The sequence below is a fragment of the Dendrobium catenatum genome, unplaced genomic scaffold, assembly GCF_001605985.2.
Source record: "Dendrobium catenatum unplaced genomic scaffold, ASM160598v2 fragScaff_scaffold_1205, whole genome shotgun sequence".
Taxonomy (NCBI): domain Eukaryota; kingdom Viridiplantae; phylum Streptophyta; class Magnoliopsida; order Asparagales; family Orchidaceae; genus Dendrobium; species Dendrobium catenatum.
In genome coordinates this window covers 237,156-298,881 of record NW_021319667.1, presented here as the reverse complement: position 1 = coordinate 298,881, position 61,726 = coordinate 237,156, and the positions used below count along the sequence as shown (strand labels likewise).

Here is a 61,726-nt window from a genome sequence, read left to right as displayed (position 1 = left end):
TTGAACAATATTGTTTGGAATCATCAAAACTTCATAAGTTGCAAAAATGTAATGCATGTAAATAGCAACTATCTTAACAGTAAGGTGGATAGAAAAAGCACTTTTGAAACTTGTCAATTCATATGACAATCTTTGGTCTCATGGTCTAGTAGAAAGTAAAACTCTGTTGCACTTTCCACTGCTGAAGCTGAGTACATTTCCTTAGGAAGTTGTGTGGCCCAAGTCCTTTGGTTGAAACAACAAGTATTGGATTTAGGCTTACCTATAGGCACCATCTCAATTTTTTGTGAAAACACTAGTGTCATTTGTATCTCTAAGAATCCTATCCAACATTCAAGGACTAAGCACATTGAAATTAGATATCACTTTATTAGAGACCATGTGACAAAGGGGGACATTGAGTTACACCATGTGACAACTGAGAATCAACTGGCTGACATCTTTACTAAACCACTGGCTTTTGACACTTTCAGCTCTTTAAGGATCAAATTGGGTGTGATTGACATAAATGCATGAACTTGATCTTTTTACTTGCGTTTCTTTTATCTTTGTTCTTTTTCTTTTTTTTCTTTTTGCTTTTCTTTTTGCTTTTCTTTTTGCTCTTTGTTTTGTTGTTTCTTCTTCTTTGCTTTGTTTTTTTGTTTTTGTTTGGATTATTGTGCTTTCATTTTTATTTTAGATTTGGTTTTCAAAATCATTGCTGAAATGATATCGTATGTCTTGTCTTTGCTTTTAAAAATTTATAGTCAATATTTTACATCTCTTAACTATTTAAGGGTAAAAATATACCGTTGATTATATCTCTTTCTCTAACCTGTTTTAGTGGCACAGTTTTCTTTTCTAATCAAAAGTCTATCTCAAATTAATGAATAAAGTATGCAATTAAGATTTTTTCTAACCTTGCTACAGTAAATCTATCTTGTATTTATAATGATCAGAGTCTTTATGTTACATCAAGATTCCTCGTTACCCTTGTCATTACATTTCTTCATACGATTATTGATTTTGTTTTGTGGATTATTCTTCCCTATATTAGAGAGTGGGTTTTTCTTCTCTAATATATAGAAGATATATTCACAACTAAGATTATTTAAGAGATTTTGAAAGAGAATTTAGCTTGCAAAAATGAGAAAAAAAATTGGTCAATGATGCCAAAAACAAAAGATGCGCAATGAACGCCAAATTAAAAAAAATACACAAAGTGTATTAACAATCAAAAGATGCACAAAGTGCCATTCAAATTGATAAGAGGCATAAAATGAGCCCACCAAAAGCAAGCTCTCCTCTCTTTTCAAATCTTTTAAAACTTAAAAGTTTTCATGTATCACTTGATAAAATCAAAGGCTTGGTTTCGACTGTTTTGCGATTGTGACAAATTTACTTTGATACATTATTCTATAAAGATATTTTTTCTGAAACCAAGTGGTGAACGGATCCTCTTTTTCATATCCAATTAAATTTTTGAGTTAGGTCATTAATTTCAAAAGATGATTCTACCCTAAAAGAAAGTCCGAGCTAAGGGTAACCATGATCGAATATTCTACCATTTTTTGGATTTTTGATGTTGCTAACTCATTAACTTACAAATTGTTAAAATCAATCACATGGAATACTACATCATGCTCATGCCTTGGTTTATCAAAAAAAAGGGATTTGTTTACTTTGTTTCTTAGTTTCATCCTCCTTTTTGAGATGTCAAAAGGGGGAGTGGTAGGTTTGAACTTTTAATCTGAATCTTGAAAGCCTTTCTATTTTTACACTACTATTTTTGAAATAATCGTCGGAGTGTTTGCCATCATCAAAAAGGGGGAGATTTTTACAGATTTGGTTTCATGAATTATGGTTTTGATGATAGAAAATAATACGACTTCCTTTTTCTACTGACATTTCAAGGCCAAGAGATCAGACGACAAACAGAACCAGCTCAAGATTGGGTAGATTAGGGTTGAGTCAGTTTATAACTTTTCTTTTCCCTTTCTTGAGTCAATTGTAATCTTTGAAGTGTCTGATGCTAAGTAAGCCTACACACACACTTGAGTGATTCTTTTCTTAACTTATTTAGAATTTTTGTTTTTACTCACATCGTCCCAGATGATATTTATATCGTCCAAGACGATCGGGTTTAAAACAGAAACCCTGATCAGGACTCCTAGTCAAGGCAGTCGTCATTAAGATATCGGCCAGGACGATATGCTCAAAATAGAAAGAATTCTCCGACATGATTTATTTAGACATTCTTTATTTTTGGATATCGGCCAGGACGATCGTGTATTGTCCTAGACGATTTGATACAATTATGCCTAAATTGATCAGATAATTAAGAAAAGCAATTAAGGATGATTGATACGATCACATCATCCGGGATGATATCAATATCGTCCGGGACGATCAGTTCAAAAACCTTAGCTGCTTCTGGATGATCAACATCGGCCAGATCATATTCAGGGCGATGTTCTGGACGATTTACCTCTTATTTGAACTAATCGTTCGGGACGATCGTGGACGATCAAGCTAATTTTGAATTGTCCAGACCCCCATTCAGGGTGATGTTCAGTACGATAGTCCACGATTTGTATTGATCGGCCAGGACGATATCCATATCATCCTTGACGATAATGTCGGTTCTTAAAATTCTATTTAAAGGATCTGATTTTTCTCATGTAAGAGACCTTGAGTGCTACTGTCTTGACCTAAGAGAGCCTTGGGAGAGGGAGAGAGAGAGAGAGAGAGAGAGAGAGAGAGAGAGAGAGAGAGAGAGAGAGAGAGAGGAACATGTGAGGGGGAGTTTGTGAGAGGGTTCACAAGGGTTACTCTAAGCAAGGTTCCAAGTCGTCTTCTCCGGTCTTCGTTCTTTGTTCTTGGGAGGTTCTTGGAAGGACTACTTCAGCAAAAGGTTTGGGTTCTCTGCCCGCTTCAGGAGGAAGAAAAAGGAGTCGATTCTCTGCCCGCTTCAAGAGGAAGCAAAAGGAGATGGTTCTCTGCCGCACCAGGGTTGGTGAAAAGGAGTCGGTTGTAAAGGCTTCTCCGCCTAGTTGTCGGAGCTAAAGGAGAGACACTTACTTAGTGCAATACCTGGAGGGTGCCTCCAGGGAGTAGACGTAGGTCAAGTTGATCGAACCACTATAAACCCTTGTGTTCTTTTTACTGCTTTCGCATTTTAATTTTTCGCATTTATTTTTCTGTGGTGATTTTGGTTTGTTCTTATTGTGATTTGATCTAAGAAAGAGTTTTTAAAATACCAATTCAACCGCCCCCCTCTTGGTTAGCCTCGGTCTAGTTCTCAAGGGCTTAACATCCCTAACGAACTTTCAATTTCACCACTCTATTGTGGCAGAGAACCATAACTCTTTTACAGGTAGAGAACCTTAACTCTATTTTTACCCTCCAAGTGATGGTCACAGAATCACAACTCTATTTTCACCCTTGAGGTTATGGTTAGAGAGCCATAACTCTATTTTTACCCTCCTAGTGATGATCAGAGAACCACGACTCTATTTTACCCTCCAGGTGATGGTTAGATCTTTGATGAAGAACGTCTTCTCCTGAGCCATAGAGAATTCAGGCAGACACTTATAGATTCTAGGCAAGATTCTTTCTTGGAGAAACCTTGTGAATACCCTCACAACTTCTCCCTCTAAAAATCTCCCTCTCTTCTCTCACAATGCTCTCCTTCTTCTCTCCCTCAATGCTCTCTCTCCTGAAGTCTCAACAACCAAAGATTTTTTTAATATAAGTATTAAAAAATGTTAAGTTGTGGGCTTCAGGACCGTAATTTTTAAGAGATTCATCTTCTGTTTATACAGTATAATACACATATTGTATCGTACGATCAGTGTAATTCAGACTCATCCAGCAAGGTCATGTAGATGAACTGCTCAACCTTTATAACATTTTATATATTATGATCCAAACATCATACAATACAAATTATAGAAATTCTTTTTATTCATTTAGGACGATCCTTGGGATGGCCAACTTCGTACACTGTCGATCATCTAGGACTGGACATCATATAATACGATCGGTATAAAATTTATAGATTTTATTCGATATGATCTTTGAGATGACCAATTTCATATACAAGAAATAGTACAGTACAAACTATATTATATAGTATGATTGATCACAATAATTTTCAATGTTTTGATTGTCTAATATCAAGGGATTAATTAAGAAAGATTTTAATTAAGGTGTATAATATGATCCAAATCATACTATATGATCAACATATAATTAGTATCTTTCTTATCTGTAGTGGCTAGTGTTTTGATAGAGCATAACATATAGTACAATATGAATTAAAATCATATAGTATGAAATAGGATCGTACATTATGAAGCCAAAATCATACAGTACGATGTACTAAAAAAAATTCTCTCAAAAAACATTTTTCTCTCTCCCCCTCTATGTGTGCAAGGTTACTCAGCAATGAAATCTACCCAATTATAAGATACGACTCAAGAAATGAAAAAATACATAATAAAATGAAAACTAACTATAAACCTAGTCTGCCCAGTTTTGAGCTGATCAGAATTGCAAGTGAATGATTGACTGATTTCCTAAAATGTTAATACACACAAAATAAAATAAAATATCATAGAAATAGGAGAAAGTAGTAACAGAATTATGGTGCTTGGATCAGATTTACAATAGATAATTTGAATAAATAAAGCATTTTAATTCATAATTTAAAAAGCTTAATAATTAACTAATGTATATCACTTAACTTATTTGCAGGTATTGAATTTAAAAACTAATACTTGACTACTAAATTGAAGAATAAGTAATTGAGTTTAGAAAAAAAATGGATAGCTTAAATTAGGAAGATTATAATAAATTTAAATATAAAATCAGCGACCTTATTAAATCTTTATATTAAATTCATTAGGATTACAAGAGGATGAAAGTGAAATTGATATTTAAAATTATTAAATATGTACTATATAAATATCAAAAAAGTGAAAAATCATAAAAGAAAATATGAAAAGGAAAAAAGATGTGTGCATTAAAAAATTTGTATTTATTGAAGCTAACGTCCCAAGGCATCCTAATATTTAAATTAAATAGGAAAAGAAAAGTGAACTTCAAATTTAACTACAAATTCAACTAACCCGTAAGGAATATAGTATTCATTTTTTAAATCAGAAGTAAATTTTTCACACACTCATAGTGTATAGGTTCAATACAAGCAATATTAAGGGTGACTAATTGGGATAATTATTATGACCTTTCAAATTATAATTATAACTTTATTCATTCTAAATTACTTTTAAAGTGTGATATATTATCTCATATTTTAGTACTTTTAAATTATCAATTTTTTACTTTGGTTATTATGTTAATCAATATTTTATTTCACCATTACTTGAGGAAAAGAAAGAGTTTAAGCTAGGGAAACTTATTAAGTGTAATTTGTGCACTATTTATTATGCTAAAATTTAGTGAAATTTTATTATATTAGCTATATGTTTGTATATGAATTATTCAAGAGAAGGTAAAAATTCACAAGTGCTAAATGAGCCCCGCATCACCAAAAGTATATGCTCCACATTATTATCATCTATAATGCCTAGTGCAAGATTAAGACATTGAAGCATCGGTCACTCTAGAATTTAGGAAGAACAGGATTGTGACAGAGCCGTGGTCAATGTCATAGCGCATATTAGTGCCGCTATACAAAATATCAGCACCACAACATTTGAGTCTTAGGAATTTAAGCGTTAGAGAGGAGATCTTCATAATATCGCAACACTGGATTATACTTTCAAGTACTGCAACACTTAAATTTTATAAGTCGTGATGGAGCAATAATAAAAATGAGGATTCATGCCAACTCAACCAAAAGATGCGCTCATTTGACCATTAACTATGCTAGGTCAGCCCAACACCCAATAGAGAAAGCATTGCAGTATAAAGGTGCTAGTTCATTTTATACCATCGCGGTGCCACCATGTCGAGTGTTATGATAATTTTTCAGTTCTTTTATTTAGGGAGTTTAGTCATTCTAAATGCAGTTTTATACTTTTGAGTGTCTTCCTCTAGTTCTCCCTTAGAGTAAAGTCTAAGTGTAACAATCCAAATTTTTGAAAATAATTGAAATTGAAAAAAAATATGAATTCATGTTTGAATTGAAATGTAGCAGAGAGCAAGGGAGAAAGCCAATTTTTAGTAGTCAAATCTCTTTGCCACTTTTATAAAATTTTATCATATCATTATAGATGAATTTAATTCTATCTCTTTTTTTAATAATTTAATTTTAACTATTTGATTCTCTCCATAATTAATTTTATTATATTTTCCTTGAATTTATTGAACTTTTAACATATAACATTTTGTATTTTATCGTACTAATTATCTTGAATATTTTGACTGCCACATTTATTAAATTTCACTAGGTAAAATAGAAGTTAATGTATTTTATATTATTTTCTATTGAATGAATAACTAATATTTTTATAGTAAGCATACTATTAATATAAGCATTAAAAATGAATATGGATATGTGGTTGAGTAATAGTTGGTCGCTATTATTATTATAGTGCTCTGATAATAATATGTATAAGTACAAGTAAAAGCTGGTTTCACTGAAATTTGTTGGAGACTAATTGACCTATACAAGATGATGGGCTGATGAGATTTTCTTTAAATACTATGATTTGGTGTTATCTTCTACTAATTCATATGATACTGATTGGGAGTTAAAAGGAGCTGGTTACTATGTTAATGGGCAAAATGTGATGAATCTGTTTAGTAAGTCAACAAGATACTTATACTAATTACTATTACTATTAAAGTACCGTTTAAACTATGACTTCTTACTTAATTGGTGTGACTACCAAAATGTATGGTATTGATTCATTATTAATATTATTATATGATTTTACTATTTTACAATTATTATTTATTAATTTACTATCATTGAATGAATTTATTATTACTACAATACTTTACTATTATTTCCACTTATTTTACTAATGATAATGTACTGATACTATTATTGGTGCGGACGTTAATAATATTCAATACTACTATTAATTCACTATATTGATACTGATCATGTGATATATTCAGTATGTAATTAAGATACTGATTTAATACTGATATAGAATAATTATATAACATATGTACATCATTATAGGATTTTACTATATTAATATGATTTTGACAATCTTTACTGATATTTTGGTTATATCACTCTATACGATTTATTTACTAATTGATAGTAATAATGTGATAATTTCTTTATCAATTCAACACCCATAATGGTTTATAGGATTCCCCATCGTAATATCATATTGGCTTCCATACCATATTATTTAAATATTTATAGACTTTATTATTACTGCATGTGTGTTTTACTATTTATGCATCGATTCTTGAGCATATGACTATTAGTATTATGAATTGATTGGCGGCATGCATTTTATTTTCTTTACCGTACTGGGAGTCAATCATAAGATTGGATAATTAGCAAGGATTTTTAGCTCATTATATGTGGTTTAACTGATTTCATGTCATGGCAAAGGATCAATATGTAAGATTGATCTGGATCCTTTTGGTTTAGGTTCTTATTATTTTAGTTATTCTGTTTTACTCAAGACGGAGTAGCTATGATATGATTATATAGACCCTGAGTAGTATATGTAATCTTTAGAGCCAAGATTATATATATATATAACATATAGTAAATACTAATGTAGATTCTTACCTTGAATTGTATTAGAGATGCTTTAAATATCTTTCATTCTTAATTTAATGCATATAATGGTCATGTGTTTAATTAATATCTAGTGTGATATATTATCTCAACGGAGGAATATTGGAATAAAATTTCTTAAAGAATTCATGTTATTATTATTCGACAAGTTTTACGATGGCAGTCGACTACCTAACGCAACCCTCCACTTTTCTCATCTAGGACTTGGGACCTGGCAACGGTAGTGTTAAAGGCTTGATGTTGTTGTTGTTGTTGTTGTGGAGGAATATTGGAACAAATATGAGTATTAAAATAGAATGTTGGCATACCTATGCATGGGATGTTAAACCTTATAGGTTCTATGGAGATATTATAATTGTAGAAAGGCTGTAAACCTCCCTTTTTACCCCTACAAACTCAACAGAAATCTATGAATGCAAATACTCTGATCCACATCTAAATTAAGAGTCTCATTAGGAAAAACTATATTGTTTTACATTCATTATTGCAAAATATTTTATTTTCATTAGTATCCAATTTTCTTGCAAGTTTCATATAAATGGCAAAAACTCAAAAACAGCCATTTTACTTTCACTGGTATAAATCGCGCATCTATAGTAAACAGTAGTAGTTTAGTTGCAATTAAACAGAACACTTCCTCATGAACACTTCTTCATGGGATCGAGACACTTCTCTAAGTGAGCTCATTGATGAAGGTAGGTGAGTGATGTCCATAATTCTCCTTGGGCAATAGATTTATCAAGTTAAAGCAAAGCTCAATTAGCTTGAACTATACAATCCCTCTTAGGTGAAAGGGTACATAAAGATAAAATGGTCTTCTTTATCTCTAAATATTTTATATAGTGGTCAAGACGGGGAAAGAGGCCTTTTTTATCTACCTTCTTCGGTGGCTCTTCCTCCAAGCGGATCACTATTGTTGTATTGTCAACTTCGCCGTTGGATTATGATGTCTTAATAATTACTCTTGCAAGTTACTGTTGAGATAAATCCTCTGCTTCATCTTCCTCCACCTCTTTGCTCCTTATCCTCCTATCTTTTGTTTATCCTTCTAACGGTCTTTGGCATACTTAATTGAAATCCATCAAGTGTTTTCTAACATTGAGAACTCAAAGAAATAATGAAATTTATAATATATATATATATAATAGATTTTAATTTGTTTTTACTGCCATGTCTTGCATACAGAGAATTAGACAAAAGATAGAACTTGACTGCATATCTACTTTCTCGGATTTTCAAATAGTGAAATATTTCTGTTTTTGGATTTATTTGAAATCATTGTTTGGTCTGTACAGGATATTTGAGATTGAGTTGCTTTCTTAATTATCTAAAGCCACGCGTGATACAGAAACTCTTTACAATCCCCTCCAGTTCGTATTTAACTCCTAGAACTTGACATGATCAATTCTAAGTCTGAGCAGAACTCGACAAACACTGGAATCAGAGTTACAATTTATTGTTAATTTGAGAGTGATCTGATACAGACAGACCTATGAACCTCTAATTTAAGTTCTATGTTTTATATTCTTGGATTTATATGCTTTCACTTATATACCAATTTGGTAAATGAGTTTTGACCTGCATGAATCTACATTTTCTCCAGTACAAATTTCATGATCCAGTTATTCACGCAATAGTTTTCACGGATTAATCCTTATCTCCAAATCTGACTTTTAACACGGACAAAAACAATTTGAAGATCACAATACATTTTTTACTACTATGAAAAGTAGAAAGGCAAAACGAGCTTTTAAGGTAAATATTACAGCATGCAGATAGCTAACATTCGCAGTCAAGCAAGAGCATAAACCTTGGGTGTTCTAAAAAAAAGTAAATTTAAAATACAATCTTTGATAATTTAATTTAAAATGATACAGGGACATATCAGCTAAAGATAAAATTAAGAACATAAGAAGAAATACTTAAACGGGAGTTCCACAAGCCTAAAAACCTAGCTCAGTCTTTTTTAATATAGCTCCAAGATACATCGTACCCTCTATGCGCCATTGATGATTTCATTTTCACCTTGCGCATCAAGATGATGGAAATGTCAAAACTCAACCACTGCGACCTTCTTAAGACGGCACTGCAAACAATGGGAAAGAAAAACGTTATGCCGTCAAAATAGTGTTTCACACCAAAAATTTTAAGTTAATCAATGTGGAAGGCGATAGACTGTACTTGAATTTTTAAAGTTGTGAAGGAATTAATAGCATAAACAAATATAGAGACTAATTTTTCAATTACCGGAATGCCGTATAAAAAGCCTAATGTCCAAAAGTTTAAAATATATCACAAAGATCAAGGCTACTATACTGAAGATTACAATCTTCAAGGCTCTTTATTGGAGAAGTTAGTCAATGAAGATCATTTCAAAAGAGTTCTTGGCTCAGTTCTGAGAGGACACAACACATGCTGAAGACTAGCTAATAAAAACAACCTAACGCAACACCTAAGAATTTCATTCAAGCTACCAATGGGGGGAGCTGGTCGTAGTAGCTTGGCACTAGAGATGTAAATGAGCCGAGCCGGCTCATGTTCGAACTCAACTCGTTAATGAGTCGAGCTTATCGAGCTACGAGTTCAAGCACGTATATCATACGAGCTCAAGGTCAACTAGGCTAAAGCTCTTAAGTGACGAGCCGCTCATTTAAACTAAAATACATCAAAAATCTAATTTTAAAATAATATAATAAAATACATACTAAATATTTTTAATTATTTCACGAGTTAAGTTCGAGCTTTCTTAACAAGCTCAAATAAATATTTTTTATTATTTCACGAGTCAAGCTCGATCTTTCTTAACAAGCTCGAGTAAATGAGCTTAAGCTTAAGCAATCGAGCTTACCTCGACCCTAATAATTTTCAAACAAGCCGAGCTTGAGCTCAAGCTCAACAAAAGTTAAACAAGCTTTAGCTTGATTAGGCAGATACTCAACTCGACTCTACTCATTTACAACCCTACTGGGCACTCCAAATCTAAAATAGCCCACTATGTTTAAAGTTCATGCCTCTTCCCCTATTGCCTGTGCAATTTTATTGTTAAAAAAAAAAACCTTGAACTCTCACCTTCCCAAAAAGTACCATGACAAAGATTAAATAGGACAAATGAACTTAAAAGTCAAACCAGTGTATATAGCTAAAAAAAATGAGTGACTGATGGTACATCTTTAAAAAAACTGGCGAAGTCAACAAACAGTTCCATATTTGTAACTTCATGAATTTTATTTTACGTTCTTTTATTTAAAAATTAAATAAATTTAAATCACATAAATGAACAAATTGAATATTGGGCACTTACTCTATGAACAATTGAACATGCATGTTTATTTTTTAACAATAAATAAGTACAAACTCAATAAAATAACTATTTAATGCTGGCATAGGTGCTTATTATCTGATAACTTAAGCTATCTTGTTTAAAATTTCTTTTATCATGTCCACTTCAAATATTATATATACTCTTAGAAGTACAAGTACTATGAAAATAAGAAGCAAATAGCTAGGGGATAGATTAGTATCTAATTTTCTTGCTTTATTAACATTTGAACTTCACAAACCATTTCAAATGATACTGATTGAATAAATCATGTCTATTTTATAAAAATATTATCAATATAGTTCAATTCAGTAATACGGTTAATTGTTTAATTCAGTAGCATCCTAGACATAATTAGTTGAGCTCAATTAAAACTAATTATGCAACTAGAACTCAATAAAAAATAAATAAACTTGAACTAGATTTTAAACTTTGGCATTGTTCAATAAGAAACAAAATTAACGGAACTTGTACTCCACTCTCGAATCATCTCATTTCTACAAAATTATACAGGTAAAAATATTTTATTCAAAAAAAGTTTAGAAAAGGCAACTTACTGTATGTGGACGTATCAATTTGTTCAGGCAACTCCTTAATGTCTACCTCAAATCTAGCTTGGACCTGCAAAATGGTAAAATGTTGTAAGGTTGCATATTGCCGTGTACAAATTCAATGATTACACCACAAGGGACAATCTCTGACCTGATTAAGAACATCTGAATCAGATGCTGATGAGACAAAGGTTATAGCCAACCCCTTGGTGCCAAATCTACCAGCTCTACCAACCTGTACAATGCTTTGTTAGGCAGCCATCCTGTCATGGGATGAATAGCTTGCAACTTGGTATAAAATCATACCCTGTGCAAGTAAGTGTCAGCAGAATCTGGCATGTCATAATTAATCACAATGTTAACACGCTCAATATCAATTCCCCTGCCAACAAGATCGGTTGCTACAAGAATCCTTTTATGTCCTTCCTTGAAGCCCTTGTACCTTGTCAACCTGCAGAACTCATAAATATATACCATCTATACTTGCAAAGAATATCAATATGAAACATATAAATAAAAATAGAAACAATCCTAAAGCTGTATCCTGGGGTTTGGACAGGTACAAGAAACTGGATGGGTAATAATTATGCGCAAAACAATTTCTGAAGAAGTTACACAAAGGAGCACAGGGAGGCGACAGCAGAAAAAGAGATTAACCATCTCCCACAGCAGGCATTACATAGGATGGCACAGCTTTGGGATCATTGAGGAAACCTCACCGATTGGATACTGAGTTAAAATGTTTGCATATGATTCCAGTTGGACAGGAGGATCAATTGGTAATCTCAAATTTATAATGCAAACATTAATATGATATATTATTTTATATTATTCAAATGGGAATCTTTAGAGATATGTTACTCTGGTAAAAGCGGCCACATTGTAGTTGGTACAAACTGAAAATGTTAACATCAAGTGACTGAAGACTAAATGGTAAACTGGCATGTCACGATAAACTAGCATTAAAAAAATATAAGTCTTCACTAACCACTCCTAAACCCTTTTCTACTCTATCAACAAAACATCAAGCCTTTATCCCACTGTGGTCGGCAAAATGAATCCTTTCTCTCCATTGTGCCCTGTTAAAAGTTAAATTCACATTTAAATCTAATAAAGAATGTTCATTTCTAATATTTTCTAACCAAGTATTTAAGTCTACCTCTACTTTTCTCAACATAAGTCAAATCTAATACATCTACTTTCCAAACCGGGTCATTGGAAGGGTACCATTTCATATGACCAAACCATCTAAGGCGACTCTCTTTAATATTATCTTCCACTACTCCAACCTTTTCATGCATATGCTTATTCCGTATCTTGTCTCTAAGAGTAAATCCACTCATCTACCTAAGAATCCTCATCTCTGCAACACTTAACTTAATATTATGCTACTCTTTTAATGGCCAACATTCTGAACCATAAAGCATTGTAGGTCTAGCCACCATCTTATAGAATTTTCCCTCAAGTTTGAGGGGGGCTTTACTATCACACAACAAACCTAATGCATTCCTCCACTTCAACCATCCAACTTGAATTATACTAATAATATCCCCATCTATTTCACCATCACTCTAAACAATAGACCCAAGATATCTAAAACATGTACTCTTATTAATGACTGGATCACCCAAAGTCACAATCTCCTCACACAAACTATTATTACTAAAATTACACTCCATATTTTCAGTTTTAGATCTACTCAAAAGAAAGCCTTTAGACTTTAAGGTTAACCTCCATACAAGTTTACTTTCAACTCCCTCTGTAATATTATCAACAAGAAGAATATCATCAGCAAAAAGCATACACCAGTGTAGAACCTCTAGCAAATGTCTAGTGAGAACATCCATGACTAAACAGAAAGATAATGAATATTCAATAATACTTTAGAAGTCAATTCCATACCTTTCTTCCTGTGACATGCCAGAATGAATGCAGATTGAAGGGAAGTTGCACTCAACTAGCAACTTGTTCAGCTCCGCTGCTCTGTTTACGCTTTTAACAAAAATTACAACCTGGTTGAAGTCCAAAGCATCCAGAAGATCATTCAGTTTGCGATTCTTCTCTAACTCGCTCAGTTTGATGTAGTGCTGCATAAGAAGATAAAAACACAATGAATGATAGAAGTTTGATATTGATACAAAGCTAAAGTCAGTCTGGCTGAAACCTTTAATACCTGAACTAGACCATGCAGGGTCAGTTTTGCTTCATCATCTACATATATTTCCATTGGCTGTAAGGGTACAAATGAAAAACCGAAAGGATTAAAATAGCATCCTCTGGCAAACAAATTGTGCACCAACTAGCACCAAAAACCGCTACTACCTATGACGCACAAAGAAATATTACGGTGATGCGTACATGGCACAACATGGCATGGCGACACCACATAGTTGTAACATCACCTACTATGACCACAATATTCTCTTTTATAAATAACTAATATAAAATATGTAATTAAAATACTTGGATACTAATATTTCTGCTAAAAGCAACAAAACATAAAATATATTATTTGTTAATAAATAAAGAAATGGCCTACCCATTACAACAAATAAAAAAGAAAAAGTATTTCTTCATAACATTATATAATATACATATCAATAGCACACAATGAATTGAATAGATAAGCGTGGGGTGCCAAAAATACCACATTACTTGTATGGGAAATAAATCATAGCACATCACCCCCACAACACACTATTTTGTTGCAACTCGAGCTCCCAAATTTATATTTTTGATTATAACAAACATTATTGATTGCATCTTTATGTCTCATAGTATTTCTAATACACATTTGTTTTTTTGTGTACTAACATCTCAGGTACATGGAGCATTCAATGAAGATGAAGAGCTCAAGATTGGGTAGAATAGGATATGCTGAAAGAGTTTGTAATTTTCATTTATTTATTTTCTGATTTCTTGAGTCCGGTCCTATAAGGGTGTATGCTAGCCTTGTGATCGTGCACACACACAGTCAGGGAAGTGAGGTAGTGAGAAATTAGAATAATAATTTTATGAACTAATCATATTATACGATATGTATCATACTGTATGATCAGCTTATCGAAAAATCATTAAAACGGCAAATTATGATAATTCAAACAATTTGAATAATTGTATTGTACGATACAGATTGTACAGGACGATCAGTTAAAATCATGATCTTCGCCACCAATCATAATTTAGGCAATATTTTGAAATACAAATTATGTAATCGTATTGTATGATAGGTCTCGTACTATACGATATAATTAACGTTGCCTAAATTAATTCTGTAATTAAGGATCAAATTTGGATTAATTTTTCCAGTAAGATCGTATTGTACGATTGGATAAATCATACTATATGACCCGATCTTTGCATGGGAAGATATTTTATCATCACTAATCGTACGGGTGATAATCCAATTTGATTGTACTAATTGTACTGGACAATTGATCATATCATACTGGACGATTAGCTCAAATACTTGAACTGGTCGTACAACTCCTTACTCTTCGTACAGCTAACAAGTATATATTGAACTAATCATACTATACGATCCGGGATCGTACTGTACGATCAGAGACAACAAAATTGAGTTTTAGGGTTTCATAAATGATGCAAGCAAAAATTTGGAAAAAGCCCCAAATTTTTGCAAGCAAAAACTAAACCTTCCTAGGAAATAGAAAATTACATAAAATATACCCAAAAAGACAAAAAACAGCAATTGAACCAAAAACAACTTCACTTTTATAAAATAAAAGGACTTACAAACTTTGACACTTACAAACACAAACATAAACAATTACCTTACAACTCTTGACAACTATAAAACACCTAAAACTGCATTTCCTTTGCTTGAGAAGAGAGATACAAACGGAAGGGTCGGATAGAAGAATGAGATAAGAAGCCCGAGACGAAAGATAAGAGGACAAGCTCGCAAGCTTCCAAGAAGGAGAGGAAGAAATGGAACAAGCTCTCAAGCTCTTCCAATCCTCAGGTTTTGCTGTCCAAAAATCACATTATAACAACTTTTTAACATTTCAAAACATCTCCAATTTATAAGCAAAAGAAAGAAGTCAAACAACCGTTCCACCTCCAACCAAAACAAATCAAGTTTGGGAAAATAAAAGGCCAAAAGAACCCACAACAGCCCCCAAATTCTACACAAAAAACAGGAAGAAAAGCCACGGGAAACCCAGCCAGCAAGCCACGGGAAAGCAGCCAGAGAGGGACCGGAGGAGCCAACACAGGAAATAGGGCAGAGGGGTCACGGGAAAGCAGCTAGGGAGAAGAAACGAAAAGGCAACCAGCCCACAACATTTGCTCACAAGGAAGAAACCAAAGAGACGCAAGAATAGGAAGAGAAAAGCTCCACTCCACATACCTTTATGAATTTATGAGCAAAGAAGTGCAATAACTCCTCCAAATAATGAGCTAAACATAAGCTCAAGCTTTAATGAGCTAGAACCACTTAATTCCCAATTTTTTAGAACAAAACCAAAGCAACTAAGGACCAAACCATGAGACAACAAAGACCCAAACCAAGAGTTTGTTCTTTGGGCTGCTTGTTGCCTCTTGGTCCTTTGTCCACATGGTTGTGAGAGGGAGTTCCACATGGTTGCTCTGACAAACTTGCACCAAACCGTGAGACCAAAACCAAAACATCAGCTTATCGAAAAAGAGAAGATCTTTGTGGGTTACAAGGGATTGTGAGAGGGAGTTCCACATGATTGCTCTAACGAACTTGCACCTGAGTTCCTCCACGTGTCAATGCTTGTCTTGAAGGAAGCTTTGGGAAGATCTATTTGGTGTCAAATGACTCGGCTAATCCGCAGCATCGGGCGAGTTTAAAGAAATTCCAGGTTCTCTGCCATTACCAGAAGGGTGAAAAAGGATTCCATGTTCTCTACCATCATTAAGAGAGTGAAAAAGAATTTCAAGTTCTCTACCTCACTAGGAGGGTGAAAATGATTACGGTCCTTTGTCGCACCGGGTTGGTGGAAGAGATTTCATAAGAGCTTCTCCTCCTAACTGTGGGGGCTAAAGGAGAGTCACTAAATATTTAGTGTAATAGTCAGAGAGGACTCCAGAGAGTGGACGTAGGTTAAGGTTTAATCGAACCACTATAAATCTCTGTTGTGTTTGTTATGATTTCCTATTTTCTAAATTTTACTTTTTCGCATTTCATTTTTGTGATAATTGCTTGGTGGAAAATTGTGATTGTTATTTTGTTTTGTTGATTAAATTGTCATCACCACTATTATAACTATTGAAAAGTTTATTTGATTCCATATTAGTATGACTAGGGACAGTTCACTTAGGCTCAACTTCCTTATCAAAATTTTATATTTGATTTCTGAAATTTATTTTTAAACTAATAATAATATTTTTTGTCAGTTTTCTTTTGTTTTAATTAGACTTTGCTATGGCAACCATTCCTTATTTTTGATATTTGCATGTGAGATGACCAAATACGGTTGTTATGAGGGTTTTATATTTAATGTTTAGTTTGTTTTGTTTGATTTCCTAATCATTTTCCCATATATATTTCTATTAAGTCTCTATCAGTTTGTGTTTGTTTAAGTTATATTGAAAAGAAATGATTATTTGCATACCTTGTGCTATCCTACTAGGCTTAGAAATCCTCAATTGCATAAAAAAAGAATTACAAATGAACATACATATAATGAGTATACAACAACAACAAAAAAACCTTTATCCCATTATGCAGGGTCGGCACAGATAATGAGGATTTTTAAAAAAAATGATTTGGGAGATAAAAGATAATGATGATCATGATGGAGATGTGATATTTTGTCTTATGATAATGGTCCTTAAGATGATTTTTTTTTTCTAGAGATGAGGACTTGTAAAAAAAACTATTTTTTTTTTAAGTTTGAGTGGTTGAGCAATTAGAGAAAAGAATAAATTTTAAACATTAAAAGAGTGAAGTTTTATTTAAAAATTTAAATGTTTTTTTTTTACTATTGTAATTTAATTTTCAATCTAGTTGTCCTTCATATATGTTCATGCATATTTAGTTGTATCATAGTCCATTATTTAATTTTCAATCTAGTTGTCTTTCATATATGTTCACACGTTTTAGATATCTTGGATCTATTATTTAGAGTGATGGTGAAACAGATGGGAATATTATCAGTAGAAATCAAATTGGATGGTTGAAGTGGAGGAATGCATCGGGCTTGTTGTGTGATAAAAAAGTACTCCTCGAACTTAAAGGAAAATTCTATAAGATGGTGGTGAGGCCTGCAATGCTTTATGGTGCCGAATGTTGGCCATTAAAAGAGAAGCATAATACTAAGTTAAGTGTGGCAGAGATGAGGATGCTCAGGTGAATGAGTGGCTTTACCCTTAGAGATAGGATGTGAAATGAACATATTCGTGAAAAGGTTGGAGTAGCTTCAGTAGAAGATAAGATTAGAGAGAGCCGCCTTAGATGGTTGAGTCATATAAAATGGCGGCCTTCCGATGACCCGATTAGGAAAGTAGACGTATTAGATTTGACTTATGTTAAGAAAGGTAGAGGCAAACATAAAAAGACTTGGTTAGAAAATATTAGAAATGATCTTTCTCTATTAGACTTAAATGAGAATTTGACTTTTGATAGGACACAATGGAGAAAAAGGATTCATGTAGCTGACCCCACGTAGTGGGATAAAGGCTTGATGTTGTTGTTGTTGTTGCTATGCCCTAAGTTATGCACTATAGCTCAATGGGATCTATGCGTTATAGTGCATCATTCACTATTGGAAAATATGCTACGTAGTAATTTCTAATTTGATAAGAGAATAACAAAGAATAAACAAAAATAAAAAATGAAAACCATGGTTGGAGTAAAGCGAGCCAAGAGCATTAGCAATGATATGTGTTTGGAAGAAATGGAAGAGGAAACATTAGCAGTGGATGTAGGATAGGCGTCAAAGGGTACAAATGTTGCAATGCTAAGAAGCTGTGCAAAAAATGACAAAAAAGCTTAAGATGTTGTGAATACATCAGATGGGTGCAAAGTTGATGCGAAGAATAGAAAAAGTGGGCTTCAAGAAATTCGTGAGAAGAGGAACAACAAAGAGAAGCTTATGCCACAAATAAGACATTCGACCAAAATAAATTGCGACACAAAAATGATCAATAAGAGGATCAACTCGTGTACATTCATGTGAAGATGCTGCTAATGATTGAAAAAGTGAAAAAAAAAATAGCATGTGATGAGTGTTGGTAGTTTTAGTGCAAAGTAATGGACCAAATTTTTAACTGAGAATTTGGAAAAAAAAAGTCCTAAATGTTACTGCTTATCCCCTTACATTGGACCGTGTTTGATTGATTTAGACTTGAAACATCTCTAATATAATTCTAAGCATGTCAAATAAGAGTTAGAGCAATGCCTAAAACTAACACAAACACAGGAGATATTTTGAAGATCTGAGTCCTTGACAGCTACAACCCACAGAAACACTAGGCCAAAAGCATAATTTCCTTTCAGCAATGCTTCATAGCGATGCTATAAAATTGTCTGATTTTATAGCTACCAAAAAATTCAAAGTAAAATCGACAGTTTGCTATCCACCTTGGATGAAGGCAATACTGACACAGATGTGAAGTTAGAACAGATCCAAATTCTAAACTCAGGAAACACCTAGAACTTCGAATTCTAAACATACCTACAACTAGCTTTAAACAAGCTCAGCCACCCATACCCTATCTCACCTGAGGCTACTATTAAATCTCAAAGAAGCTGTAACCTAGAACAATGAAAAAAGTTTCAATCAAAGAAAATTAAGCTTTAAAGCTTTCCATTGAGCATTACATCTTGCATGAATTTCTTGCAAACAGGGCGTATTTCCTTGCTGAGTGTGGCGGAAAACATCATAACTTGCTTATCATGTGGAGTCATTTTGAAGATCTCCTGCACATCTCTTCGCATGTCTACAGAACATACAAAATCATAAAATGAGATATCAGAAATTAAACAAACAAAAAGTTCATATGGGAATCAACATGGCCTATAGAGAATATCCAGCAGAACTGCTATTGTGGAGACAATTACCAAGGGACTCTAGCATCTTGTCACATTCATCAAGAATGAAATGTCTCACATTCTTCAAAGAGAGGTCTTTGTCTCTAGCTAGTGCTAGAATTCTTCCTGGTGTGCCAACAACTACATGAGGACATTCATTTTTAAGAATATCCTTGTGCTTTACTATGTGAACGCCTCCATAGAATACTGCAACTTTGATATCAGGCAAATAAGTGCTAAATCTCTCGAACTCATGACATATCTGCAAAATTGCAATTCTGCTATTAATCACAAATGAAAGAGTACACTTGTCCAACAATGCGAACATTGCCAAAGCAGAAAAAAAGCTAATTCACCTATGGAAAATACAAATTGCCATCAAAATAGTGGATTGACACAAACCTGGTACGCCAGTTCTCTAGTGTGACACAAGACAAGTGCTGCAACTTGACCAGCAATTGGCTCAATTTGCTGAAGCGTTGACAGAACAAAAACAGCAGTTTTCCCCATTCCAGACTTCGCTTGGCAGATGACATCCATTCCCAGAATGGCTTGTGGGATGCACTCATGTTGTACTGATGGAGAACCAAAGAAAATTGGAGCGTAGTACCCCCAGTGAGTAAAAAATAATCTTCTGGGACCTTTTTAATTCAAAGGTTTACCATATTCTCCTCCAAATCAGAAATGTGGCAGTAGTGTTTACCTGCAATGTAATATTAAAATAATTAATTTTAAGAGATTAACATTTTTAAATTTTGCATTCAGTGCTGAAGCATCTTAGCACAAAAATAAACAAATTTAAAAGCAAGTTTACTGAACGAAGCAATGTAAAATGCACATTAACAAAATAAGCAATAGTTCTGATTTGAAAACACGCAGCTCATCATCTTGCCATGCATATGCAAAAACCTAAAGCACTATTAGGCTAGCAATAAATTCTGCAAGAAATTTCTTTTCAAAGCAACAGAACTAGCTTTCAGGTAATTGGTGCTTTTTCTAATTTTAACTATTACATTTTGTAGAAAGAAATGGGCCCGATCAACTTCGAAATAATGATTTAGTCAAAAATAAAAATTAAATAATGAAGATTAATTTATTAATAGTGAATCCAATACACAAAGTTATTGTTCAATCCCAGCTTTTGCTCTGTAATTGGATGTTGCTATTGAAAATATCAATAACCATCATAGGAAGTGTTTGCTCACTTTGCCTCTTTGTTTTTTCCCCATGAGCTGCTTTGCATTTCACCAATTGCAAGGAGCATATTAAAATTTACTAGGACATTAAAGCCTCTAAGCTAGCTAATAAGGGATTAACTACAAACTTGGAAATTTAAACACTCAACTTAGTTAAGCTAATTAGGAATGTATTAGCTAATTAGCTATTATTTAGTGATTAGGATGATGTTAGATTAATTAGTCATAGATTGAATACTAATAGCTTTGCTTGGCAAAATATGGATTGATTAAGTGATTATTAATTAATTATTAGTAAAATAATTATTAATTAGTGTTATTAGTGTTATCCTTCATACTCTTCATAAATCAATTTTAAAACTAAACATGTTACCATAGATCTAATTATCTGATACCGAAGTATTATTTTAGGCAGTGGTAGTTGGCTTTATCAAGTCCATAGGGTGTGGAACTTGAAATTATTCACTATCTCTAAGGTGTACTTTGGCCTCATATCCACTTAACAATTTAGTTTCTTTTGTAGGGCAGCTTCAACTCTCACTCATTCTTGTTTGATTACGTGACAGAGGGCTGCAATTTCTTATATTATGTATTTGGTAGATACAATTTTGTAACCCTTAGGTGTGCAGGTTCCAAGGACTGTTCTCTCAGATTGGTTACTGTAGCGACAGATGTTGCAGGCTTTCAGCTATTATAGACGGGAATTCTATAGTTTTAAATTGAAGTTGAAGTAGGCTTTTTACCTTTTGGGATTTGATTAAACTTGACTTGAGTTGATACGATACTAACTACATCAACTAGTGCATGGATACATATTAAGGCATGCAATTAAATAACTTTGATTAAACAAAATTTTTCTTTCCACTATTACATCTTGTTCGATCATGTTAGATGATAAAGTCCTTCAAGTTCGGTACAATTTTAAAGGAAATCATATATTTAAACTACCCGAGGCATATTTTACTTCTTTAAATACCTTAGGTGTTCTTATTTCATCTTCACATAAATTGACATAGGCTTGTTAGTGCTTATGATTTTTGTTCAAATTTGGCCCTATTGAAATGCTATTTATGAAGATTAAACTATAATTGCTTCTTGATTTTAAGTGGTTCTAAATTATTGCAGATTTCATCAAATTATTTCAATCATTTAGTGCCATACAGATATAATTCTAGTATTAATTGTTTACATTTAAAAATAAATAAATTGAGGAATTAATTTGTAACTACTTTGTAAATCCTCTAATCTGGCATGAACACATTGCGCATCATATTCATTGCAATAGAAAACTTCAATTCTACATCAAATTGATAACAGAGCTTATGGTTCCATTACCACATGCACAAAATATGAGAATGTTATGTGTAACAATAAAAAATAATAAGGATAAGATTTGGCTTCAGACAAACACAATGTAACTATCACAAAGTTCAAAGCTAGATTTCAACATTCTATAGGATGTTTGATCTTAAAATTTTTCAAGGTGGATCCATAAATTGGAATATTTATTTTTTAAAACTATAATGTCTTATTCCTAGGGCTGCAAATGAACCGGCCGAGCCGAGCTTTGGCATGTTTGAGTTCGAGCTCATTTGTCCAAAATGTGTTCAAGCTCGATTCGAAGCTTGTCGAGCTTCTTCAATGATTGTTCGAGTTCGAGCTCGTTTAAAAAAACATTGTTTGTATTCGGTTCACGAACAAATTCGAGCTCGTTTAATTATAAGCTCTTCAAGCTTTTAAACGAATGACTCGTTTTAACAAGCCGAACCAACCCACAACCCAACCCGAAGCCCGCCCAAGCCCACCTCGCATCTACCCCTTTGCCAACATAGCTCACTATATAGTGCAAAACCTTCTCAGATTTCACGGTGTGGGACTAAACAACTGTGTTTTTTTTTCCGTGGCCATAGAGAAGAGAGAGAGAGGCAAGCGAACACAAGAGAATAAAAATGCAAAAGTGATGAGAGAGAAGAGAGAGAGAGAGAGAGAGGTGGGAGTACTATATATATTAGCTAAAATTATTTTATAATTATTAAGAGAGGGCGGCGGGAGTAATTTATATATAAATAAATATAAATATATATAATTTAGTTAAAATTAATTAAGACATAACATTACATAACGTTAGACTTAATTAGTTAAATAATATATAATATAAATTTTTAATTAAATAAAGCATAATCGAGCTTTTTAATCAAGCTTCTTAACGAGCTTATTCACGAGCTCTAAACGATCTTGTTCATTTGTTCATTTACCTTATCAAACGAACAAAAAAGAGCTCTTATCAAGCCGAGCCACGAGTAGGTCGTCGAACGCTCGGATCATTTGCAGCCCTACTTATTCCCAATAAAATTGAATGTGTTAAATCAAAACTAGTAGGGCATGCACAAATATTTTAAAATAGTCTTGTTACCAAGTTATTATGGTTTGATTTAAAACATAAACTACTAACCTCATATCATTTCAATAATTTGTATGGATAGCATGAGGATATACAAAAATAGTGAACTAATCATTATTACATATACAAACTTTCTATTTAAGAGAGTAGAAGGTACAAGAAACTTAAACCTAACAATAACAATGAAGTCATTGCGCAATTGCGCCTCTGAGGCGCGCCTCAGTCCAGGCGAGGCGTACGCCTCAACCACGTGAAGAATTGCGTAAGCCTCGAGGCGTTTTTTGGTCAAATTGCGCAAAGGCGCGCCTCTAATTGTGCAATTTTAAACAGAGCAACAAAGGCAAGACTATATAAAATTTTGAAACAAATTGAAAACTCAAAAGAATTATGGTATATATCTATTTTTTAATGTGTTTGATTTGACCTTGTTTTATGAACAAATGTAAATTGCTTTTTTGGCTTCTCTACTCTCATCTACTTAAGAATCCACATCCAATCTTCTGCCAAAATAATTTTATACAGCTTATTCTTAAAGCTATAATGATGATGAGATTATGTCCACTAATAATGGTAGATTCTAATGATGGCTAGTACATAACAACATATTACTTCGCAAGAAATAGAATTTATGTTGAAAGTTCTTTATGAATATCAAAAGATTAACTCATTAGAAGTTAATTTTTCCAAGTCGGCTAATTTATGTTGAATTGCTACCTTGGGCAATGGTATTTGGCTATATCCACTCCATCGTGAAGTGGAAATTGGAATTATCTAATTTCTCTCAAGAGATGGAATATGGATTTATCCATTTATGGTATTTTTATTTATGTTGTGAGACAACTCCAACTACAAGTATTTGAGTATTGTTATGGGGGTGTGGCTCCAAAAGCTTGCATGCTTGGTAGTTGTAATTTTTGCAACATTATGGTGCGCAGGATTTGGATGTGTTTACCTCAGCTTGGGCATTGTAGTGCTCAATATTATTATGGTTTTCACCTAGTATGTTTCAACTATTACGAATAGAAATTTTATAATTTTTTGAAATTAAATCCAGGAAAAAATTAAAAAAAAATAAGGATTTGAGATATCTCATTCCTTGCTCTCTAAATCTTATTGCCCTCTCACATAGCCTCATAAAAAAGCTGAATTTGATTATTTTATACTTATCAAAATTTTTAACATATCATTTGTTTTTAAAGATTGACAACAAAATATTTCTTCTACAATCACTTGGCGTCATTTTTTATTCAAAATTCCCTCAAAAATTTTACTAACCAAAGCAAGTCATAATTTTTTTTATTTATTTATTTTTTTACCAAAGCAAGTCATAATAACATTCCCCTTAGTACTCAAAATCTTAATCATTATCTATACCTATAGCCTTTCATGAATTCTCTTTAGATTAACTCCAATTCACTTTTTGAATCAATCTATAATATGCATCATTATATTTTCATCACGCTCCTCAAAAATAAATTATTTATCAAAACAACGCAAGCCACAATAGCAATGCCCTTAATTCTCAAATTCTTAAAGATATCTACCTAATACCTTACTTTTATGCATTTTCTTTGAGTTAACTCCAGTTCACCTTTAAAATCAATATATAATATATATAATTATGTTTGTTCATCATGCTCTTCCAAAATAATTTATTAATTAAACTCTCATTAAATAATTCCTAAGAGTAGCATTTCATCTTTCATTAATATATTATTTAATCAAAACCCGATTATCTTCACCTCTAATTCATTTAACTTTCTCAAAATTACTAATTTTTTTCTTGTACCTTAAATATATTCTGTGCATATCATTTGCTTTCCATAGTACCAAGTCATTAAGAAATATCATATAAAATTATAGCTTTTTCTATGTTCAATACCCTTTAACAAGACTCATAGCTTTTTTATATTTATTAGAAGTTTTAATACCATTCATATTTTTCATTCTTTACAAGCACATTTCTTTTCCTTAACAATATTTGTACTTCTTTATTCCACCATCAAATCACCATATCTATTTAAAAATCTCCAAAACCTCCTATAGATCATCTTAATAGAAACATTCATTTGATCTCACATTAAGATACCTCAGCCAAAATTTGTACCAAGATAATTGGCTTCCCTTAAGCAGCTATCTTTAACAGAATTTGTAACCTTATTAAATCTACTACCTTATCCTAAGCATAAAATAACAAGTTATTTATGATTTCCTTTATTAATCTAAATATATATACATTGATAATTGTACTTTATTGTGTGATCAAACCCTCTTTGGAATGACCATACAATCTTTGCCAAAATATTTTTATTTCCTTTTAAATAAGAAAAATTTATATTTTCACATCAATGACTAAGTGTTCTCATTTCCAATGTTTAAAATTGCGCATTCGGGTATTGAGGCGTTTTTCACTCGTGAGGCGAGGGCGTAAGCCTCAAGGCGTTTTGAGGCGTAAGCCTCAAAATAAAAAGATTACGTAAACATGGAATGATAAATTTTTTATATACTAATGAGTGAATAATATAAAACATAAAAAAAGCATAAGATATGAAGTGAAATCAAAATATCCCATTAATAAGACAACATGAAATATAATTCAACTCAAAATTCTATCTTTCCCAAATCCCATTATTCTTTTCATTAACATATAATTCAAATTTCCAAAAATAAATAGCAATGACATATCACATAAGAACTCATAAGTCATCAGCACTATCATCACTAAGGGGTTCTTCATTTGAATCATTATTATGATGAACTGCTCTCTCCCCTTCCTCCTCTCCTATAGAGTCCAATGTTGGGCATTTACTTCAAGATTTATGTAAGTTTTAATATATATAGCGTAAGGCGTAAGCTTCATGCCAGTGAGGCGAGGCAGGCCTCATAAAAAACTCGAGGCGTAAGCATCGAGGCATTTTTTACTGGAATTGCGCAAAGGCGGGCCTCAAGGCGAGCCTCATATTGCACAATTTTAAATCATGCTCATTTCTTAACATATGTATTCACTACTTCAAAATCACAAGATACTAAAAATCAAATATAATATTTCCCATTACATTTACAATTCTTACTACATAGCCATTATGAATCTTCCTATAGCTCATCCTATTAGAATATATACAACTAGTTAAATCAACTTCAATACAGATCTCTCAACAAAAAAAAATTCATATCCAACTTGAAGAATATATACACTAACCTCATTCATAATGTCCAAACTAATAATTATCTTAATAATAATCAACCTTCTCACTAATCTTATTATTTCAATCATTTTTCTTTCAACTCTTCATCCACTACTATCTCAACTCCATTCATTTTGTTAACCTTTCCAACATACAAATAACTTATAATTCTTCTGCTTTATAGTTAGTTTATTGTAAATGAAATTCATTGATTTTTAAACACTAGGTCTAACTAATTCCCATATCACATAAAAATAATCCTAATTTTTAAAGCAAATTTAATACTATAACAAAAACAACATCAAGCATTTATCCTAGTACGTGAGGTCCACTAAATGAATCCTTTTTATCCATTGTGTCTTGTTAAGAGTCAAATTCTTATTTAAATCTAATAAAAATGTCATTTCTAATATTTTTCTAACCGAGTATTTTAAGTCTACCTCTACCTCTCTTAACATAGGCCGAACACAATACATCTACTCTCCTAATTGGGTCATCAGAAGGCTGATGTTTTATGTGGCCAAACCATCTAATGCGACTTTCTCTAATCTTATCTGCTACTTTCTCTAATCTTATCTGCTAGACTGCTACTAGAGCCTACTCAAGCATTTTCACATTTATGCTCACTTTGCATTCTATGTTTAGAGTAAAGTCGCTTATCCACCCAAGCATCCTCATCTCTGCAACACTTAATTCCTCTCTTTTAATGCACATGCACCTTAAAACATTGCAGGTCTCACCATCATCTCATAAAATTGTCCCTTATGTTTGAGGGTTACTTTTCTATCACACAACAGGCCCGAAGCATTTCTCCACTTCAACCATCCAACTTGAATTCTACTAATAATATCCCCATCTATTTCACCATCACTATGAACAATAGACTTGAGATATCTAAACATGTACTTTTATTAATGACTTAATTACCTAAAGTCGCAATCCCCCACAAGATCTATTACCACTAAAATTACACTCCATGTAATCGATTTTAGATCTACTTAAAAAGAAAACCTTTACACTCTAAGAGTGATCTTCATAATTCAAGTTTCCCTTCAACTCCCTCTCTAGTCTTATCAACAAGAAGAATATCATCAGCAAAAAACATACACCAAGGTACATCATCTTGCAAATGTCTAGTAAGAACATCCATGAATAAAGCAAAAAGATATGGTCTCAAAGCTAATCCTTGATGTAATCCAACTAAAATAGGAAAATACTTAATCAAACCACCTTATGTTTGAACATAAGTAAAAGCTCATACATACATATCCTTAATGACTTGAGTATAAGCATTATTAACCATTTTCCTTTCTAAAACTCACAATAACAATTCCTTGGAACTTTATCATAAGCTTTCTCTAAATCAATAAATATCATATATAGATCATTTTTATTCTCTCTATACTTCTCCATCAAACCTCTCAATAAATGTATAGCTTATGTAGTAGACCTATCTGGCATGAATCCAAATTGATTTTGAGAAACATTAGTATTACATCGTAACCTATACTCAACAACTCTCTCCCATAGTTTTAAAGTGTGAAACGTAAATTTATTTCTCTATAATTCACTCAATTTCATGCATCACTTTTATTCCTAAAAATAGGAATCAACACACTCCACTCATTTGGCATCTTTTTAGCCTTCAAAATAATATTAAAAAATTTTGTAAGCAAGAAATTCCTTCATCATCTAAGCATTTCCACATCTCTATTGGACCAATACACTTCATTTTCTTTAAAACCTCCCTAGCTTCAATTTACTAATACGTTAATAAAAATAAAAATCTCTATTTTCTTTTAAGGTGCTAAGGTCACTAAAGTCAATCATATTATTATAATCTTTATTGAAAATCTTATCAAAATATCTCCATCTTTGTTGAATATCATTTTCTAATAAAAGCAATTTTTATCTTCATCCTTAATGCATTTCACTTGAAATAAACCCTTCTATCTCCTTATTTGGATAACCTATACATACATCTTTCACCCTCCTTAGTATGTAATCTATTATACAAATCATTAAAAGTTAAATTCTTTGCATCACATATTGTTCTCTTACTCTTTACGAGCCTCTTTATATTTTTCTCAATTTTTGATGTTTTTACATCTAAAACTAATTTTTATAGTAATTTTAATATTGAGTTTTAAACTACTCACTTCTAGCTTATTGTGATGTGTATCACTTAAGGATGGTGTTGCAACATACCCTTGCCAACTTTCTTAAGTTAAATCGTGTAATGACACTTTTAAAAAATGTCCCAACACAAATAAAGTTTAAATTTTGATTCATTTCATTAGTTTTAGATTTATGTTATACAATTAGCTACCAACCGAATATCAACAGAATTTTTTTTTTTCAACTAGTTTAAAAAATAAAATTGATCATTATCAAAGACCCAAATGCTACAAATAAAATAATAACCAGATTTTTTTGAAAAATAAATTAAAATGATGATAAAAATATTAAAGATAGCATTGGCCAATTAATAAAATGATTGCAAAAATAATGATCACATAGATAGAAGAACCAATCAGCAAAAGCAAAATATAAGGCTACTTAGGTGCTACAAATTATCTCTTACTAAGATTCAAGTAGTTTCCATTAATCAGTTGACAATTTAATTATATTTATTAATGATTAGAAAGATAAATTAGTTTAAACTTTATAATAATCTTTATTTTAGTCATTCAACCCTCTTAATTAATCAACTTAGATAATGCTGCAGTATTATTTTTTATCAAATAGCTTTAGCTACTATTTTGAGAATCTTTAGTATTTTACCACTCTTATATGTAGTTAGTTAAAGGTAAAGCAAACAACAATACGACGGCATAGGGAATCATCGAATTATGCTTTATATAAAGCAAATTATTTGGATTAACTAAACAGCTAAATCTAGAAATAGGAACAAAAAGTTGGAGTACCAATTAACTACAGTTATTTTGATATGGGAAACCATGTAAAGTATTATCATGAAGAATTATGCAATCAAACAGGAAAAGATTTATTTCCAATTCAGTTTGGATGATCAGAGCCTTCGTCACTGTTTGCAGCCTGGGTAAGCTTCCCCTCCTGTCTGGAATATGATAATCATTAGGTTTTATATTATCAATTATATTTAGCCTGCACTAACAATAGTTTCTTACTTAGAACCAACATTATCACCTTTGCACAAAGAAACTGGCCTGAAAGGCAGAAATTAGTTCTCAAACTAGTACAAAAGTACTAACCTTTACCTAAACAACCTCCAGCAAGTTATAGTTACGAACACCCTAAACAGACCCTAAGATTTGATTCCAACAAAATATTCATTTAAACACACAAATGGAAAAAGGGAGTAAAAAGATAGAAGGAGATGGAGTTCCACTCTTCCAATCTCCCCACCTCTACACCGACAATTGTGACTTTTCTTTGAAAGCTCAACAAATCAAATGCAAGTTAGAAGTTCAAGAAAAGACATCTTCCTCCCCCACATGATTGCCTCCATTTTTTATTTTCCTTCTCCATCTGTTTGGATTTTAATCCACTTTACACAACTTTGGGCTAATAGAATTTCTAAAGTAAAAAAAGAAATTGACTTCTAACTTAATTTAATTAATTAACAGATTAGATTTCTATGAATTTGAACAATGCACATTGTACCAACACCATTTTCTCTTGATAATTTCCTTAGCTAAATTAAAAATATATTTGTAAAGGAAAAAATTTTTAATGCCATTTAATCCAACATGGCTTATTTGTTTATTTTTAAACTAGGGGAAAATCCACTTTTTTGTACATTCAATCTTAGAATCTTCTTGGTTTGATTTAGGATAGATGAGGATCCGGAGACATGAAATGCTAAAACCTTATTGTGTGCAGCAAAGCATGGTATGTCAGCCATATTCATGGCTTCAATTTCAAAGATATACGAATTAATTTTTAAAGGCGTATGTCTCTGTTTAAAATTGCGCAACAAGAGGCGCGCCTCTGCGCAATTTGCCCCAAATACGCCTCGAGGCTTATGCAATTTTCCTCTTGGCAAAGGCGTATGCCTCACCGGGTCTGAGGCGCGCCTCTAAGGCGCAATTATAGGTGAGGCATACGCCTCATCAACCCGGTCCCACGGTGGGTTAAAATTCACCGCACCAACAATATGAGCTGTTCGACCACTATTTAAACTTCCAGCGGTACATGCTTGGTACCGAGCGGTACATGCTCGGTACCGAGCCAATACCGCTCCGTACCGAGCAGTACATGCTTGGTATTTTTTAAACGAATCGAGCTCGAGCTCGAGTTCGAGCTCATTGAGGGTTAAACGAGCCAGGCTTGATAAGCCAGATACTCGACTCGACTCAACTCTGACTCGTTGACACCCCTGACTCCCACCTACAGACGGGCTCCCGCAGGCTCGGACTCCCTTCCCGCCACCTGCTAAAATCCTTAAATTCTCATTTACGCAATTCCGTGTCCGTGAGGCTTACGCCTCAGACCGCCTCGACGCTTACACCTCGCCTCACGGACGAAAACCGCCTCGACGCTTATTTACGCAATTTTAAACCTTGGCGTATGTAATTTGGTTCGATCGATTATTTATTAATTTGAAATGAACAGAACTTTCCTCAAATCATCAAGCTTTTCCAATGTCCCTACAAATAGGATGCTCAATAGTAAAAGATAGCAATAAAACAGCAATGCAACCCAACCGACCTAGACAGTTGCATTCCCCTAATGACAACAACATGCTCCCATGAATGCTCAATGGTCGGTCCTCTTAATACATCAATAGCAATTTGCTCCTCAAATGTAGTCCTCTTGGCATATCGGCATCCTCAAAGTGTGCACAACAACTAAAAGGATCTCAAACCTTCAAGACCAACAACCACACCTTAGGCAAATTTAGCAGTTAAGTTCACAAGTGAGAAACAATTTTTTTTTATTTACTCCATAATTTTCTTTTTTTTCCCATATGCCTTGCTTTGACAATATAAAGATCAAGGCAAAAGGAATGCATATGCCTGTAAATTTTAAATTTTATTTTAATTTATACATCATAGATACAATATTATTCTTCAAAACAATACAAATACTAATAAATGTTACATTTTTAAAGCACAAAATTTATTTGATGTCGTTTTGATAATTAGAAGAGCATACATTCATAGTTATTAAGGAGCTTATAGTAAATTTTGGATTACTTAATTTGGTGAAAAAAAGTTGTCATACTTAAATAATATAGAATTTTTTTATTATTTAAGAATTTGTCAACTTTTAACCAAATTTCAAGTTTAACTAATGTATTATGAACATATTGAACGAAGTATTTTTTGCTTAAACTAAGCCATGCTCAATTAGTGCTTATGCATACTATTAGTAATTACAAAAAACTATATGCACACAATCGATGAACTGATAAACATCAACATGGTACATGAATTCCTACAGTAAATAATTTATCATCAAAACAACTCTTTTTTCCAAAGCAAGCAAAAATGAAAATGAATGTAGAAATCATGGCATCTAAAATTTGCAGGAAAATAAAGATGCAGATAATACTCTCAAGGCTAAAATTATCTGACAAAAGTTAAAAGGCATCTTGCCTTCTGAAGGGTGCTCAAATCCAGAATCAACTATAGCACGTAGAAGTTCTGGCTTTAACAAAAAGTCTCTAAATCCGGAGCTGTGAATTCCAACATAACCCCTACATCAAAAATAAACATAAGAGATTAATTTCCCTAACACCAAAAGCTTTTTAAATATTGTTTATAATAATAGTCTGATTATTCAAGGAGACAATAAGATACAGAAAGAGGGCAATAAATTGCCAATAAACATCTATGTAATGAAGTGAGCAGCCAAACATGGAAAAGAAATACAAATATTTTGCTCTTTTAACAAAAAACAAAAAAAACTGCTAATGGAAACGTATGGATAGAGCACTGCATAGGCCATGGGAAAAGCTCAGTACAAGTTATGCAAAACGAACAGAAATATTACCATAGAAACCCTATAGAACAAAACTAGCCAAATCAATGAAATATGGTTTCCACTGCACATAGATCAGGGAAATAGATGACGAAACCCACTGAGAATTCTTTAGCGGTGCAACTTTACTGAATTAGCTAAAAAATTGTGAGATGCAAACTAAATAAAAATATAGAAAAAAAAAAAGTTTGCAATCATAATAAAGCTCCCAGTTTTGAAATTCACAAATAACAACCAAGTCTATTACTGGGATCATAGTATGCAGATCCAAAATTAGATTTTGAATAGGATGAAAGAGAACATAAGTTAACAAGGCTGGAAATATTACCACAAACTTCTACAAGAGAACAAGATTTTAGCTCGATATCAAAGCATCCACAAAGGGCTAGAAAACAATTAAAGTAGCAAAATAACATAAGACGAGGAAACAATTTAAGCGGGTTTGTCTTACTTCTTTGCCGTTTCACCACCAGCCTTCATCCCAACGGAGTCTGGGGCCTTCTCTTCGTCTTCCTCATAGTCAAGAAGCTCCTCTTCGTAGGCGTCGTTATCCCTTGCATCACCCATTCTGCAGATCAACAAATATTAAACCCATAAAATCCAGTAACACTTGTAAGAACATGAAAAATAGAAGGTAACAGGAACTGACCTTCGAAGAAAGATTTTTGTAAGATATTAAAATGATTTGGAATTAGAGAAAAAATGGATTCTGCAAGAAAAAACTGTGATAAACAAACTGGAGATCTGAACTAGGGTTCCTAAGCGAACGTTATGTAATGAAAGCATAAACTAAGCTAAGTTTTCGGAGTAATAAGGATTACAAGGAAAGATAAAAAGTAGAGGAAGACCTAGGGTTTCTAGGACGAGAGCACTGAAGTCCCAAGCTAGGGTTTGAGAGGGGCAGAAGATGGGAGAGAGCAAGGGGATGAGGTTTGTGGTGGATACGGAATTTTATAGACCACTTGAGGGCATCATTGAAGATCAGCCGTCGTAAAATAACGGGATCCACCGTTGAAACAGGTCTCGGTCGCAACACCAGCCACACGATGGAAATCCATCAGATTAGTGTACGTTAGGTTAAATTGGGTTGGATTATTTGTCGTGGGTTGTTTTAACTAAATTTTTCATTACATACATTAGATTTAATTATTTATAGTAAATAATTTGTATTAGAATATTTTGATATTTTTTAAAGATAATTTAATTTTATGAGTGATATTAAAATTTTATATGAGTGATAAAAATATAATATTAAAATTTAGGTGTTATATATGTAAATAAGGATCATTTTGATGTTTTGATCCTATTATCTCTAATCTAAACCCTTTAAATTACATACAAAATTATTCAATTTTGAGAATTTATTTCAATATAATTATTCAGATTATATGCATGAGCCTAGATTATATTCATATCTCTATATCTTGAATTATATGTAAAATCAACCTTCTTTCTTCATTTATCTTAATTGCACAAGTAGAAGCATGCCATTTAGAGCTACACATAGCATTTAAAATTTTTATTTTTGTTATTATATTTGCAAAATGATAAATCTTAAAGTATATGATTTGAATACTTATAGGAAAACATTTTTATTATCATCTAGTATTATTATCTTTCCCTCAAACTAGTCTCAACTTCCACCACTATCGTTATGGGTACAATCCACATTCTCTCATATTAGTCATTACATGTTGTATAGTTTTTTCCCTCTCTTCTTAAACTCAATAGCTACATAACAAATTAATTCTAACTAAACCAAGGATATCTAATAAGGAATTCCCTTCATGTTCTTGTTTATTGGCATTTCTTTCTACAACCCAAACCATTAAAAATGTTATCACCATGCAAGTCCAAATTATACATAAACATCTCACTATCTATCACTCTCTTCCAAATTTATGATAAATGAAATTCCATCTAATTTATCAAATGATTTGAGGCATACTACCATGTTACTTGTGCTCCAAGTGGAGAATGAATTGAGTATTTTGAAATCTTAATTTAGGCTTCGTTTGGGACTACTTTCTTATTACTTTTTAAATCAGCTTTCTAGTACAAAAATTAAAATTTTTGTACTATAAAATATTTTTAAGAAATAGTAAGAAAGCCATCTTAAGTGAAATGTTAGACTTCATTTTGGACGGCCTTCTGACTATTTTTAAAAGCAGTTTTCTAGCACAAGTTTTTTTAGCTAAAAATTTGTATTATAAAATTGCTTTAAAATAAAGTAAAAAATTGTCCCAAACTAATCTAAGAAAAAAATCTCAATAAAATAAAAGTAAGAACAATGGCTTGCGCAATTATACAATTATTATATGACAAAAATAAAATAGCAGAAAATATAATTAGGATATAATATAATGAAAGTTCGTTAAGGATGTTAAGCCCTATAGAACCGGCCCAAGCTAACCAAGAGGGAGGGTGAATTGATATTTTAAAATTTCTTTTCAACAAAAGCAATAAGATCACAAACCAAAACTAAATCACACCACAAGACAAAAACAATGCGGAAATTTAAAGTGCGGAAGCAAGAAAATAATAACACATAAATTTATAGTGGTTCGGTCAACTTGACCTACATCCACTCCTTGGAGTCACCCTCCAAGTATTGCACTATAAAACGTGTCTCTCCTTTAGCCCCCACAGCTAGGCAGAGAAGCCCTCACAAAGAAGTCCTTTTTGCCACCCCGGCAAGGCAGAGAACCTATCTCCTTTTGCTTCCTCCTGAAGCTGGCAGAGAACCATAATCTAGTGCTGAAAACCTTACCTCTACCGACCCTTCCATGGACAATAAACTCTAGACGAAGAAGAAGCAGAGCGATCCTTGAAGCACCCTTGTGAATTCCCTCACAAGCTCCCCCTCACAAGATCCTCTCTCTCTCTCCCTCTCTCTCTTTCTCTCCTCAAGGCCTTCTCAGGTCAAGGCAGCAGCAAAAGATTGTTCAAAAATGTTGAACAAGAGCTCTTAAATAGAAGAGCTTCAAAGGAGCTCATTAATTGCAAGTTGCCGTAAATATCGTCTAGGCCGATATGGACATCGGCCTGGCCGATCAGTACAAATCTCAGAAGATCGGCCAGAGCATCGCCCTGAATGCAAACTGGATGATTTAAAATTAGCTTGATCGTCCCGGCCAATCTCTTTGATCATTACAAATAGACTCAAGAAGAGAAAAATAAAATACAGACTGACTCAACCCTAAACCTACGCAATCTTGAACTGCTTCGTTTGTTCGTCCGATCTTTGATTCCTAAAAAGTTAGAAGTAACAGGTAGTCCAAGAGAATCAATAGTGTTTGTCAATCATCAAAATATAAGTCATGAAAATAGATTTGCAACATATAATTTTGTGTAGTTTGATTAAAAAAGATCCTATGTCCACGCTTAGATGCTTCATGCAATTTTGGATTCTTGTAGTCGAGCAATACCCATTTGCTCTATGTGAATAGAGGAATTACATTAACAGCTTAGTTATAAGCAATGCCACTACCTCTTATATCAGGGGAAAATTAACACCACCACATAGATTCGGTGTTTTCTCTTATTTTGAGTTTGAATATTACATTGAGAATAATATACATTCTTAGGAGCCTGATACAATAATCTACAATGAATTCAATATCAAAATAAGATTTTGAAAATGATATTTGTATGAACACACATAATTCAAAGAATAACATATCATCTCAGAAGATGAACATGAATTATTTAGAGTGTGTTTAAAAATAGAAATAGAATTTTTAAAATACATCCATCATTTTGATTAGAAGTAACAAGGAGAATAATATATCATCTTAAAAGACGAACATAATATTCTTCAAGACATCTAAAAATAAAAATGGGTTTTATAAAATTCATTATTTTTAAGAATGAATATAACATGTAAAAATTATATTATCTGAAAAGACAATAATAACACTCTATAAGTATATTTAAAATTAAAAATGTGTTGTTGTTTTTTAAAGACATCTACATTCCAAAAGAACTTTCCCTTTCTTTATAGAAATAAAATAAGTTATATTTTAATATGGAGTTCTCAAATCCCTATTATGGCAAGCCCCTAAAGTTAATTACATCCTATGAGGGATGCTTCTAAGAAAACTCTCGATTAAAATAGTAATTTCATACCCTTTGATTACAAAGTAGAAGACAATGAAAGGAGTAAAAAAATTTTCAAGGAGAAATCTCAATATTGAATGGTCTTAGCAAATAAAAGGAGGAAAAATAGAAGGTATCAAATTCTAAGAAGCTTAGAGGCAATCTCAGTCTATCATATATTGAATTTTACATTTTAAGAGAGAATTTTTATGTTTAGGTTATCATTTTATTAGAAATGTGGGATTATCTTCCCGAATGATGGGGACTTATATTTTTTAGGTCTACTCTGAATCTTAAGTTTAATTTTGGTACTACAAAGTAGTGACCCAAACCTATCTAATGATGTATAAATCTGGACTTACCCTAGCCTAGATTGGAGAGCCAACTAACCACATAGGTACTTTAAAATCATGTGTCTGATCTTTTTATGAAAGATGGATAGGAATATTATTTTGTATTTTTAAAAAATAGGGGCCAACATGTAAGACAAATCCTAGTTACCCCCCTTAATTTATGTAGAGTAAATAATGCTTGAAAATAAAATGTAATTAAAATTTTAGCCTTTTAACTTGTATCTAATACAATACATAATAATTAACTCGAATGCATAAAATGATTATGAAGCAGATTTAAAATTAGGCTTAGAAAATAGATTATTCCCTAGAGATTGCACAACATCCCCTTGATAGAAACAGCATTCTTATAGGCAAGGTAGTCTGCCAAAATCTATAGGTGGGGAGGTGCATGCCTAATAAGGAAGAGAAAGTAATAATATGTATATATGCTGACTCTCAATCTATCCCGAGTTTACTTCTTAGAAAGTTAAAGTTTCTATGTGAGCCTAAAACTTTTATTGAAGTTTTAAGTATAAAAGATTTTTATTCGTACCCTCACAAAACTTATATCGTATTCAGGCTAAAAGAAAACATGACATGCAAGAAAGCATAGAAAAATAGATTATTTCTAATGTGCAAATAATTTTAACAATTAAATTAAAAAATCCATAATACAATGTCCAACATCCATATAATGAGTGCCACTTTATTTATAATCAGGAATTTGCTAAAAAGTAAAGTGGTCGGGTACCACTGATAATAAACTCAAATTCTAATTCTAAGACTGACGCAAGTGATTTTAAAATGTGATATCTTCTTTTCTTCACTTCTTCGTATTATCTCTTTACTCTTCTTTTCTTCTGTGAGCTCCTTGAATTCGTCGGGTTTGATTATCCAAATGAAAAGAAACTCATCCTAAAAAGAGTATTTTCTTTTTCCTTTGGATATTAAAGTCATCCTAACTTGGCTTTCCAAATAGAAGAGAACATTCCCTTAAGGGATACTCTCTTCTCTTTGGATTTTAAGTTAGATATGATATCCCAATTTTAAATAACTTTTATAGTACAACTCTTTCAAATACATTTACATCACATCTCAAATATAAAAGAAAATCTAGATCACCTACAAGGTTATCCTAAGTAGTTACAATAAAATTATCCCAAGTAGTTATATATTTACATTTAAATTTAAATTCACTAGCCACACTTGGCCATGCTCTTTTAATTTTAAAGGGAGTTTAGTATTTTGCACATGTAGGAAATTGCATCAATTTAAATCTTTAATTTGCCTCCTTTGATTTAGCCATGCATGAGCATAGCCACCTACAAAAAATTCTGTGAGCATCTAGATTGTTTCTAACCTAGGGGTAATCTATCGTCCATCACATCAAGTCTCAGCTTACAAAAATAAATAAATAAACAAATACATCAATCATTATTACAACTAGTATGCAGTGAAAATCATGAGAAAGCCCATCACATAGCACCAAGAAAATAAACATTGGCCAAACCTAAAGCTAGGGATGGTTATCCTAACAAATAAATCTAAGTGTGTGTAGTAGGTTGTCTAGTTTGGACATATCCTTGATTTTTTTAGCTGAAATTTTTTAATTGATTTGATTTAGTTTACTGAAAGGTCAAGGGATTTTTATGTTCAAATTTAAATTTTAGTGTCTTTAATATTTTGAAGTTTATTTTAAATTGAATTTTAACTATTAATGTTAATTAATTAATAAGATTAGTTATTTAAGGTATTTTAATTAATCACTTTTAGTCCTTAAATTATTTAATTTAATGATTTATTGAGTTTTTTTAATGATTTATTAAAATTTTGATGATTTATTGAAATATCATATATTTTTTATTTGAGTTGTTTATGTTATTTGATTGGTTGGAGTTTTCAATTCTTAAAGAGAGATAATGATTAATTGATGATTATTTAAGTTTGATTAAGGTTAAATTAATATTTTATACACTAACCCTAAGGCAAGGTGTCATTAACTTTTATATATTTTAATGTTTCCTCCCTAAGGGGTGTATGAATCCTAAACTTAATCTAAGTTTTCTAAGACTTGTACTTAATTATTGTGCTCAAATGACACTACTATTTTGTATAATTATAATCACCGTCACTAACCCTTTTGGACATATGCATGAATTTAAACTAAATGGCTTTTTGGTTATAAATAATAGAATAAAATTTAAATAGCAAAATAAAACTAACTTGCAATTAAATTTGAATCTAAAATGTTTAAGAAAAAAACTAGGGTTTCTGTAGGGTCCTATGGTTGAGAGCTCGCAAAACACAACAAGGGTTTTGGGCCTTAAGGCTATTTAAGTTTTCAGAATACTCACACACACTGGAGCCAATGTCCTGTAACATTCAACCATAGCACCTCTACCCAGTTGGATAGAGGCAATTGACGCTTTTAGTCCATTTCCTTTTATTCACTTGATCAGTATCATTCCTCATAGTTCATATAGATAAATAAAATAAAATAGAGATTAGAAGCACATTAAATAATTAAAATTGAAATAATTAAAAAAATATTATTTAAATCTTAATATTTCTATTTTCGATCTTGCATATTGATTCAGTCGATTTCCTTTTGAACTTTTCACTTTGGAAAGCATACTTTGCATTTCTCCAAAATTCACCTCAAGGAACAGAAAGAGAGAAGTAGATGGAGAAGAAAGAGAGGGTATAGAGAGAAAGAGAGTCATTGCTTTCTTTAACACTTTCATTTTCTAATAAACATCCAACTAACTCACTCTCCAACACAAACCACTTTTCATCTCCTTTTCCAAAACTCACACACTTTCCACTTTCAAAACATACAATTCTTCCTTTTCCAACACATACTTTACTTTCCCACATTTATATTTCTCAACTCTCAAAATTTATACAAACTCCACAATTCCATTTTTCAAACACACCTACACATGTTACTTTACCTTTAAAAAATAAAAAACTTTACTTTTTACATTTCTCACACAATACCTGCTCAACATACATTTTTACCTTTCAAAATGCATGCTTCGCCATTCAAAGATATCACACTTCATTTTTCATTTAAATATACACTTTTCATTTTCAAAGAAACTCACATATCACATTTCTAAATTATACACACATTTAATCTTGCTTTCTAATATATTTTACTTTCGAGCACACATTTCCCACACAATCTTACACTTTACTTTTTCACACTTACACACTTCAACCTTTCCAAAATCTCACTTTTTATTTTTTTTAAATGTATGTGTTTCTCTTCTTCAATATATACACACTTCCCAAAACACACATAAGTTCAAATACATATAAACTCCACATCTCCATCTTCCAAAACACACACAAACTCCACATCTCCACCTTCCAAAACATACACAAATTCCACTACACACAAACTTCACATCTCCACCTTTACACATTTCATCTTTCTTAACATACACAAATTTATCAAACACTTTATTTCCAAAAACACACAGTTCTCTTTTCAAAGCATTTCACGTTTTACTTTCCAAAAACACACATATTTTTATTTTTTAACACATACACTTTCCAAAATCACACTTCGTCCTCCAACAAACTCCATCCTTCGCATTATATGCTATCAAATATATGAAAGTATTTTTTCAATTTAAACTCACAAATTTCCTTCAATGTCATACATATGTGACGTTTTCCAAGAATTCAGAACTAATAACATATTATGAAAAAGAAGGAGAATAGCCATGTAAAGTTGAAACAGACAAGTTTTTAACCCAAGATTCTCTAATTCTTCACATAAATAATATCATCAAGAGAGCTTTTCTTAAAGAGAAGAAAGAAAAGGGGGTATGTTTCTCATGAGATTTTGATAGCAACAATAATTCTCAAACCAAATAAAAACAAGCCATTTGAAAGCCAAGTTTCTTTTAACTAATAATTTCTTGTAGAATTGTTGCCAATGAAAGAAGAATTTCATACCACCATATGAGAATATGCAAATTGCTTAAACCATGTCTCAACATGAATTCCTATATAAGATTCAATGAAAGAAAATAATTGAATTTTTTTTTCAAAACTCCAAGGGTATTACCAATGTAATCATCAAACCTTCTCTTTCAAGCTAATGCAACGAACTCAACGAATCTTGACAATGAATGATGCAATCAAATGAAAAAAGAAAACATTTCTTACAACCGCCCAAATATACACGAGGAGCCTGGGGAAGAGGAGGAAGAACTTAACCCTGCACCATCCCCTATCCACCTACAATCTCAGATTGATCAATTGGTCCAGTGATTTGATAAGTGGGAGGTTAGATTTGAATCCTATATAGCTGAGCAGCAGCAACATCATGATCAGGACATTTTATTCGCTTTTACGTAGTACACCAACAGTAGAAGCATGACTAGGATATGGACTAGGTTTGTGAGCAGTTTGCCTCTCTTCATCGATACTTTTAGCCATCACCACCACCACTTCCACCAGATCAGGGTTATTCTTTTTTCTAGTTTCTATGTTTGTACTGGTCTTCCTTTCTGTACTTTATTATGTTTAGTATTTTTCCATTTTCCTCTTTCTTTGTGGTGTTAAAAGGGGGAGTAGTGTGTTGTTTGCTTACTATGTTTTAGTGAAATTTACCTTGTTCCATTTTTATTTTATTTTTTTCTTATCTCATATTTCCTTGCTTACAAAAATTTTAAACAACAATATAAGCCATCATAAAAAATGGGGAAATTGTTACAAGTTTAGGTCCAAGTACTGTAATTTTTATGATAACAAATATTATTGTTTATTTACTACTAGTAGTATTGCATATCTATTTTTATTTGCACTGCTTACTAACCTTTTAGGTCTATAAGTTCAATCACAATGCTAATCAGCTCAAGATTGGGTAGACTAGGTTTAAGTTTATCTGTAATTTCAATTTTAATGTACTTTTTATCTTTCTTGAGTCAAGTCATGTATTTGGTGGACCCCAAGCTAAGTAACCTTGCACACACACACATATAGGCACTCAAAGGGAATAATTTGGTAAGTTAGAGAAATTTCTATTTTTTGACCTAATCATACAAGATGATTTCAATAAAAAATTGAAACCTTAATTAGGGTATCTTTATTAATTAAGAGTGGTTAAACTAAGTGATTAAACTAATTATACTACACAATCTGTATCATATAAGACAATTAATTTAGACTATGAAAAATATCCACCAATCATAATTTAGGTAATATTTTAATTTTTTAATTTTGTTCTAATTGTACATGAGGAGATACATTATTCTAGACCATTTATGATAATCTTGTCTAAATTGATCATGCAATTAGGATATTAATTATGGTTAGATTGCTCGATGAGATTAAATAGGATGATCTACTTAGATCATACAGAATGATCTATTATATTTTTTAAGACAATCCCCTATCATCTAAGAAAAAAAACTATAAGTTTTCTCTAATCATCTAGGAGATCATATTGGATGTCCCAAAAGGGTTGCAGGTTAATATGTAGATTGCCACCCATCATACCATGTTGTACTGGAGGATCAATATAAGATCTCGAACTAATCTTCCCAAATGATCATAGAATTATACAGGATAATCTGTATTAATAATTGAACTGATCATACAAGGCAAAGATGATCATAGAGACTGAAAGGGCTATTTTGTAATAATAAAATAGGACGATGTATCAATATTATTGGTCAGTCTTTAATGACAAGTTGAAAATTAGGGCTTCTTTTGTGGCTCTCTATTTAAGCTCCCTTATTATCACTTGAGATAATCTTTTGCTTTGGAGTTAATCTGAGAGAGAGCTTAGAGAAGGAAGACAGAGGGCGAGAGAGAGAGAGAGAGAGAGAGAGAGAGAGAGAGAGAGATTTTAAAGACTTAGAAAGAGTTTCAAAATGCAAAACTTTAGGATTTTAAAGACTTCTAAACCTATGTTATAAAAAGTCATTTTATTAAAGGTTCTTGAAATCTTCAAGAATACAAAAATTTCACAAAAATAGTCTAAATGTGCCCCACAACATTACAAGGTAGCTTGAATTTATAAATCTTCATTTATTATCTTATTTTTTTTGTAGATTTTAATCACACTTACCCAAGAATGAAATTGGTGAAGTAACTAATAGAAGAAAGGTAGTTTTACCTTATGGAGGTGTAAGCATATTTTTAATGTAAAAATATAAACCACTTATAAAGATATAGAGAGGAATAATTGACAATGGAGTCACCAAAAAACCCATGGAGAAAAAGAAAACCCCGTGATTTGGATACTCCGACTTTTTTAATCATATACTACATTAAAAATAACATACCATTTCAAAAGGAAAAAAAATATTCTATAATGGAAGTGTAAACAAAATTTGAGTTATGAAAAAATTGCATTTTTTGTAATCAAATATGGCATACAGAATAGTATACCATCACAAAAGAAAAAAAATGATATTCCGAAGTTGTATTCAAAAACAAAAAGGAGCTTTTGAAAAAAATGAGCATGTTCATAAATATTGTACCCTTTCTTAAGTGAGTAATATATAGTTTATTTTATTTTAGGGTACATGATTCCCATAAAGGTAATCTCTTATAGTTAATTACATTCCACATTCCACGAGGGGTTAATCTCTTATGAATGAATACTCATGGGTAAAGTAGTGGCAAATGCTTTTAGGATTTTAAAGTTTAAGTTAGTGATTAGAATTTGTAAGTCAAAGGAGATTGATTCAATGTAGAATAGTACTTTCTAGAGACTATGAGATGAAAACTATGGAGTACTAAAATTCTAAAAAAAAATATAGAAGTACTCCAATTTTTCATATATTGGGATTTATATTATTAGAATTAACATTTTATTATTTGAGTTAACTTTTTATTATAAATTTAGGACTTATATTCTCAATATCAATATTAGAAAATGCATGCAGGGAAGGTCAATGTGGGCTTAAGATGTAGAATTAGTCTTAGACCCTAAAACTAATGTGAGCACTATATAAGGTAGTACCTCAAACTTTCCAAACAAAATAAATTGGTGAGGTGGGAATTTTATCTTTGACTCTCTAAAGTGTTTAATAAGCCCATCGTTTTGAACATATAACCTCACCTCAAGTGGAAATCAAGCTAAACACACTAACCACTTCAAAATACTGATATTTAGTCTTATGAAAATGCAAGATATGGTAGGTTATTTTTTAATTAAGAATTTATGATAGACATATAAACAAATTAAATAGTCTTAAATATATGGAATATTTCTATACCTCTAACTCTAAATGTAATATACATTTTATATTCATTTTTTATAAATGCAATACATGCTTATCATATGGAAAAACTACTATTACTTTTATGAAACTTTAAAAAGGCTTAAAAAAACATATTTTATTCTAAGGAGTATGCCTCCCCTGAGATAGAGCTACACCCGAATAGATTGATTAGTTTATCCAAACTAGGGGTGTCAATTTCGGGTCACGGGTCGGGTTCGGGTCAAACCCGAAATTGACCCGACGCTGTTCGGGTTCGGGTCGGGTTGACCCGTTTTTGCAAACGGGTCAAACCGGGTTGATTCCGGATTTCCGGGTCAACCCGAACCTGACCCGGTTTTACAAACGGGTTGAAATCTTCAACCCGAACCCGACCCGATTCGGGTTCGGGTTGACCCGAACCCGAAAATTTCTAGTCGGGTTCGGGTCGGGTTTTCGGGTAGGGTCAAATGTTGACAGCTCTAATCCAAACCCACAGATAGAGAGGTACCTTGGTAAAGAATGGAAAAAAAAATATATATATATTTTACGAACTTGACTAAACCTCATTCACCTTTTTTAAATTGGATATGTTTCCATATTATTATGAGTAATTTTATTGGTTATAAGTAAAAAGATTTAATATCTTGATAGTCTAATAGAATTATTTTATGGAAGAACAAACGAAAAAAGAAATATGATGAAATGTAGTTATTTTTAGTGCACAATTAAAGTAAATAAATAATTCACCCAACCACATGAAATAAAAGAATGCAAGTCTAGACCAATGTGGTGCCACTTAATTACAATATAATTTGTATAACGAGGCAATCGAGTAATGGCATTAATTACAACCTTGATTCTAATTTAAAAATGTACAAATCATATTATGAGATTTTTCAAATTCTTCACTGATGATCATCTTCAAAAGATTTTCAAAAGATGTCACCTTTAGGAGGCTCATTCGTTTAGTCTCTTTTCCTTATGATGGAAAATCTCATACAATTTAACATTTTTATTTGGATTAAATTGAAAATGAGAAAGAGACTTAATACTCACTATAAGTAAGATAAATATTTTATATATTCAAATCATCCAATCATCACACATAATGCCTAGCACTTAAATTTTAAGCAACATATTATTGCTCATTCTTTTAAAAATTTAAGGGGCTAAGTTATTTATTTTTATTTATAAGAACCTATAAAATTTATATTAGTTATAAATTTTATTGAATTTAATCCCTCTTTCACAACCCTTCCCTGTATAAGCATGGCCACTATAGAAAATTATAATAGCAATAAACATCCAGAGATCCTAATAACGAGAAATTTAATATTTCATCATCACACCCACAGGGTAATCAATCACTAAGTGCATTACATACATCCACCATATCCACTTAATTATCATATCAGTAAATAATTAAATAAATCACCATAATAATGCTCCTAACCTAAGACTATAATTTGTTATCATAATAAACAAACTAGTGTGTGTGAAACTATGTGGGCGGTTACTTATTAGGCTTCAGATTTCATTTTTCAAAATTTCTTTTAATTAATATACATGATTCCTTAAACTAAAATTTTATAATGTTGAGATTTAATTATATTTTTGGGCTTGTTATGTAAGTGAAGATTTATTATTCTTAAGAACATGTCGAGAAAATGAAGTCAAAGTCCAATAACATACTTCATGAACAAGTCCTAAAAAAATGAAATATGAGAAATATTGTTTTTATGACTTTTTTAATGTTATTATTAATAATTTTTTATTTAAAGTATGTTGAGTAGGTTTTAGGAAGTTTTTTTGGGTCCTAAATTTTTTGAAATATTTTAATAAAGTTGAAACAACCTTAAAGCATTTCACAAAGTTTTTAGGATTTTATAATATTTATTTATTTATTTATTTTCATAGTTTCAAATCACCTCCAAATATTTTAATAATTTTTGTTTATATATTTTTTATTTTTTTATATTTAGTTAAGAAGATTTGAAGTTTGTATGTGTGATTAAGATTTTCTTGAAAGGTTAAATTTGAGTTTGGCATTTAATCCAACAAATGAACTAACAATTCTATAAAATTTAAGCCACATGTCTTTGTTGACCTTATATTCATTTAATAAAAAAATTGATCTTATTTGGAGGTGATTTGAATTTTTAATGGTTTATTAATCATGGCTTTGTCCTAATTATGAATTTTATTTAGATTAAATTTCTAAGCATAAATTGTATGATTATTATTTTTCCATGATTCTCTTGTTAATATCAATTCAATGCATGCATATGTGAGTTTGTATTTTCTTTAGCTTTTTTAGATTTATTTATAATTTTTAAAGTTTATATGTAAAATTTGTGTTCCTTGGAGTGTTGAGTTAGAGTTAGAGTTTTCATCATCCAAATTAACTTAAAATTTATTGAAATTTAAACCGCATAACATTAATGGCTTAAAGTTCAATCACTATAAATTTGGGCACCTTTAAAGTCATTATAAATTTTTAATGAGTTAGTAATCATTTATGTTTTTATTTCAATAATTGAAAATGTTGATTATAAGAATTAAAGAGGGTGGAAATTATGTTTCTTATATTTTGGAATGTGATTAGGTTATATTGAAATTGATTTTATACTGTTAGAATTTTTATATTGTTTATCAATGTTTAATGTTTATAGGTATATAGGTTAACCTAAAATAGATTGAAATTAGTTTCTCTAAAATTTATAACCAAATTGATTTAAAAGCTCATGGAAATAATTCCAAAAGTCAATGATAGCCCTAGAATAACAACTTAATGAAAATTTGAGGCTATTAGGACTTGAGCTAAATTTCCTAAAAAAAATTTAAGTTCTCTTGACCAAGGGTTTCGATGTTTTTCTAAGTAGTTAGGCTTGGTTCAATTGGGCTCAATCAATTTTTTCTCAAACCCTTACACTCAACCAAACATACAATTCATATTTCAAAGCATTTGGACTTATGAATTTAGTTATATGAATTTTCAATGTTTAAGGTTAATAAGTAACCTAGAAATTTCAAAATTAACCAAAGGTCATGGACACCTTAAATTCATCTATGAAAAATCAAGGATGTATAAAAACTTCAAACAATCTCTCTTGGGAAATTGATGTTAATCAGATATCACTAAGCACACTAATTTCTCACTTAACTCTATATATTAATTAATTAATATGCCACATAGGAATAATATATGACCCTTAATTTATTTTACAAATATTTTAGACATTATTTTTTAATTGTTAGAGTTCTTACGCATGAGTTTTAGACTTTAATTGAATTTTTAACGTTTTATGCAAGTATATGATTTAATTAAGTCAGCCATTGAGTCAATGGTGCTTTACACATGACAACACCTATTTGTTCTCTATTTAAAGTGGTGAGGTCCATATATAGGTAGGATGAAATGTATCCATTAGATCAAAGATCAAATAGCTCCCATTAAAGAAGCTTGATACTGTGGAGTCAAACAAAATCTAATCCAACTTAATATGTGTTATCCATTATATATGAATAGAAAGGATAGTCTTACTTTTATCTTCAAGCCTTACTTCAAAAAGTGAAAATCAATGGAAAATTTGAAGATCTAATGTAGTCAGTGTATGGATCTTAACCAAATTGGTGGAGGACTAGGGAACCTGGGGTATAAGTCCTATGGCATAACATCACTTCTTTGTTAAGGTTTAAGGATAATTGTAAATTCTCTTACAATATTCTTTCCTCATTAAAATTTAGTTTTTGATGTGTTAGTCCTATTGCATGACACACTTTCTTCATTAAAGTTAGATGTTTGTTTTATGTCCTTTTATGTCATTCTTTTCATATTAAAATCGAATTTTCAAAGTAGGTGTAAGTCCTCCTATGACATTCTTACCTCATTAGAGTCCTTAAAGTGAGGTATAAGCCCTCCAATGATATCATTTCATTGTTAAAGTTTGAGGTTAGTCTTTGGTCCTCCTAGGACAATCTTTCTTCATTAAAAGTTCTATCTCCAATGTATGGTGTAAGTTATATCACACAACATCCTTTTTTTATTAGAGTCTGAGGTTAGTTGTAAGTCTTCTTATGAAATTATTTCCTCATTAAAATCCAGTTCAAAGTCAGGCGTACATCCTATTGCATGATATCATTTCTTCATTAAAATCGAAGGTTGTTTGTAAGTACTCATACAACATTGTTTTCTCCTTAAAATCAAATTTGAAGTCAATTATAGGTCCTCCCATGACATCCTTTCTACATTAAATCCTTTGTGATTACTCATAGTCATTCTTCGACATTGTTTCCTCATAAATATATAAAGTCTTCGAATTTAGGTTTCCTTTTATGGCTTCATTCCTTCCTTTAATGTCTTCCAAAGGTTTTGTGTAAGTTTCCCAAGTAGTATCATTTCTCGATAGATTGGTTAAATCAAATTCAGTCTTCAAATATTGATTAAATAAGATCTAGATTAACCTAACCTCAACTTCAAAAATTAAATTACACAAAAAAATATATTACAAAAAAATTATATACATATACATCCAAATCCAATCAAAACCCATTCTAATTCTTAAATTAAAAAATTTCCTCTAAATTTCAGGCTTTCTTTGGATCTTATGTGCTGTCTCAATCAACACTAATATATGTGGTGCCCTTTTGCGAGTTCTCCACACCTGTTGGGGTTTAGTCATTGTCCTCCTGAAGATTTCTTCATTAGTATTTTTTTTAAACCATCAAATATATTGGATAATAAAGAGGGTTACAACAGTTAGATGCACAACTGCAATAAAAGAAGATACACCATTTAAGAGAAAAACCTAAACAAAATAGGGATAAACCCTACAAATAGAGGGCTCAGTAAATTGCCGGGGCTCCAAGCATCCCCAAAGTCGAGCAATGACCATCCAGTTAGATGAATAAATCGCTGATCGAACCAAGCCAATTGATGAAAACACCTAAGGTTGCCACTAGCTAGGCTAAGGGGATACGAGCCCCAGCACATCATAGCCCCGCAAACCTCCAACCAACCAAATCCGACTGATAAGCAAATCCAAAAATTCAGAAGGGAAAAAAAATGAAACAAAATTATCTTCTTCTACCGCCTCTACCACGAAATTCCCCACGAGATGCAACATTGAGAGGTCTATCACGCACCAGCTTAAACTCGCTGCCAGGATCCGAACCACCGTAGAAATCTGAATATGAATCAGAATCCAATTCATATTCAGAAGAAAAGTGCAACCCATCACCATGGGATCGAACATCCATTCATGAAGTACCACCCAACTGGTACATCATAGCTTGCGAAGCCAAAAGATTCACAGGCACATTAACTAAATTTTGAGAATTAATCAACGTTCTTGAAGTACCACCCACCTCAATAGGAGCCACAGACACACCAACATTCTGTAGCCATTCACAACCATTTAAAACACCCAAAACTGGCGAATCACCCAACCCACCAGAAAAATTCAATCTCACTTCAGAAACAGTCGCATCATCCAAACCAGGCAACAAAGGGGGCTCGGGATCCAACTGATCCAAAACTGGAGAAGAGCCCAAAACCACACTAAATTCTGGCACCTGAACAATAACCAGAAGGCTTCCGGACCTCGCACCAGGCAACCCATTAGAGTTAACATCAAACAACTGGACAGAGACTCCCTCAACAACAGGGGAAACAGACTGAGAAAATGCTGTCGGTAAAACTTCAGGTATATTCTCAGTATTAGCAAGCTCACCCCCCAAAACCTCCACAACAGTAGGATCAGAATTCGAAATAACATTATCAACACATTGAGGGGGTAAATTAGCTAAAGGGCTTGAAGAAACATTCGAAAGAACAGACACAACAGGACGATAATTTCCAAAGGAATGCCCAATACATTTGCAACCCACACAGAACTGAGGAAACTCATCAAAAACTACCTCTTGAACGTAACCTAAAGCTTCCGAACCTAACCAAACTTGTTTAGGGTAAGATTTGGTAATGTCTAGATAAACCCTAAACCCATTTAAAAAAAAAATAAAAAAAAAACACCCGAGCATTGGACGAGCGGGTACCGACAGCAGTGGCTTCATCAATTTTTAAGGGCTTGCCAAACAATTTTCCAAGCACAAATAGAATTTGAGGAGAGAAGAAATGAGGCCGAAGATGAGGAAACGAAATCCATATCGGGATAACCGGCGACTAAACACTGATATCCAAACTAGGAGACCACTTCGTTAATTTTATATAGCAGTTATAGACAAGGTAAGAGCGGTGACAGAACACCCTACAATAATCTAGATCATTAGAAAGCTTGATTAGAATATGAGAGGGGTCTAGAACAGTGACAAAAACCTCACTTTTAAGCTTTAAATTGAAAAAAGATTTACGAATAGCTTTTAGAGAAGGCCTTTTGGAGGGGAAAAAGCCAATTAATGAGAACTAAAAAGCCAGCTCGTTGATTTCATCATCAGAAATCCACAAAGAAGGTAATCCACGGAAGGTCAAAGCATGCAAATCCGGAAAAAAATTCTTGGAACCAGCAAGTGCTTCAAGAAAAGAACGAGAGTGAGAACCCCCACCGAAAAAACAAGGGTCCTGAAGCTTAGCACTCGGCATACCGGCACAGCCGGCGAAAACCGAAAACAAAACCAACCAAAAAACTACTCCAAATACAAGAGGAAGAAAGAAAATGAGAAAACTTTCATGAAGCCAGGAGGTCGCTGGGAGAAAACCCCCCGCGGGGCGAGGGAGCACCCGGAGCAAAAAACCCTAACGGAGCGGCGGATGAGCTTCCCGATACTTTATGAGCCATTTTTATTTCTTCATTAGCGTAGAAACTTCTTCATAGAACCTTTATAGAAAGAATCCTATGGACATAGTATTGACTCAACATAGAAAATCTAAAACATTAGGGTATCTTATACCCTATATTGGACCTTCGAAAGCTTAAGACTATGCTAATCTTACTTTATCTCAAGTGGTATCCAGGACATAATTCTACTTCTATCCTTTTGACACAAGCTTTAGTAAGTTCAAACCTTAATTCCTATGGTTCCATTAAGCTTCATTAAATGAAATTAAACTCAGGTCAAATAAAGTATAATCCAAAATAAAATAAAATTACAAATTAAATCAAAATAAATCACATTAAAATCCAATATTATAAAATCTTAGAAAATTAAATCTCAATTCTCATGTGATCTTCTTAGTGATCTATTTGGTCAATGTCAGCATGTATGGTGTACCTTTCTAAGTTAACCACAACTGTTGGGGGTTTATTTATTCATCTCATTTTTGGCATTGATCACTCGCGTAGTCTTCCTGCATGTCATGTAGGTTAGTTCATATATTGTATTTTTATGCGCTTCCACTATCACTTGATTTAATTGTCGTCAACCTTAGAATTTGATTATGTTGGTCACATACTGATCATCACTATGTTTGGAGATATATGTGTTCAGATTGATGGTGATTGTTGAAATTTTTATGTGAATTCATGAACTCAAAGCTTTCATGCACTTTAATTAAATTTTTTTTATTGGGGCCTCGTATTACAAAACTTATTGTATCATTATATTCAGCTTATTGAGATGTTTCAATCGTGCTCATTTGGGCTTATATCAAATGATGTTTAATGTGTGTTGAAGTGAAAGAATTGAAAGAAAGAGAATTGAATGGATTTTATAAATAAATAAATAAATTAATTAATAATACATAAACAAATAATCACAAAAAATAAAAATTCTGAAAATGAGAATATAGAAGAAAAATAACGTAATAAGGAAATAAATTATGGAAATGAAAAATAATAAAAAATTAAAAGAGAATAGAAATAAAAAATAAATATAAGTAGTTTTTTTTTAATTCTTTTTTCATTTTTAAATTCAAAATCAATAATAATCTCTCTTTATAAGAAATTCTTTTAAAAAACGTCTTTCATTAAAATAACTTCTTAAATTAATCACCGCCATAAAAATGAACATTGTTGTTACAACTAATTTAATTACTTTGAAATGCAAGTCCTCGACTTCTTTCATTAAAATAACTTCTTACACATTCCATAACAAATAAAATTATAGGTCCTTAAAGAACCAAAACCTCTCTTAAATACAATATTTGAAGTTAAACCTACGAGCTAATGATTATTTCGAATACAATAGAAATAGAAACCAAAATAAATAACATATGAAGCAACCAACCAGACATAAAAAAGAAGCAACCATAGCTCGACAGACAGCAACCTGCAAATGACCAGAGGAAAGAATCAACATAAGAAAGAAAAGACAACACCCACCAAACCATAATGCCAATACCACGAAGCTAAAAGTTTGACTAGGTTGTAATACCTAATAGCATTGCTTTAAAAACCTGATCGGACAGGCCGGTCCGACCGGTTCAACCGTGAACCGGTTTGAAGGCCGATTCGGTTCAACTTGAAAACATGCGAACCGGTCCTAGTTTTTTAAAATCGATCGGTTCAAACTTTTTTAATATAAATAATTAAATAAATTATTTAATATTAAATAAATAGAAATGTTAATATAAAATTTTTAAATTTATATTAAAGAATAGATTAAATATTTATTTTAATCAACTCATATGTCTTTATTTCTCCACATGAGCTCTTGTCATGAGTGAAAGCAAAAAGGGATATGAACTTTATAAAGCAAGACTTCCCAAGAGATGTGGGACTAAATCATACAAAGAAAAAAGTTTAAAAATCTCTTAAATTCAAGAAAACCATTTTAAGAAATTTTACTAAATTATTCTAAAGTATGCAATTATTTATAGAAATAAATTTTCACAAAATAATTTTCAACCACATTAATAAAAAGTGCAGAAAATAAAAATGTTATAAAAATTAAAGAATATAAGAACACCATATTTTATAGTGGTTCGGTCCAACTAGACCTATGTCCAATACCTAAAGACTCTTTCTTTAGGTATTACACTAAATAAAATTGACTCTCCTTTTGACCTCATAACAAGATGGAGAAGTCCTTACAAACTCTCATCCAAAAAACCAGTGTGGTAGAGTACCGACATCCTTTCTCACCCTCTTGGTGACGGCAGAGTACCAACATTCTTTCTCACCCTCTTGGTGATGGTAGAGTACCATCTTTTCTCACCCTCTTGGTGATGGTAGAGTACAAACATCCTTTTTTTACCTCATAGTGATAGTACCTTGTGATGGTAGAGTACCATGATTTATGTTGAAGACATTTTCCCAAAAGCAACCAGAGGAAATGGGAAAAAATTTGATAAAAGAAAACGAAATCCTTACTTTGGACAACCTTGTGAATCCCTCACAACTCCCCTTCACTTAATATCTCACACTTAACTCATAATCTCTCCCAAACACTCACACTCAATGGCCACCCTTAAGAGAGAATCATAACAAAAGATGTGAGTGTTAATTTTTAGGACTCTTATATATTAAACACAAGAAAAATAGTTTAAAGAATTGAAAATTACAAGTCAATCGACTTAAGATCATACAATATGATTTAGGATCATCTATATGAACAGTTCAAAAATCCATATACGAACCTGTACGAACCTGATATTGCACTATATCAACCGTCTGTATGAACTGACATCATATTATACGAATAGTTCAAAACTGAACTAATTTGTTTGATATGATCCTATACAAACCTCATTTCATGCTCTGTCAATCATCTATACAAACTGACTTCGTATAGTATGAATAATTATAAAAAAATCATGCTTCATTTAGTATGAATGTGGATGACCTCATTTTGTTTTTTGTGAGTTATTTGTATGAACATACATCGTACTGTACAAACTGCTAAAAAAATGATTAGTTTGTTTGGGACAAACTGGTGCACACCAATTTCATACTCTATAAATCGTTTGTATGAATTAACTTTGTATAGTATAAATAGTTAAAAAAATTTAAAGACATGATTTGATTATCTTCATTTTTCATCTAGTACTTTTAGGAAATTATATGGAATGATTAGTTCTATAATTCTTAAGTTTGACCCACTCCCCCAATGTGTATGTGCATGATTACCCAATTACAATCACGCTCTCTCAAACTCAAGAAAAATAGAAAATTTATAGACTTCATTACATGAAACCCTAATCTATTTTGTCTTGAAGTATTCAATAGTCTGGAGTATGATTTTCTTGAAATATTAGTACACATAAATAAGAAATAAAAAATGTACCCAATGTATGTTAGGAGAAAAAAAAAATAAAAAAAAAATAAAAAAAATAATATTTTGTTATCATAGAAAAATCACATTATATAAGATTCAATCTTGAAGTCTAAGTTGCAACAATTTCTCCTTTTTTAATGATGACAAAATAATTATTGTTTGAATTAACATTAAAGATCATCTTTCTCCTAAGCTCCCCCTCAATGAATGCTCAATTAAAAAGCAAGGGATTTAAAAAAAAGACCAAGTTAAATTCAAAAACAAAACACATACACACAACAAACACAACTAATTCAAAAACAAAACACACACAAACAAGTTAATAAAAAAAACAAACACTAACCAATGACTGCAAATATAAACCAATGACACCCTCTTTTGACAACAACAAAAAGAGAAGTATCTCTTGAAAAGGTAAGTTGCTATTAACAAATCTAATAGATGGTGAAGAAGAGGAATTTAAACTATTTGCAAAGACAACATAAACATCCTTATGCAAAAAGGAAAGTCTCATATTTTAAATCAAAGAATAATTAAGATATGAAAAGTCAACCAGTTTCACTGTTCATTCTAGACCACTCAAATAAAAATAATTATTACAAAAATGATGAAATAAAAATGAAAGAACTGTATGAAATTTTCAATTGATGATATTACGCATCTTTTCAATTTTTGGCACGCTTTATGCATCATTTCAATTTCGACTAATTTTGCACCTCTTTATATTTTTAGCAAATATTGTGCATCTTTTAAACTTGTCACATATTTTGTACATCTTTTCAAGTCTGGCACACTTTGTGCATCTTTTTACATTTTTGGTCTTTCCAATATCAATAAATCTTAAAATAAAATCCAATAATTAATAAAATAAACACATTTAAAAAGAAATAAAATAAAAATAAGAAATTTCTTTCACAACAATTATAGCTAAATAATATTTGTCTATAAGAACACGAAGATGATATTCTAATCTACATCTAACCATAATTTACTTTAAAAATTTAGAAATTAAATTTTGCAAGAAAATTAATTTGAAGAGCAAAGTATTTTAAAATTTCATTCCATAAATTAACTACATTTGATTAGTCTATAGAAATTTAAAATAATTCAAGAAGATTAACCTCAACACAAGACAAACATCAATCCATTCCTTTTTTTAAACAAACTAAGGATGCAAATACAAATACAATAAAAAAAATACACAAACATTCAAATGCCATCGGATAAAAACTAAAAAGTTAAAACTTACAACAACTATAATAGAAAATGGAAAACTAATATGTTGGAGGATCTTGATCTGGAGGCAGCTGAGCAGGGGCAAACATCATAAAGTAGCTATATATGGTAGTTACATGAGTTTTGACTGAGTCAAACTATCCTCTAATCTAGCCCATGTCTTCATTACATCTTGTATCCTGCTCATTTAAGTGAGTCTCAATTTGATCAAATCGTTGTTCAAAATAAGATTCAAATATATCAAACTGCTGGACCATTTCTTAATAGAAATGATGATTAGGTCCATAAGCAGGTGCAGGCACAGGAGTAGGAGAAGGTCCTCCTTATTCATGAAAATCTTCTCCCTCATCCCCTTAGTCTCAATTAAAAAGTGAGTGGAAGGAAGTATCAGTGAAATAGATTGGAGGCTGAGTAGGTGGATTAGGATGAATCAAGTTATACTTCTTCTCAAGAATATAAGCGATCAGGTGTTCTAAATCCATATTCTTCTTTCTTTTATTATTAAGAAGTCCAATGTCTGTAAGTTTATAAATGTAGTCTAGAATCAATCGGGCTTCATCTATTGGAGTGTTTTTCATAATAAGATATGTGACTATAGACATCAAAGGAGTTAGGTTGATATGATCACCAGCTTTAGGAATCATGGAAGTTCTTAATACATGCTAGATGATCCTAGAATTTTGATTAAAGGTGTACACACAAGACAGGTGATTGACTAAAGTGACACCTCTAAGGGTTTGATTGATAGTAGATAAGTCAAAATCAGACCTAGAAGTCATTGTATGTGCCCTTACCCCTTCAGTTTTAAGGTGTAAGTAGGTGACCAAGTCTTACTTGGTGATCTCTACTCTCTATTTAGAAACATAGGATAACATCTTGGTATGGTTTTAATTCTTTCTAGGTTGGCAAGGAAATAGTGATATGTGTCATGATGGAAAGCATAGACTAATGTGAGAATAAATAAGAATTAGGTAGAATCAAAAAGAGGAATTATGGAAAAGTTAATGTCTCTTTGGATGAGGAGATGAGAAGGGACATTTTTGTCTCAAAGAAGCAGAGATAGGCTTCTTCATTCTCTTTGGAAAGGAAGTTCTCATCTCTTTGACCAGAATGAGAAGAGAAGCCTTTGGAGATTCTAGCCTGCTTATTGTTGCTTACTATTTGAGAAGTTTTAAAACACAAGATGATTTGAGATTAAAAGTGATTGGTGAAGAAATCTCAATAAATAACTTCCAATTTAAAGAAAAATGACACAATCATACAAGAAAAAACATGGTTTGTACATTTGACCTTGCGTTCGTACAGGATGAAAACCTTTCATACTTACAAATGGAAACTACCAAAATTGAAACAACTTTTTATAAACTGCCATTCTCGAGGAGTTATTTCATATAACTTTTTGACCATAATGATCATAAAGATAAGCATGCGTTTGTCCAGGATGATTAGATAATAATGGTAGTATTCTAGCAGTCAGGTTCGTCCATATATAGAATGACATCAAGATCGTATAGATGAACAGGTGTTTGTCCGGGATGTTCTTCAAAATGTAACTACACTTCGAATAACTTCCATATTCGTATAGATGAAAAATGAAGTATTCATATAGTATGATGACGTGTTAGTACAGTATGATCAGTTTATAAAAAAAAAAATCTTTTTCATCTTACTAACTTAGAAAAATTATCATGCAAAATCTAGTGATATGGTATAATACAAAAGTGGTTAGTATAGTTTAACTAAAAAGGGAATTTTTATATTTGCACATGATAATCATGACTCTTTCCAAAAATCAAGTCAAAAAAGATCCATGAGACACAAAAGAAAAATCAACCCCAAAATAAAGAAAATGAAAATCAACATAAAAACAAAAACAAATTATAAATAACAATAAAATACACAAAAAATAAGTTACATCACAAATGAATATTGTTGAATTTCAATTCTTAAGAATTAATATCAATTACACCCAATTTGTTTTTTAAGGAGTTGAACGTTTCTAAAGTAAGTGGTTTTGTGAAAATGTCTACAATTTGATTTTTAGTAGCTGCATGATGTAGCTCAATTTCTCCTTTAGACATATAATCTCTAATGAAGTGATGTCTTATATCTATATGTATGGTTCTAGAATGTTGAATAGGACTCTTTGAAATGCATATGACACTTGTATTATCACAATAAATTTGAATTGTGCCAATAGAAAATCCTAATATAAGTTATTATTTTAGCCAAAGAACCTGTGCCACATAACTACCTAAGATAATATATTCAACTTCAACAGTAGAAAAGGCTATTATATTTTGTTTTCTGCTAGACCATGAAACTAAAAGTTTCCAATGAATTGATAAGTTTTAGAAGTACTTTTTTTATCAATCCTACATCCTATAAAAATTTGAATCAGAATATCTTCTGATTTCATAAGAAGAGTTATGCCTTGTATACCATATCCCTAAGTTTTGAGTTTCCTAAATATGTCATAGAATTCTTTTAAGAGGAGTCAAATGTGATTCCATATGATCAGCTTGAAATGTAGCATAAAAATAAACACTAAATATGATATTGTTGCAAATCTAGATTCATGAATTATGATTTTGATGATAACAAATATTTCTGACACATCTATTTTTCTACGACTGCCTAGCCTACTAATATTTCAGGTCCACAAGGCCAATTATAAATCAAGCTAGCTCAAGATTAGATAAATTAGAACTGAGTCATTCTGTAAATTATCATAAAGTATAATTTACCTTTTTTTAAGTCAATTGTAATAAAGTGGGTTCTGATGCTAAGTAACCATGCACACTCATACACTCAGGAAAAAAATTCTATCTATTTTTTTAGTTTTTTTATTTTTTTACCACATCATCGTGGATGATCCAAAATCATCCTGGACAATCATTTAAAAACTAAAACCCTAATTAGGGCATCCTGGTTAAGGCAACCACAATTAAGCAAATCAGCCTAGATAATATTATCATCATCTTGGACGATAGACTCAAATCAGAAAGCATTAGCTACCACATCCTTTTAGGCATGTTTTATTTTTGGACATCATCCTAGACGATGTAGTACAATTATGCCTAAATTAGTTTGGTAATTAAGAAAATCAATTATGGTTTGATTGCTCAGTCATATCATCTTGGATGCTCGCATGATAATCTGGGATGATCAGTTAAACAAATCTTAGTTTCTTCTTAGATGACTAGAATGATGCTTTGGATGATGTGTATTCTTTTGCACTAATCATCAGGGACAATACCAAATTATCTTAGATGATCAGTTACTTTTTCCATCATCCAGACATGCAATAAGGGCGATGTTCGGGGCAATATTTGACATTTTGAACTAATTATCTGAGATGATTGTGAAATTATTCTAGATGATTAGTAATTGTCTAGACATGCAATCAGGGTGATATTCTGGATGTTACTTAATGATTTTGAACTAATCATACAGGATGATGTCTTATCATCCTGGTCGATCAGAACAAATAAGTTCCTTAATCGTCTAGACTCTCCTAGATTATCCTAGCTAATTGAGATGAATTTGTATTGATCATATAGGATGATCCTTCGATCATTCTGGATGATTATGCCAAATTATTACAATTAATAGCAAATTTGGAACTCTTCTATTTAAGGCCTCTTGCTTACCAAAGATTATATATTTTGCAACTATCTTAACTTGAGAGAGACAAGAGGAGAAGGAGAGTAATATAGATAGAGATAGGATCTTATGAGGGAGAGTTTTTGACGGGTTTCACAAACGTTGCTCTAAGAAAGGATCCGAGTTATTTTCTCTGATCATCATCCCTAGTTCCTTGAAGGTTCGAGAGTGATCTACTTTAGCAATTGATTAAGGTTCTCTGCCTGCTTTAGGAGGAAGCGAAAGGAGTCGGGTTCTCTGCCTCTTCAGGAGGAAGCAAAAGGAGTTGGGTTCTCTGCCTTACCGGTGTCGGTGGAAAGGAGGTTTATACAGGCTTCTTCTCCTTACTGTGGGAGCTAAAGGAGAGTCACTGAGTTTAGTGCAATACCCGAAGGAAGGCTCCATGGAGTGGACGTAGGTCAAGTTGACCAAACCACTATAAATTTCTATGTATTCATTCTTACTATTTTTTCCCCATTTACTTTTTGTACTTTGATTTTCTTGTGGTGAATTTTGGATTGGTTTAAGATTAAGCTTTTTATTGAGAAATTTTTAAAATAATAATTCACTCCCCTCTTAGTTAGCCATGAGCTAGTTCATAAGGGATTAACATCCATAATAAACTTTCAAGTGGTATCAGAACGAAATTCATAAAATTGAGTTTTTGAAAACTTTTGAATTTTGATCCATGGCTAACTCCGATTATCATAATACTATGGAAGGGTACTCTATTACCTGACCACCTTTGTTTGATTATATTCCTTTTGATTTCGAAAAACTTGCATGTCTATATTTTTATAATCGATTGACTATCGTATGTTGATGCTTTTTAAAGAGGGTTATTCACCTCCATCATGTGAAATTAATGGTATTAAATTGAACTATCTTTTATTAAATGGACTTTTGATGATAGGGATTTAGCATAACTTTATACAAAATGTTTAAACTATTTTTTCTGTGCTTTAAAATCAGAAGATTACATGCGTGTCTCAACTTGTGCTTCTAGTAAAGAAATTTGGGATAGATTAGGTATTAATTTTAAAGGAAAAAATAAAGTTAAGTAATCTATGTTGAATATTTTATTGCATGACTACGAACTTTTTTGTATGAAACTTACTGAATAAATATCTAACATGTGTACTTTGTTATCATCACCTCACTATATGCCTTAGGAAGAGAACTCACTAACTATAAAGAAGTGAATAAAATTTTAAGATGCTTGCCTTCTTCCTTTGATGCTAAGATTATTGCATTAACTGAATCTAACGATTTTAATATTTATTCTATTGATAACTTATTTGGATTAGTAATTGCTTACGAGCAAGGAATGAACCAAAGATAACTTGATACAGGTGAGAAAAAGAAAGAAATAATTATGTTATGGAGAATGGTTATTCTGGGTCATAAAGTGATGATGTTGCCTTAATCACTAGGCAATTCAAAAGCTTTCTAAGGAAAGAACAAAAGCACCATAAAAAATGGAATAAAGGTAAGGGTAGTAAAAATTTAAAAAGTTTTTTGATATAATTTGTTTTGAATTCAGGAAGCCAAGACATATACGAGCTGATTGTCCTACACTTAAGACTCACCCAAGAAAGGAAAAGGGTGAGGAGAAGCCCAAGTTTATGAAGGACAAGAAGAGGTTCCAAAAGGCGTTATGGACAGATTCTGCTTCTGACTCTTTTGAGACTGAAGCTGAGGAGGAGACTACAAACTTGTGCTTAATGGCAGACAATCATATTGGTTAGTCTGACCAAGATGAGGTATGTGAACTAACTAGCTTGCAATCAATTTCTTGAAGTTTCTAAAAAAATTCATACATCATATAGGAAACTTAAGAAATTGCATTTAAGCTTGAAATTGAAACTTTTAAATTTATAAAAAGAGCAGGAAATTTTACTTAAAGATCACACCATAATTGATAGCAATCACATGTCATTACTTGATGTGTTTGATGAGTTAAATAAAAAGCATTCTGAATTAGTCATTGATCATGATTCATTGAAAGCATCCTACACCTCACATGAAAAATAGGACTACACCCACACCTGATCTAAAGCCAAAAGTTTTGAAACCTAAGATGAGGCACTATAACCCGAATAGATTAATAAACCTTTTTTCTAGTGTTAGATGTTTTTCATGTGGCATGTTAGGACACATTTCTTGCACTGTTCACCATAGTATATATTGTGTGTGGAGACCTAAATTGCATGGTTTACAGTATAACACATATATAATGCATTATTCTTTCAATGAGAAGGGACCCAAACTTATTTGGGTTCCTAAATTTGATGTTTGATGATTTTGTAGACATGCTCTCATAAAATACCTCATGAGAGCATGTGGTACCTAGATAGCGGATGCTCACGACACATGACTTGAGATGCCAACCAATTCATTTTGTTGTAGGTCAGGCCTGGAGGTAAGGTCACTCTTAGAGACAACACCACCAAAAAAGTGGTGGACGTAGGTATAATCGAAAACTCTAAGAACCTTTTGATTGAAAATGTTTTGCTTGTAGATGTACTGAAACCCAACTTGCTCAATATCAATCAGATTTGCTATAAGGGCTTCATCATAAAATTTTTGGAAAATAAATGCATGAACTTGATGCTTATTGATTTCTAAATTTTATTTTTCAATATGTTATTTGT

General features: G+C 31.9%; 1 protein-coding gene across 1 annotated transcript; it reads right to left on the bottom strand.

Moving 5' to 3' along the window:
• Window positions 1-9,445: 9,445 nt before the first annotated feature.
• On the bottom strand, window positions 9,446-33,328 carry LOC110095491 (DEAD-box ATP-dependent RNA helicase 56). The gene is made up of 13 exons (XM_020821049.2): window positions 33,205-33,328; window positions 33,006-33,065; window positions 32,808-32,924; window positions 31,972-32,072; window positions 20,010-20,182; window positions 19,638-19,869; window positions 19,398-19,516; window positions 13,761-13,817; window positions 13,490-13,674; window positions 11,894-12,038; window positions 11,739-11,822; window positions 11,594-11,657; window positions 9,446-9,803 (listed from the first exon to the last, which is right to left on the bottom strand). Exons 3-13 carry the CDS (start codon window positions 32,921-32,923, stop codon window positions 9,793-9,795), a joined length of 1,287 nt encoding a protein of 428 aa, XP_020676708.1. The 5' UTR covers window position 32,924; window positions 33,006-33,065; window positions 33,205-33,328; the 3' UTR covers window positions 9,446-9,792.
• Between the last annotated feature and the right edge of the window lie 28,398 nt (window positions 33,329-61,726).

Coding starts and splice junctions, on each gene's coding strand:
- LOC110095491 (XM_020821049.2), bottom strand. CDS start 32,923: ATGGGTGATGCAAGGGATAACGACGCCTACGAAGAGGAGCTTCTTGAC. Junction 13,818..19,397: donor GCAAGAAATTCATGCAAGAT/GTAATGCTCAAT, acceptor GTACCCTTACAG/CCAATGGAAATATATGTAGA. Junction 13,675..13,760: donor CCCTGCATGGTCTAGTTCAG/GTATTAAAGGTT, acceptor CTTCTTATGCAG/CACTACATCAAACTGAGCGA.